At 31.8% G+C, this 72,089-nt stretch overlaps 7 protein-coding genes and 2 long non-coding RNA genes across 10 annotated transcripts in view; 3 read left to right on the top strand and 6 right to left on the bottom strand.

The window, feature by feature from the left end:
* Nucleotides 1-8,591: 8,591 nt before the first annotated feature.
* Nucleotides 8,592-10,161, bottom strand: LOC146530038 (uncharacterized). Its single transcript, XR_014878930.1, has 2 exons — nucleotides 9,530-10,161; nucleotides 8,592-8,942 (listed from the first exon to the last, which is right to left on the bottom strand). It is a non-coding gene; the product is annotated as an uncharacterized LOC146530038 (long non-coding RNA).
* Nucleotides 10,162-24,016: 13,855 nt separating this feature from the next.
* Nucleotides 24,017-26,840, top strand: LOC146530037 (uncharacterized). The gene is made up of 4 exons (XM_085201130.1): nucleotides 24,017-24,211; nucleotides 24,796-24,844; nucleotides 25,611-25,883; nucleotides 26,097-26,840. The coding sequence occupies exons 1-4, from the start codon at nucleotides 24,117-24,119 to the stop codon at nucleotides 26,787-26,789; spliced, it is 1,110 nt and encodes a 369-aa protein (XP_085057256.1). The 5' UTR covers nucleotides 24,017-24,116; the 3' UTR covers nucleotides 26,790-26,840.
* A 2,083-nt stretch (nucleotides 26,841-28,923) lies between these two features.
* On the bottom strand, nucleotides 28,924-29,618 carry LOC146530036 (growth-blocking peptide, long form-like). Its single transcript, XM_085200762.1, has one exon. The coding sequence runs from the start codon at nucleotides 29,492-29,494 to the stop codon at nucleotides 29,021-29,023; it is 474 nt and encodes a 157-aa protein (XP_085056888.1). The 5' UTR covers nucleotides 29,495-29,618; the 3' UTR covers nucleotides 28,924-29,020.
* Nucleotides 29,619-32,373: 2,755 nt separating this feature from the next.
* LOC146530035 (uncharacterized) lies at nucleotides 32,374-34,648 on the bottom strand. 2 transcript variants are annotated; one of them, XM_085200764.1, is made up of 5 exons: nucleotides 34,562-34,648; nucleotides 34,031-34,061; nucleotides 33,458-33,577; nucleotides 33,014-33,133; nucleotides 32,374-32,559 (listed from the first exon to the last, which is right to left on the bottom strand). In XM_085200764.1, the coding sequence occupies exons 1-5, from the start codon at nucleotides 34,585-34,587 to the stop codon at nucleotides 32,518-32,520; spliced, it is 339 nt and encodes a 112-aa protein (XP_085056890.1). In that variant the 5' UTR covers nucleotides 34,588-34,648; the 3' UTR covers nucleotides 32,374-32,517. The 2 variants fall into 2 exon arrangements, with proteins under 2 accessions (XP_085056890.1, XP_085056889.1); XM_085200763.1 differs by having other exon boundaries at nucleotides 34,410-34,610.
* A 2,106-nt stretch (nucleotides 34,649-36,754) lies between these two features.
* On the top strand, nucleotides 36,755-38,786 carry LOC146530034 (uncharacterized). The gene is made up of 4 exons (XR_014878925.1): nucleotides 36,755-36,849; nucleotides 37,311-37,540; nucleotides 37,878-38,219; nucleotides 38,355-38,786. It is a non-coding gene; the product is annotated as an uncharacterized LOC146530034 (long non-coding RNA).
* Nucleotides 38,787-51,822: 13,036 nt separating this feature from the next.
* On the bottom strand, nucleotides 51,823-56,492 carry LOC146530032 (uncharacterized). The gene is made up of 3 exons (XM_085200471.1): nucleotides 56,278-56,492; nucleotides 55,829-56,195; nucleotides 51,823-55,186 (listed from the first exon to the last, which is right to left on the bottom strand). Exons 1-3 carry the CDS (start codon nucleotides 56,278-56,280, stop codon nucleotides 55,023-55,025), a joined length of 534 nt encoding a protein of 177 aa, XP_085056597.1. The 5' UTR covers nucleotides 56,281-56,492; the 3' UTR covers nucleotides 51,823-55,022.
* On the top strand, nucleotides 51,907-53,717 carry Rpi (Ribose-5-phosphate isomerase). The gene has a single exon (XM_085200470.1). It carries the CDS (start codon nucleotides 51,907-51,909, stop codon nucleotides 52,705-52,707), a length of 801 nt encoding a protein of 266 aa, XP_085056596.1. The 3' UTR covers nucleotides 52,708-53,717.
* Nucleotides 56,493-58,472: 1,980 nt separating the features above from the next.
* Nucleotides 58,473-69,468, bottom strand: SREBP (Sterol regulatory element binding protein). Its single transcript, XM_085200116.1, has 16 exons — nucleotides 69,254-69,468; nucleotides 68,561-69,181; nucleotides 68,184-68,458; nucleotides 66,631-66,858; nucleotides 66,176-66,368; nucleotides 65,660-65,847; nucleotides 64,990-65,171; nucleotides 64,322-64,546; nucleotides 63,522-63,708; nucleotides 63,094-63,229; nucleotides 62,574-62,724; nucleotides 61,484-61,583; nucleotides 60,721-60,798; nucleotides 60,112-60,270; nucleotides 59,391-59,526; nucleotides 58,473-59,021 (listed from the first exon to the last, which is right to left on the bottom strand). The coding sequence occupies exons 1-16, from the start codon at nucleotides 69,318-69,320 to the stop codon at nucleotides 58,804-58,806; spliced, it is 3,144 nt and encodes a 1,047-aa protein (XP_085056242.1). The 5' UTR covers nucleotides 69,321-69,468; the 3' UTR covers nucleotides 58,473-58,803.
* Nucleotides 69,469-71,992: 2,524 nt separating this feature from the next.
* The window catches only part of rib (BTB/POZ domain-containing protein ribbon), a 5,124-nt gene continuing 5,027 nt past the window's right edge, over nucleotides 71,993-72,089 (bottom strand). Inside the window, exon 2 of the mRNA XM_085200672.1 lies at nucleotides 71,993-72,089. This exon is cut by the window's right edge and continues 3,343 nt beyond it. The gene's annotated coding sequence lies outside the window, so the exon portion shown is untranslated.

Genomic DNA, 72,089 nt, shown 5'->3' with positions numbered 1-72,089 from the left:
TAACGCTCACTTAAACTTCCCATCATACTAACTTACAGTGATTTATATGTATTAAAATCAATCTCAGCCATTATTGGATTAAAATTAAAAATGTATAATTACATTTTGCTGATATTCGAACCCCCACTAACTACTATTAAAAGTGGGGAAACGTTTTATCGGAAAACGCAAAAGCGGTGATAATGGAGGCTCATAAAGAACCAGTGCGGTGTCAGATAGATTCCACAAGTTACCAACTTTCCGAAGGGTCCCACCGCCATTAGGTGGGTTCCTAGTGGCCTGTCAAGTGCCAGTAATGTCACAAAGAATGTATGCTTTATAAAATCATTTTTGTCTTATAATATGTGGGTAGATAGATAAACTAAAATTTTATTATATTTCTTTACGAAACGAGGGTTATTTTATTGCTTTGCTTAAATTTCCTTTTTCAGCAATGCAAAGAAGAACATCCGTCCTCTTTGATTCTGTGAACATATTAGCATTGGATTTGAATAGAACAAACAAAGGGATTGTTCAAGACAGTGTGCTTTCGTAGGCGATTGTAAATTCAGCGTATCGTAAAAATCCAAGCTCAGGACTACTATCCGAGTATTATCTTTTTGGATTTGTTTCAGAATCATTCTTATGCATGCTCCTTTGCATGTTGAGTTCTTATCGTTAGTACTTAAACATGTAAATACGTAGAACCTGAAAAAAGTATAGTACTTGAGAAAGCAAAACTACGAAGTAAGTACAACATATACCGTCACTTAATATGTTGAAATATACATAAAATTATGATATTTTTATTACAAAAAATATATATAGAATATATAAATAATTGCAAGTACATAAAACGAAAGAGAATATGAATCTACTAAAGCTTGAAAAGAATACTAGTCGAAACGAAAACAAATCTCTCTACGAATATTGATAAATCCTCACAATCGTTGTGGCTTTGCGGATTGCACTTTGCCGGTGCAACTTGCGCCTTGTATTACATTCCCTTTCACGAGATTACGGATTCAAATGGAAGTTTGGATTCAGAAAACATAATGTTACGAATAGACTATCCAGATATCCTCCTATTATAGTAGCTATGTAAAATTTTGTATTATTATTCGTTTTCAGTTCATTTTGTTCTGGCTATTTATATTTTAACTTTGCAATTTATTACAAGTGTTTAAATTAATGATATTTTTATTTTTTTTTATTTGAAAACCCCATCTGAAATTGGTGAAAATCCTAACGTAATTACTATTGCTATAAAGTACCTAATTGAGATATTGAAGTCACGTACTCCATTTGGCGAAGACATAAAGCTTTCTAATGTCGGTAGAACTGTCCAACTCCGACCATTGGTGCCACACGAACTCTTTCTATATACTTGGTACATATTTCTTTTGTGACGTTTAAATTAAAACAATTTGAGATTATGTTCGTTTTTAATTTAATTTTTATTGTTCTTTAAATTCAAGAATAATGGGTGAGCAACAAATAGTTACTTATTTTAGCTTTACGCTGTATCTCGCAAATAGCAGGGTAGACAGAGGGAACAGTGTTAAAACACTCCATATCCCATGATCGTACAAGAGCGAGGTATTTGCATTTTTTTTTTTGAAATGACAAGACAAATGAGTTTATAACTCACCTGATGGTAAGTGATCACCGCCACCCTCGTGGGTAGCTCTTTCTGGTGTGACATGGTCGTACCACACCAGAAAGAGCTACAGGTGCGTTGCCGATCTTTGAGATGAGAAGCTTTTTAAACGTACTGATGTCGTATCGACCCGGAAGCGCTGCCGCAGGTAAGCTATTCCGCAGTTGTGTGACGCGTGGAAGGAAGTTCCTACGAAACCGCACAGCAGCGGAGTGCCATGTATGCAGATGGCAAGAATGATATTTGAGCTTGGAACGTATTATGCGGTTAGTCAATTCATCGGCAAGTACCAGGTCAGACAGTTCCGCGAAATAACGCGAAACAAATTCAAATCAAGAAACTTTATAATTTCATTTAACTTTATTAATTGAGGCCGACGTAGCACAGGGCAACAAGCATGTAACTGTAAATTCAACGATTATGGGTTCAATCCCCGCTCGTGAGAATGAATCATTATTTATTAATATTTTCATTTCTTTACTGTGTCACCAAAAGCCCGGTATTGAATTCCACGGAAAATATCGTCAGAAAGTGGGGAAAGGTTCACTCTGCTGAACTGATTTATTCATTTTTTAATAAAAACAAATCTACAACCCATAGTAAACGTTAAAGTCCGACAAATGTTACCTTAGATTTCAGTCACCTCCAGATTCATACCGTAGACGAAGGTAGGCCGGTGTCTGACCGCGACGATGCAGGTATCAAATTTACATTGTGCGCATATTTGCGGCTCTCTCAGCAAACCGACTTCACTCCCGTAATGTCTGACATTCCGAGCATTAAGGCTCTATTTACATTGTTTCAGCATTCATATTACTTTATGATATTCATAATCATAGTTTTTAATTTATTTTGTTTATTGTAACTTTGAACTGGTAAACATACTTTGATTCGTATGCGGAAAAAAACTTAATTTTATAGAAAATCGATTAATAAAAGCAAAATGGATAAAATTTAAACACAGTTGTTTCTAACATCACAATGTAAGTTTGTTACGCTTTCACTTCAAAACTATTCAACCGAATATCATCTTGTACACATATTCTTCGAGATATTAGAAAGGACATAGGATAAGATCTTTTGGCTATAATATTAAAAAACAAGTTTAAGCAGGCGAAGTCGCGTTCGAAGCACTAGTGTCAAAATAGCTTACCAAGCTGCATATACAGTCCAATATTTCACTAGAATAATAGAATCAAATATTAAACAATACATATAATATCATAATATCTGCATAATTAATGAAAAATGTTCCGCTGGCATGTCGTGCGATATTTATACTACAAACACGCGTCTAGTCTCGCAGGAAGGCAATGTTAATGGAGTTGCTAATTTACATAAACACATTTGCTCAGATTTTGACACCCTCACTATGTACGGTTGACATTTGAAATCTCTGACGCGTATATTGCGTTGAAATCCTGCAGCTATACAAATTTTATATGTTTATTATGTGTAATATTTTATAAGATTAACGTTTGTAGCACAAGTTCAGTTATAATCTATGTATTATAATATTCCATCATATTTATTATGTGAATATTATGGAATATTCTATTTATTTACGTTTATATTTCCATTTTCTTTGCTCTGATGTCGAGCTCTGCCTACCCTGCTGTGTGCGGGATACAGCGTGAATGATTTATGATGTATATTCCTCCTATTTAAATGTCTTGTCTAATAATTGTTTAGTCTTTCATCAATATTTTTGAGGCCAGCCGTAGCGTTACTGGTTGTGGGCTCTATTCCCACTCGAGGAAAACAAATGTTTTATATTTTCATTTCCTCGCTTTGGTAACGAGGCAAAACGAGGCGGAGTGTCTTAACACTAGATACCCAGGTTTCCTTCTGCCTACCTTACTATGTGCAGAATACATGGTGAATCTAAAAATAATCTTTTAACAATTAACATTTTAATTACAAAATAACCTTTGACAAAACCGCAAATCTCTTGATTCCTTCCTTGCAAAATAAACAAATTAAAAGTGGCCCATAGTTATTCCACGATGGGACTTCATTAGAAAAGTTTGTTCCTCAAAGCTTAAGCCGCGCGGTATTAATAAAGTTTGTTGGGGTATAAAAGAAACGTGTTAATTATCTTGTTACGTCCGCCATCTGTCACGTCTTATACGGAACTAAGCTTTCCAAACAAAAGTTTATTTTATATATGTTGAAAATTATATAAATAATTAATTGTGTAAGAAATTATATGTATAATTATATTAATTGATTATATCTACGATTTTTTTTTTGGGAAGCTTAAATCAATTATTATTTAAATGTACCTATAATTGAGACGAATACGGTAAAACCGTCCGTGGTTTTTGTAGTGCCTTATCATTGCCAAATTATATTTTTATTGATATTTAATACTAATAAATAAATTAATATAACAAATTTAGTATTTAAAAACACAAAAATATTTACGAATATTCCCCTAAAAAAAATAAATGTAAATGATATATGTAGAACAATAATTAATTATTTTAATAAAACCAACGAAAAAGCGGGAAGTAAGATAATTTATAAACGACAGCAACAAGCCCATACACAGGTGATAAATTTCATTGTTAATGTCCTGACGCCAAAAATGAAGCAATTTGTTTTGCCGACAAGAGGAGATGAAAAACATTATTTAGCAGAAGTTTATTAAAGTATCTAAGGAATAAGGAATCAAGCAATTTAAACATAACTTAATCCAAAATAATTGAGGCAAAATGGTTGATTGATCGAGCTCGTTGTGGTGCATGGGCACAAGGCTTTGTCTGTAACGCGATAATTGTGGGTTTGATCCCCACTCGAGGGAATGAGCAAGGTGGAAAAAGCCCGGCGTCTACTTCCGACACTCAGCACGGGAATCGGATGGAGGAATGGGAAGGGATACAGAGTGAAGCTGATTTTATTTAATCCCAAATAATGAATTACAGGATATATTTTCCGTGCTATTTCAATATATTATGATGACGTTTAAAGCTTTAGCAACAGTGTTTTATGTTAAAATACTCCAATTAAAATATAAAATATGTTTAAAGTACGTTTTAAATTAAATTTTACAAAAATTTAAGTTGTAACGTAAACTGCTCTAGCCATTAAAAACCAACACTTGTTGCCTGCGTTACCTTTATATTACTGTTATAACAGTTCCTTTCTGAGAGAAAGCTATGTAATTTACTTATAACGCGAAGTCACCTGAACGGAGCAGTTCCACGCAGCCGGTGCATGATGGCTGTAATCAAAGAAAACACGCTAATTAAGTTTGTGCCCCCGAATATTTTCCGCACCGACGGCGACGCCTTCGTTCGTCTTTTGCGAATCTTATTTGTCTACCAGTTAGTATTATTAAACTAAAAATATTGATAAATACTTGCCTTACTTATCTATAACTGGAATTTTTTTTTTGCCTGACATACAGTGACTCGCTCGCGGCTTCGCCCGCGTATATAATAGATCATATATTTTTAAAACTTATTTTTTTTTACTAAAAGGTATCTTATGCCTATATATTTATTTACTTATGCCGTATTCCAATAATACCTCTAAAGATATGTGCACAAAGTTTCATGATAATCGGTTAAGTAATTTTTGCGTGAAATTTACTTTCACATTTATAACGTTGTATAGTATGATGATATTAGCATTAATATTTTGTACATTTTTGGTACTATATTTGACTAATTTAAGATAACGACAAAAAAATAAGAATAAAAATATGTCTATGGAAATTTATGTTCGTCTAGTGCACTCAGAGGTTCAACGTGAATCTGTATTGAGATGCGGGCTGCTTTCTTCCAGTCTCCGGGAGGTGTTTGCTCTCAAATCAGTAGCTTAAATAAAAGTGTTTCGTTTTTTTTTCCCCTGAAAATTCAATTCCCGCCGCTTCTGGAAATACGTTTAGTGACGTTTACTTTCCTGATTGTACGAGTACAGGTTGTTTTCAGGCGGACACGTAATCTCAATTTGTATGGAAGATTGTACGTTAAAAATAACTTCACTGTTTTGTTTATTTTTACTTAATTTAATTAAAAACATATAAACATTTTATTTATAATATATATCTTAATAACACCAATTTATATAATAACAACATTTGATATTTATTAGTGTTAAAATTTATTAAAGAACATGTAAATGTTTAATTTTCAATTCTTATATAAGAAAACTAGTAAAATCTAAGTTTAATAAAAGCTTATATTTTTTATTACTATAAGTAAAGTATTTTTAAATATAATATCTACTTATTCTTAGAATATTATAAATAGTGGTGAAGCAATAAAGGAGCATCTATACACGCGGTATGGTTTAAAAATATTTGTATTTTCATTGTATGACATGAGAAAGCATTTATTTTGAAGACAAACAACCTAAGAAGCGTTTTTAAATTAGATTTTTCCTGACTCTTTCAAATGAAATATGTATTTGTTAGTAGTTGTAGCTCAGACAATTTAATGAGAGGCGAAACTCAACGCCACGCTTTTACTTGTTACTAGAACGAGGAATTGAAAATAATTCACTTCTCCTAGTGGGAATCGAACCCACAACCCTCGCGTTTAAAATTTATACATCCGCAGTTCACAAACTTTTTATACTTTTTAAGTAATCATATACATAAGTAAAGTAGAAACAAAACAAGTTATCTCTAATCATATAAATAAATAAAATAAATCAGCTTCACACTGTATCCCGCACACAGCAGGGTAGGCGGGGGAACCTAGTGTTAAGACACTCCGTTCCCCACTTTCTGCCGAATTCAGGGGGCATTGGCAGAGCAAGTGACAGAACTCAACGCCGCTCTAATCATATAAAAAAGAAAATTATATTAATATAGGGTTGCTGATATAAAAGTAATTAACTTTTAGTTAAATCTCTTTAGCTTTACAATAAAGTAATATGTCTAAATATCTGTCGAGTAAATATTACGAAAATTAACATGGACAAAATGTTTTTGAGCGTGTATATGATCCCGACGTGACACCAAAGAGCTCGATATCAAAGAGTAGCGTGCTCGCAACAAACATTTTTAAAATCTACCTGTGTTTTTATATGTCGACCAAAAGGCTTTTCCAGGAAAACCATGTGAAATGTCTCTTTTTAAAACTGCAGTTGAAAGGCTAAGTGCTACTTTGAATTTAATTAGGTTCCTTGTAGAGTATGGTAATTTTAGATTTGCTCTCCACTTCTTCGAATTATACCAATTTGAAGTTTATGTTATATAGAATGAAAGTTTTATTAAATACTTACTACAATAAAATTTATAGAAGTAGAGGTACGATAAATCCTTAGGAGTATTATTATTTGGCAAAAGAGAAAGCTATTAAAATTGATAAACTTCCATTTGTCTAATTTTATAATTTGTACTTCCCGTTGTCCTAAAATCCTTAAATGGGTACGGAAGCCTCGGTGGACGATCCTCCTCGCACTTAACTGATTTTATTTATTGTTATCAATGTTATGTAACGATTAATATCAACATTTATTTTGTACCCTTATACACTAAAAAAATTACGTAATACGTAATTCACAGTTAGGACCTCCTAATGGCCAGAAAGAGAATAAGATATTTTATCATCAGTTTCTGACTGCCTTTTATCTATCTACAAGACGTGAACACTTCTTAGTGATAAAAATGTGGTATAATAGAAAATTTAATAAATTATTTTTACAAATCCACTTATGTGAAATTCACTTTTCAAAAACCTAAAATTACCACTTAAATTTATTATTATAGCAGACGTCTAAAACATGGAACACGACGTGATTTTAAATCAATGTTTAAACACGTCTACAAAATAAGGGAACATTTTCTGTTCTTCTTAATCAGATTTGATGTTAACATTATGGAATTACGGGAAAGAGATAAAACACGAAAAATGAATTGTGATGTAATGGGGATGGTTACTTAAATTATACTTAAAATGTAACTAAATACTTGACAAAATGCTTTAAGATTTTAAGTAATAAATAATATAGTATATAGACAAGAAGCTTAAATTAATAATTGCTATCTTTTAAATCAGTCTAACTGATCGATTAAATAATGCCTAACTTTTATTATTTCTAAAATTTGGAAATTAAAATAATTTATAAGGATTTAAATTAATTTCAACACATTTACAATCACATACTCCTTATGCGTCCGTCCTTATGCGCCACTCATGTTAAAATTTATCAATTTTTAATAAAAAAAATATATCTTAATAATTTATTTATTGTTATATTTTTTATTAATAACACACAGTACGCACTGTGTTAGCAGTGTCTTGATTATATTGTGAATGTATTTTTCACGTATTGAGAACAATATGAACACATATATGTTTATATACTTTATAAATAGAATTTAAGCTAAACTACAGTGGAAAATTGCCAATAAAAAATACTATCAATCTTAGAACTAATTTTGTCTTAATAATCGTGATGAAGCAACAAAATAGCAATTTGGCCGACCATAAAAATAATTGAGTTCAAACTGGGTTCAGGCAATAAAAAGCGTGAAAGAAGGCCCAATAACCTTTAGCGAGGGAGACGTGGGAAATATGGCACCTGTTCAATAGTGAGGAATAGAGAGAGAGAAGGGCTATTAGCAGCGCCGCCCGCCTCGTATGAGCAACGTACACTCGACGTCGTTTCGCACGTACTGCATTTTAATTATTTATAACTTTAATATTTGCTATAGGCATGCTGTTTAACAAACTAACGATGTCTTATTTTTTCTTAATGATTTTATTATCAATTCTTTGAAAAGATTAAAAGGGCTGTATTTGTAAATTTGGGATTTGGGAATTAAAAGTGTTAGAGGACTTTAAACTCTCAGATATGTGGGTCATAATCAGAAAAGTGGACATTTTCGAATTCGTAACGTAACTGATAAGTAACAACACTGATAATATTTGTTACGAAACTGATGATATAAGGCATTATACACAACAAAATAAGAATATTATATGAATAAAACTATTGTTTTTTTTTATTTAATGCGACACAGATTAAAATTTTAAAGATTCAATCGTTGAATTAACAAATTATAAATGTAAGAAAACATAACAAAGTGACAATATTAACAATATAATAATGCTAGTTCGTAACTTAATAAACTTATATTTCTAGTTAGAAATCACAAAGTTAATGATAAAATTAAATCCACTTTAAAATATATCAAAATTTGAGTCGTTATCTTTGGAATTAAGTTTCATTCTTTGTAAGTGTTTATTCCGCATATCTTCATATTTAATAGGATTGGTCTGTTTAAGAAGTTCTCTATATCTTTATTGTCTTTCAGCATTTGACATAGGAGCCATGACGCTTACTGAAAATAAAAAAATGTTTATCAATAGGTATTTAATAATATTTCATGTTTATTGTTTAGATCTTTAACAACGCTAGTACAGAAAGTATTTGTCTTTATATAAAAGCCTCACCCACTTGAACTACAGAATTATTAATTCGCTATCTCCAGAGAAAAAAATAGTAATTACAAAATAACAACTAATTTCAGGAAGAATAAAAAAATGTTTTTAATTAAATCGGTTAAGCCGTTTCTGAGATAAGCGTGCACAAACACATTAGACAAACAAGCAAACAGGCAAAAAACTTAAAAATAATTATTTTTGGTTACTTTACGTTATGAAAAGTCACTAATTATTTTTATCCTATTTTTTTTTAAATACATATCTTCCGATGGTAACGTAATTATGAACTAGGCTTCATATTTTCTCAGTTTCGTTACGTAACGAAATGTAACAAAATTGAGAATAAAGTCTGAGAAATTCTAACCTTTTTAAATATTTGCTCATAAGCCACGTGTTGCATGTGCAAGGACTGAAGTTCTTTTTTGAGATTTTGTAATAAGAAGCAAATAACATAAACAAGAAAACGAAATTATAGAATACTTACCAAAATAAAAGCCGTTTATAACCCTGAGATGTAATTTCACGCATTCACTCTAAAACATTTGAACCCCTCAACTGCTGCGAGAACATTACTGGTTGTAGCTACGACAGCATTGACTTTTACAATAATGGTGCCACAATAAAAACTAATATTAAATACCATTCAAAATAATTGCGTTCATATTTTAATTGTACGTTACTAACCCTGAGTAACGAAAATGCAATATTTTGGGACAAATTTACTTAACTAATATATATTATTTATTAAATAATGTATCAATAAAAGTAGTTATATTTAATAATATGCATAAAGTAAAGTAATATAAACATATCCGAAATCAAATAAAATCATAAATATTCGTAACAAATCAATTCTCAAAAAGTAAAGTGGTGAATGGGACACGAAAAATTGTATGGAAGCATTTTGAAAAGTTTTTTGCAACTAACATAAAATACTATTATTAGCCATAATACATTTAAAATATTACAAAAACCTTTGAGTTAATAAATAAATTTATCTTAAATGGCAAAATATTTAAATTATCTTTGAAATTGTATTTTTAAAACGCATTCAAAGTAGCGGGACAAGAAAAGACACAAAATGTACACTTTTTCTGATTATGACCCATGTATGAAAAAATGAGTTTAAGATAAAACCGAATTTTAGTCTCTAAACAACGAATTTATTTTTAGTTAGCTTTTTCTTGAGCTTTCACTATAATTAATATGTTTTAAATGATAAGAATATCTCCACAGTACATACGTATTTATGTACAATACTGTAAAGGCGATATGTAGTTGTTTCTTTGTGCTCTTTTCGCTTATGTGTAACGTACTCGTATGTGAAGTTTAACAATTTGTAAATAGAGATAGAGATAAATGAATATAAGATTTCCCTTAAAAAGATCCATTATATACAATGAAGTCTAACTGGGTAAACAATAGTTATTAGAAAAGATGTATTAAATAAACGAAAAAAGTAAATATAAAACTTTGTAAATCCAAGCTCGTGACAAATGTACTATCCCAAGTAAAAATGAAGACTAGTGTTAAGGGCATCTTTACAACACACCAGGGAGCCGAGTAACCGTGAGTTATGACGGTATTTTCTTCCTCCTTATGAGGAAATACGACAGTTTCAGCTCAGCGATGGCAAGGGTCGAGCCGATGATTGTCCGAACTTAAGCACTTAAATACGTATCTAAATAAAGAATTGCAAACGGTGGCAATGTGATTTCTTTTGTTATATTTCTATTTAAACGTGTTAGACAGAGAGCCTAGTGATATAACACTCCATCTTTTTTTATTCTTTTGTATTTTCTTCACTTTTTACAAGCTTTTACTTATATATTTTTCATTTTTGGTCATTTATGAAGATGTGCTGAAAGTAGACGAGGCGAAAGAGATATACAGAGATCATAGCGGTGCTCTATTCTCTCTAGCTACCCCACTAGGGATACAGCGTTAAGCTAAGTTAAATTAAGTGAGACAAGAACAATTAAAAAAATGAGCATCTAATCCTACATCTTACAGCGTTAAGCCACGCAGTTGAACAAAGCAATTACCAGCAGAGCATCGGCTGTAATATCGAAACTGAACTAGGCTGGACTGTGATCTAATATTCATCATCGGTAGACGTGCCCGTCTACATGGCAAAGCATAATGCGTAATTAGATACGGCAAATGTTCCCTCGGTCCATGCTTACCCTCTCTATGCATTATGCACGAATCTAAATTGAATGTGCAGTTAGTTGCGTGGATTATATCTGGTGGGATGACGTACGTTTCGGGTTTCGACTTGGAATTTTGTGTGTGATTAGAGAATATGGTTTATTATTAATATCTATATATATAAAAGGACTTGTCCTCACTGACTGAGGTAAGACGCACGCACAGCCGTATCTGCTGATGATAGAAACGTGAAATTTGGACAGATGTTTACTTTCGTAATCTGGACATCCACTAAGAAGGGATTTTGAAAAATTTTAACCCTAAAGGGGTGAAATATAGGTTAAAAGTTTGTATGGAAAAAAACTTAAATCGGCACCGATTTTTATAAAATTTGAAATTTAGATTTTTAAAAGTATTTAATTGAATACGTGTTTCATCGTTTTCTAGAATTCTCCCCCTAAGGGTACAAATAAGGGGTTAAAAGTTTGTATAGAATTTTTTTTAAATCGGCACCAATTACTATAAAATTTGAAATTCAGACTCTTAAAAGTATTTAATTGAACACATGTATCATGGTTTTGTAGAATTCTTCCCCTAAGGGTGCAATTAAGGGGTTGAAAGTTTGTATGGAAAAATCTTTAAAACGTCACCGATCATTATAAAATTTTAAATTTAGACTCTTAAAAATATTTCATTGAACACATGTTTCATTGGTTATTAGAATTCACCCTTAAATACGCAAGCGAAGCTGCGCGCGTCCGCTAGTAATCTATATATATAAAATCGAAAGGCCACTCAATCATCACGAAATCTCCAAAATATCTCTCAAATAAATCGCCACCGATTTTTATAACATTTGAAATTTAGACTCTTAAAAATATTTAATTGAACACGTGTTTCATGGTTTATTAGGTTTCATTCCTAAAGGTGCAAATAAGCTCGCGAAGCTGCGCGCGTCCGCTAGTGTTTTATAAAAAGCTTAGAGTATCCTCTATAGAGCAGAACGCAGAAGCGGAAGAACCTAGTGTTAAGACACTCCGTTCCCATTAAGACACTTCCGTTCCTCACTTTTGGCCAAATTCTATAAGCAAACGGAACTTAATACTAATAAAATTTTTAGTTTATCATAAATAGGTACCTACTTAAAAGTATGGTGTTCGCCATACAGAATGTTTTGCTAACATTCTCTCTGACATATTGCTAATATTATCGTTGAAATGAAGTGGCCCACACAAAATCGATTAGACGGTAGTCGTATAAAAATTCAATAATATGTAAATGGGCCTTACTCGGTGTCTGAGCGCAAACTTTTAAAGGAAGTTCTTGACACGGCAAATTGACTGAGGAGCTTAAACGGCTTAATTTTGCTTTTGCAATTCACTTTTCCGTTGCATCAGTCTTTTTAAGTGCAACAACATAAATTGCACCTAGGACTTATAAATAGGGCCTAACTCAAAAACAGGCAAAGATATATTTTGTAGCTAACTTACTCGTAACTTCACGCTTTATCTTTACCAGGGTAGCCAGAGAGAACGGAAAGCCAAATGCTACGGTCTCTGCATATTTCTTCTCGTCTACTATCATCTTATATAATATTAAATATTATTTTTTTTCGAGTGGGAATCAAACCCATAACCTTTCGCGCTTACAGTCGCTCCACCCCTGCATCACGGGCCTAAAAACTTATTTGAAACGAAAAATCGACATATAAATATGTATAACAGTGCTAAACCAGGCACTATACGTGCATTGTACGTGTACTAAATCCCCATCGCTGTCATATCTGGTCACGGAGAGGGAATAGAGAATAATAGAACAAAAGTATAAGGCTTAGTTGATAGAATGGTCGGTTGGGATTATTGCGCACCACGCCGAGATTACACCTCGGGCTCCATTTAAGTGTGAGTTATGATCGCCTTACTCCTGTTCAATCTCGTTGGCGGGTATGAGAAAATACTACCGCTGCGACGCTGGTGGCGTACTAAGACGCGATTATTTAGCGGCGTTGCATGAATAGACTAGCTTAAAAGTAAAGAAAATATTATTTGATATTAATTATATATCAGACTAGCGGACGCGCGCAGCTTCGCTTGCGTATTTAGGGTAGAATTCTAATAACCCATGAAACATGTGTTCAATGAAATATTTTTAAGAGTCTAAATATCAATTTCAAATTTTAAATATCAAATTTTATAAAAATCGGTGGCGATTTAAGACTTTTTCCATACAAACTTTCAACCCCTTATTTGCACCCTTAGGGGGAGAATTATAGAAAACGATGAAACACGTGTTCAATTAAATACTTTTAAAAATCTAAATTTCAAATTTGATAAAAATCGGTGGCGATTTAAATTTATTTCCATACAAACTTTCAACCCCTATTTCGCCCCTTTAGGGTTGAAATTTTTCAAAATCCCTTCTTAGTGGATGTCCAGATTACAAAAGTAAGCATCTGTCCAAATTTCAAGTTTCTACGCACAGCGGTTACGGCTGTGCGTGCGTCTTACCTCAGTCAGTGAGGACAAGTCCTTTTATATATATAGATTACTAGAGGACGCGGCTTCGTCCGCTTGAACTATATGAATATTTATTTAATATGCTTATGCTTATATGTATTTTGTATACCTAAATAATAAAACAAGCCGAAAGCCGAAAAGTGTAATAAGTAGACATAAGCCATGGAAATAAAATAAATCAAAAGGGGAATATTTAAAAAAGTACCTGAGTAATTGAAATGAACTAAAATGAATTTCTTAGAACAACGAAATTCCTGGAAAAACTAAAAAAATAAAAAAAGAAGTAGCCTATGTCCATCCTATAACCCTCAAGTATCTCCATATGAAATATTATCACAGTCCAATCAGCGGTTTAGCCGTAATTTCATCACAGACAGACAGACAGAGTTACTTGCGAATTTATAATAGAGGTATGCATTTAAATTTAAAACAAGATAAAAAAGTATTCTAAACTCATTATAATTGGGATAGGTCTTAATAAAAAGACTAATCAACGAATAAATAAATAAAAAGTTTAACAACTGAAGCAGGTAGTCGGAAATTATTTTCCAATTCAAAGTTCACTCAGAATTGAGTTCGGAGCGAGAGCAACCGCCCTGAAGCCAAATGAAATTGCTTTAATTCTTTCACCTCAGACTTAAGAATCCTTCCGAGCTGTTATCGGATTACTTCATTAGATTGTTTATACTAACATTTTGTAATAAAATAATTACTATAAATGTTATTTTATTAACTTAATTGTGCCAGAGGCCAGACGTGACAGGGGTTCGATTCCCATTCGAGTAAATAAAAAGTAAATGAAATATTTAATATTTTCATTTCTGCGCCCTGGTGACGAAAAAGCGCGGCGTTGAGTTACAGTGGGTAGCGGAGTGTCTTAACATTAGGCTTCCTCTGCCTACCCTGCTACATGCTTGAAGTTAAAAAGAACTTAATTGTGAATTTATCTACTTATTTCATTTTCAGTTGAACACAGTTAATATTTTTTTGTAAAAATGTGGCAATGTGAAATGCCACTTTCGTATGATAATAAAAATATTACAAAATACATTCTTACAAAATTACACAAGAAATTAAAGAATATATTAACAATTAGAATAAATCAACAAAGAAAAATATACTGTAAAAACACAAAAAAAGTTAAGATAATCTCATAATAGTGTAAATATCACATTTTGACAACGATTGAATACTGAATTTTGCCAAGTAACTTCTATTGTGGATGCATTTTACGTGCAACCGTAACTGTTAGCGATACGAGCAATCCCCTTTAGTACCTCAGATGCTAATATTACCAGCATCTGCTCTCTTCGAATCAAATTTATGTATAATACTATACTAACTTGATTATATGCCTTAATTACCCTGTTTTTTATATAAAATATACGCATTATCTTCCAAGAAATATTAAAAAAATACTTTATCTTATGTTATTAAAATTGAAATTACACGATAAGCCCATTAGGAACTAGCCGGTGACGTTATTAAATACTTTATCAAATATTATGTATGCATATTGTATAAACCTAATATTCATAGATCTGCAAATATAATATAATAACATAATATTATTTTAATAACTTTAAAAAAATCCGCTTTACGCTGTATCCCCTACACAGCAAGGTAGGCAGAGGGAACCTATTGTTATAACCCATCGAAATCTGAAGGCATTGCGTTGTGAGTGGGGGAATCCAACGCCGGGCTTTGCCTCTACACCAGAGCGAAGAAGGGGAAATATACCTTTAAATAAATATTTCACTCCTCGAATGAGGATCGAACCCACAACCAGTGGCGTTACAGTCACACTGCGCCCCTACGTCAAGACTGGCCTCATAATAACTTAATATTATTTTTAAAATAATAATAAATATTCATATGATGATACTAGAAAATATAATGTAATGAGAACGACATTTGATTTCCCCGCACACCTCGTTAGTGCAGTTTAATGCGCCGCCTGTAGCGATGCTCGTTTTATTATGCTAACGGGCGAGCGTTGTAATATTTGGAGTACGAGTACGTCACTAGCGGTGACACGTTGCATATTTAAACAAAGGGGACACCATTAAGCGTGACTTGAGATAAAAGTATGTAGGTGCTAGGGCAGGCGGCGTGACACCCGCCCGAGTGTCATCAAGGAATAGCCCTAGATTATTATAATTAAATCAAGAACTTACCTTAAGGTAAAGATATTCAGCTTCCGTTTATTACTATTTCATTTATTACTATACAGAAAATCTATAACAGTGATATATAAAAAGAACATTTAATACTACAATTTTATTTCACCAATTAATAATTAATTAATTGCGCTTATAAAAAAAATTATACCTAAAGCAAACATCAACGTTTATATTTCAAACTGAAGATAACATTGTGAAAAAATCGTTTCCAAATCTATAAGACGTCGCCGGATGCCTTTGACAGGCGGGACACATCGCGATCTAAGCGATTTACATATTACGTGACACTTTTGTAAAGCCCTCCATTGACTCCGATAGACTGAGACATCGATGGAGATATTGTTTTTCAAATGTTGTTCACCATTCCGGACCCTTTACGGGGTATCTACATTGTATTTTTATTTCCTGCTAAAAAATCTCTGAGCAGTTCCGATCATTCAATATATTTATCAGCTTTTATGATAGGATAGTCGAGAAGATAAATGTTTTTTTATATACTATATGTTAAGACGAATACAAAATGCCTGGAGGAGCTATTGGTCTATGGGTGACCTTATGAAAGGAGATCTTCCTCTGCGACATAAAAGACGACTAATGGACATGTGCATCCTTCCAGTACTCACCTATGGTGCCCAGACTTGGTCTTTGACAAACTCACAGAAGTCCGCCCTCAAGGTTTGCCAACGTGCGATGGAGCGCAGTATATTAGGTGTCAAATTAATGGATAAAATCCGAAACACCCAACTGCGCTCTCGCACAAAAATCGCTGACGTGGGCATGAAAGCCGCCGGACACGTCTGCCGCTTGCCTGAAGAGTCTTGAGCGAAATCTTCTACCAGGTGGATCCCAAGCTCTAAAAGGAGAATTGGAAGACCAAAACGGAGATGGCGGGACGAGCTGGACCATTATAAACCTGATTGGTGCTCAATAGCGAAAAATAGACCAGAATGGAAGAAGTGGAGAGAGGCCTTGGTGGTGCAGGTTAGTTAAAAAAAAAAAAAAATATATGTGATGCCAGTTGTGGCTCAAGCGTGTCACTGTAGACGCAACGGGTTGTGGGTTCGATTTCTCACTCGAGGAAATGAAATATTAAATAAATTTATTTCTTCGCTCTGATGTCGAAGTGGAGCACGGCGTTGGGTTCCGCCACTCAACAGGCAATGCATCCGGAAACCGGCAGAAAATGGGGAACGGAGTGTCTTATAATTCCCTCTGCCTATCGTATTATTATATTAATTTGTGGTTAATTTACTAGTATAATCCATATAAGATATCTAAATGCTGATATAAAATGTATAGCAACACACTACCGTTATTTCATAAATCGTATTATAATCACGTGGAACATAATTTATTAAATGAAACAAAGACATGTTGTGCTAGACGGCGTTATATTAAATTACTTAACATAAAACGCCGTAAAGTCTTTGATATTACAAAATACCTTTACCAGTTACATGCTTGCTCGTGGCGTCACTATATTTGAATATTGCCATTAGCTTTGATGTCACAAACGATACTACCAACTTCTCTAAAATCAAAATATTTAGATAAGATAGATATATATCATATATATATATATACCGTTTAGCTCTTTTTAGTGTAGAAACGTTATAATGGGAAACGGAGTGCCTTAACACTAGGTTCCCTCTGCCTACCCTATTGTGTGGGGGATACAGAGTAAAGTATTTTTTAACGTAATAGCTGTGAGGTCTACACTAAACTCTTACACTCACACTAATAATATACGTACATTGAAATATCGACAATAGGAATTTCATATTTCACTTCAAATGGAATTCATTTTTAACTCGAGAAGGAAACTTAGCTAAAGCTCAAGGCAGTGTATTACGCCAAACTCTCGAATGCATTTCAACTGCATTTGCTTAAAAGTTGTAAATATTAAGCGAAAACTCAAGCCAATTAAGCAAGCGGCCGTATTGCTTCGAAACAACTTCCACGAGAGTAGCGTGTGCTAGTTGTTCCGCGAATAGAAACGAAAGCTCATTACTTTTGATTTATTCTTGTAAGTAAGCCTCTCGTGAGTACGATACGTTTAAGAACCTTTTTGTATTATAAAAATCGGTTAAGTGTAAGTCGGACTCGCACACTGAGGCTTGAGGTACAACGGGAAGTACAATTTATAAAATCTGACAAACTTACTACAAAATTCAGGTAAATCAATAGATAAATGCTCGTATCTTTTGCTTGCGTTGACTTTGAAGCTAGATTTCGTGTTGAAGCTAGACTTCAAAGAACCATAAATCTGAATATTTGATATTCGTTTCAGCTAGCCAGCATCCTCTTAACGATCAAAAAATAAACAGTCTTGACAGAAGGACAGGCGAACAACATAAGGATTTCCATTTCCGTTCCGTTTCTACCTTTTGAGGTACGGAACCCTAAAAAAGCGCAAATAAATAACAAACTAATCGTAGATTTTCAGTTTCCCATATCATACGTTACTGTGTACCTAAAAACAAATGGCCCCGTTGCAGCGGCAGTAAATATTCGTTCGAAACGGACTTGATTGATTGCATTGGTTAATTCGAAACTTGCAAAAAAAAGCGGCACGCAACCAATTTAGAATGCGACGTGTCACGTGGCACGCGGACAGATGACTCGCCCATTTGTCGTTGGGGCGATGTTCTGGATACAGGCGGCTTTAATTGAGCTATTTGTGTTAGTCCGCCGTGACAACACCGCATCGTAACTTTGTATCCCCTTTGTTTACGTGCTTGATATCATGTTATTAAATATCAATACGTTTTTGGTTCAATTAATGGATTTTTTAATCCATACCTATATTATAAATTCGAAAGGAACTCTGTCTGTCTGTCTTTTACGCAATCAGGGCTAAACCGCTAATTCAATTGTGATAAAATACTCATATAGAGATAAAAGGGTCTCGGGATGAACATAGAATACTTTTTTTTCTAATATTTGTAATGTTATCGATATATACCAATATATTAAAATATTTATTAATTTGACATGCAATTTATTCTGCCATGTTAATAACAACCGTCACTAAGCGACCGTTGCTAAGAAACATTTGCAAAGTTTGTTGTTAGAAAACGTCACCCAAAATGAGCTTGCTTAACGCAACTCTCTATTGAAAACTAAAAATAATTTCATAAATATTCGTATAATTCAAACGGGCGTAGCCGCGTTCGGGTCCACTAGTAATTTTTAAATATTTCGTACATACAGTCGAAATATAAATTCAGTTATATGTTTATGGTGAGCTAACATTCGTATATTAGGCCAGTCGTGGTGCAGAGTACACTAACTGTAAACACGACAGGTTGCCGGTTCCGTTCCCATCTAAGTAAATAAAATATTTAACATTTTCCCACAACATGCACTGCCTCCAGAATTTGACGGAAATAGGGGAACGGAGTGTCTTAACACTAGGTTCCCTCTGCCTACCCTGCTGTGTGCGGGATACAGCGTGACGCTAAAAATCAAATTCGCATATTTATATACTTTTTATAAAAACATTTCAAAATACATACTTGATTAAAACATCAAATTACAAGTACATTAAGTATTTAATAATTAAAGGTAGTAAGGTATTTAATATTTAATAAAAACCTTTGAAACCCAAAACCAAACCAAGATAAATTTATTCAAATAAACCAATTAAAAGTGTAACTTAAACACAAAATTAAACTTAGAACATCATTATGTTTTTGTATAAACAAACGCTTTACAAAAACTAAAACAATTCCACCAAATTGCTGTTTGTATCAAGGAAGACTATTATTCACCAGCCGTGCCCAGGCAGGCAGGCAGGTAGGTAGAAAGTAAATTTCTGAGCAAAAAAGAAAAAAGTAAAATTTGTTTTGTGTTACTCCCTGTAGAGCTCCCTTGGGCGTAACATAATTCGAGAGCTTAACAAACGACTGGGATAACGCATGGGTTTCCGGAGAAAATCATCGTGTTTCCATATTAAAGTGACTCACCTTTCACTACGTACACGCATGTATAAACACAAAACTAACATATATAAGAACAATATGTATATGCTTAAAGAAGTTTATTTTTTATGTCTGTCGTTCAAAGGTTTGTCAGTTCGATTACCACTAGGGGGAATTAATTTATTATTTTCTTTATATCTTCATCCGCTTCGCTTTCATAACAAGGCAAAGCGCGGCGTTAAGTTCCGCCACTCAATACGCAAACCCTTGAAAATTCGGCAGAAAGAGGAGAACGGAGTGTCTTAATATTAGGTTCCCTCTGTCTACCTGTCTGAAAAAAAATGTATAGCAAAATTTTATTAATTACAAATTAATATTCGAAAGTTTACTTTAAAATTTATATAAATGTAAAAAATTATATAAATAATTATAATAAGTATTAAAAAGAGTGTCTTAACACTGATCTCCTGGCGTCTACCCTGCTATCTGGGGGATACAATGCAAAACTGAAAAAAAAAATTAAATACACAAATATAAATATGAAATAAAATAAACAAAAACAACATTTAACAAATTCACCTAATTCCGCACAAATGTTCCTACGACGCCGTAGTTTATAGTTGAAGCGGATGATAGTATTCCTCTAATTTCCCATGTAGGAGACAGCTGTCTCAGCGTGCACCACGATAAATAGGTATTTACCAGGAACCGGCCGGCGGGGCTGGTGTGGCTGCGGCGCCGGAAGGTGTTCTCAATTTGTCGCCCCGAATGAGATTGTCGCTGCTTTCAGCATTAGGTAAGTGGCTTTTACATTTCACTTTACGCGAGCCAACCCTACTTTATGTTGTGTTTCCTGACAATACAAACGTTCTGTTTGTGCAAGTTTTGTACTAACTATATATGTATACTAAAATATGTATTTGATATGACGGTTGTGGAAGCGTTTAAGGTAATTTTAAAATGCCTTAATTGATTTTTTTACAGCTGTGTAGCAGGATAGGCAGAGGGAACCTAGTGTTAATACAATCTATTACCCATTTTCCGCTGAATTCTGAAGGCGTGTTGAGTGACAGAACTCAAGGCCGCGCTTTTGATGGACACCATAGCGATATGTTGAAAATATTAGGTATTTCATTTCCTAGAATGAGAGAATAGAACCACTATATACTTACCGACTGACCTCTCTCAGTATTTTTTTAATTTAAAGTATTATTATTTTTCAGCCTCATCCGTGTAAAGCAGATATATTTCCGCCTGAATTCAAAACATTGCTTGTTTAGTTTAGTTTTAGTTTTTCCCCGTGGGAAATAAAAATAATTCCTTCCCCCGAATAGGACTCTAATCTACACTCACCACGCTTACAATCAGATGCTTTACCACTGCACCTAGATATAAAGTAACTATTTATAATAACAAAATGTTTTTTAGAAGAATAACTATAAAAACTTAAACTAAAGTTTAGTTAACACTATGCTCCCTACTTATCCTTGGAAGCCGGAACTTAGTATAGGTTCTAACTACCTTAATGACGTCAGACGACCACGAATACACGAATGCTTGTACAATGTCAATAATAGTTGTTTTTGCTAATATAAAAACATCAGCCGAACCGGTTTTAATATTAGAAGATTCATTCAGTTAAGTGAATATATGTAGGTGTTCAAGTCACTGTATAGTGTTTTAATTTTATGTTAAGTGAAAAATAAAAATAATAAATTATTTTATATTAAAATGAAAATAATATATAATATTTTCTTTTTTACCTTCTGTGTCTTTCTTAAATGTGTTATTGCAGATAATTATTATTATGAAGGTAAAGATATACATTAATAACTTACTCTTTATAGACAAATTTGCGTTACAAAGGCCCAGATGCACAAGCATGCCATAGTAAGCGCGATAGGTTGGATTCGATTCCCAACTAAACTATATGGAGGAACTATTTACATGACGTAATTTAATTTATAAAAAAACAATAAAATGGTTTACATTTGCAAAGTTTAATAAATTAAGTTTATTTCAGAGTATAAATTATTTGAGTTATATTCGGAGGAAAGACTAATAGGTACTATGCTCACTTTTAAGCAAAATAATTAATTACTCATCAATAATCAAAATTAAGTGTCGGAACCTAGTGTTAAAACACTCCCTTCCCCACTTTCCGCTGAATTCTGAAAGAATTGCATGTTGAGGAAAACTCAACGCCGCCCTTTGCCTCGGCACCAGAGCGAAGAAATAGAAATATATTAATTTTACGAAAATATTTTATTTGTGTTGAGAGACTTGAGTGAGGAATGAATCCACAACCATACCAGGTTTACAGTCACACTTTGTGCCCCCCGCGCCACGCCTGGCCTATATAATCAAAATCATTTAATAGAAAACTAAAAAAAATTAAAAAAACATACCTATTTGGAAAAATCCATTCGTCAGTAATAATAAAACTTGTGATACAATCAATAATGACGAGAAATTCTTACTAACAAGTTACTTTCTCATAAATGAACTATTAAGAAAAACCAATACTTCTGAACATTCAAACTTAAATAATATATTAATTGCGCATAAAACAAACGGCCCGTTTTGGTTTTTCCAAGTTCATCGAAGACATGTAAACAAGTTGACAAGTACAATATTATAACGATGATAAATTATTATCTTAGTTAGTATATTTAATTTACATTTTTTTTTTTAATTTTTACTGACATAGAAATAAGTTAATTTGCAGCATCTAATGTATTCAACTTTTAATTGCCGCATCAGATTTGTGCTCCTAATTATTATTTTTTTATTATTTTAGCTGGAATTCAAGACAAAACAGAACCTGTTGCAATAGATCCTACAGTGTTACATACATCGAAAGCTTCCCCGTTTAATGAGCTGCCCGTAATTTCTCGTAATTCACCTACATCATATGAAGAATACCAACAGCCAGAAGCCGTTAATAAGTTGTACAAAAACTCGAAATTTAATACAGAAGTACTAACTGATGGAGATTTAATACATTATAGAAGCCAACCGCTTAGTAAAAGACCTAGAGTACCACCATCAAGTTTTTCTAATGATAGAGGCTCGCCACCGGAACAACGCCCGCCACCTAATCGTGGATGGTCTTCAGACAAAATCTCGTTCCTAGATACAGAGCCGCCACCGCCAGATTACGGCCCACCACTAAACCTAGTTCATCTATTTGACCAAGAGCCGCCTTCAGACCGGGGACCTCTAGCAGGGCCAGGACCGCCACCAGGTAGAGGCCCACCACCAGGGCGAGGGCCACCACGAGATCGAAGCTTACCACCAGGTCGCGGCCCTCCACCACGGGGAGACCCACCACCACACCGTGGCCCACCACCAGATCAAGGCCCACCAATGGGTTATCAAACAGGCCGGAATGAGTATCCATTTAGAAATGGACTAATAGATAGCGAGCAGCCACATCAGCAAAATAAATATTATTTATATATAAATTTAGAACCACAAAATTCTCAATCCTCTGTATCACCTTTATCTAACATGAACCCTTCATCAAACACAAATTATAATAACAGTTTTAATCGCAATGAAGAAAGTGTAAGTTCTCTTTATAAAAATGAGATGAAGAAAACAAGTAATAGTTCTAAAAAAAATCATCGAATCTTGTTCCAAGCACAACCTGTTGTGCCAGAAGAATAAAAAAAAATCGTTTAATAGCTTTTTAGTATACTATATCTTAATAGATAGATAACGTAAATGATAGCTTAAAAATACATTTTTAACTAAAAAGTATCTACAGTATTTTTAAATATAGGTTTTCAACTAAACTTACTGCTTTTATTTTTTTTTATTTGTATGCTAATATATGAACCCTAACTTCTGAAACTGAGCTTTGTAACAGATAAGATTTATTTTAATTAGATAGTTACAATGCAGATAAAAAATACACACGTATTATATGGCTAATTATAATTTTAAAAAAGTGGTATAAATAATATAATATTCTAGAAAAATATTACAGTGTAAATAAACAGGTAGAAAGAATAAAATAAACTAAATCACCTTCTTAAAAACAAAACATACATATTTCTTTTATAAAAACAATCATTTTTGTCTCTCATTTTAATGCAAAATATTCACCTATGATTAAAAATAACTAAATTTTTTAAGGTTATCAATTATTTTCTTATCTGTTTGACCTTTTGCTCTTTTGCTTTTGCTTTTATACACATTATAATTCCATATGTATTATAAATCTTTATAAATAGTACAGGCAGGCTGCAAACGATCAGCGTAGATAGTGAGAAGAGCAACTTGAAGTAACAATGTACTCATTTTTAATGGTTATTTTCGCTGTGTTTATTAAATTATGCTTGGTCCAGGGACATCCGCAAAATTATGGTGGAAACTATGGCGGAAGGTGCGTTAAATCTATATACTATTTACATATCCCATACCCATTTGATACAAAATCAATGTAAAAATATTTGATTGCGTTGACTTAGAAGTTTAATTATTTCTGTGCTTTAACTGTCTTGACAAACAGGCAGACGGGTAACAACGTGATCTTAAAAGGGTTCCGTTTTTATGTTTTGAGGCACGAAACCCTAAAAATATATTAAAAGACTCGAATTTTTCCCCGGTCTTTTAAGACTAAATATTATACATGTATGGATTGACCCCTTTACGTATTTAATACATATTGCTACTAATTATAAAACCATTTTTTTTTTGTTGAAGTCATTAATGAAGCCAAACATTAATGAAGCGTCTATCTGTCATTTAATATATTTCTACTTTAAACTCTAATAAAGATTTATGTAAATTCTTCACCTTGTACTAAAATTATATATGTTAAAATATATAATTCTCTGGAATTAAACTCTGGAATCTAAAAATTAAATTACAATTGAAGTATTGTACAGAATACATCTATCTGCACATTATATATTTGAAGTATAAATATATTTTCTAAGAATCGTATTCATTTTTATTTGTTTACAGAAGCGGATATGCTGATCGAAATATCCAGAAGAACGACAATGTACCACTAGTAAGCAATACTCCTGAGTTACTATGATAGCTTATATATAAGAAAAAGAAATCTCCATTAAATTGGAAAGAGAAAGAGCCGATGAGAAATTAAATTGTTGTAGTGTATTCCGGAAAAACCGGAAGAGGTTCTTTTTTCAACGCGTGTGTATTATTTTTATATTTAAATACAACGAAAATTGACAATTTAACTTACACTGCAAGTTCTAACATCTTGCCAAATTTCGTAATTATGGGTCTACGATAAATACCCTATAGTTCTTGACTAGGTGGCGAACAATTATGATAAAGTTAAATTTGCGTGCGTATGAAATGTACTCATGAAATGAACTACATATAAAAGTTTGTAGTAGTAAAAGGTTGTAACTGTAGGTCCACGAAAAGTATCCTATAAGTTTCTATTACGCAGCGAATTTTATAAAAAGACAACGCATGAACGATGCATATGTAAATGTTCGAATCTTTTGATTGCGTTAACTTAGAAGCTTAATTTTTTCTCCAAGCAAAGGTAGACCCGAATATTTGATATTAATTTCAGCTTGATACCTCTACGCGATCTTGAGATAAATTACTTTGACAGGCAGACAGATCGACAACAAAGTGATTATATAAGGATTCCGTTTTTCATATTGAGCTTCGGAACCATAAAAATGAAATAAAATATCTTATCAAATAATAAAAACAAAATAATAATAGCAATGATTTTAAACTAAAATATAACCTAAAAATATGTTTTAAATATAAAACATTTTTAATTTTCTTTACAGTATAAACAATTTCAAAATACAAATACAAGATACTATGATGAAAATGAAAATATATATGTTGGAAATGGTCATAATAGGCATAATGTAGTTATATTAAATGAAGGTAACCCTCGATATTTCGGTGGAGGCAATGTGCAACCAAACAATCCTAATCCGTTCACCGAGATGCACAATCAGTATAGTAATAAAAATACACTACAACAGTTTTCTCCAAATATAAATCAGAAATCAAACTCTGATTTTAATACTAGAGGACGAAACTTCAATGATAATGTAAGAAGTGAAAACCATAATTTAATTACTTTAATAATAAAGGTAGCAAAAGGAGATATTTGTTATTTTTAAATTTTAATAATGCTGAGTTTCATAAGTAAAATATTAGAAATATGAAATTTATTATATTTAGATTTTCTTTGTTATTATGATATTCACAATAAATACTAAGATTATTTTTTTATTTAAATATGAATTTGTATTTTGTTTCAGCCCCAATACGATGATCAGCCCCAAAGTTCGAGTACAAGATATTATGACGACGGTGAATTCATAAGTATTGGAAATGGTCGCAATAAACATAATAATGTGGTTATTGTAAATGGAGGCTCTAGGCGAAACTTCCAAGATAGCTTACAACCAAAATTTGGTTATGGGAACACAAACCAAAGGCGAAGATATGATTCAAAAGTTGTAAATATAAATAATATAGGAAATGGACGAGATAATCAAAATTCTGTTATAATAGAGGACAGTCCAGATGGAGTCGGACGAACTGTTACAACTATTCAAAATGGTTTCGGTTCATCGCATGTATTTACCAATAGAAATCCAACATATGACAATCAAAACTTTAATAACCCAAGTGGCAACAATTACAATCATGGAACTTATAATAGACAAAACCGTGATCCTCCTAATTCAAATAGAGATGGAAGTGACTTCAGCTATAGTCAAATTGGTCATGGACCAGACAATAGCAATACGGTTATTATAAATGGTGAAGTTTATTCAAGTCCAGGCACGACAGTCATAAGACGAAAAGATAATGGCTTTAGAAACACTGAAATAATTTCCAACAACGGATACCATAGTTTTTCAAACGACGAAAACTTAAAAGTTTTGCCAAAAAAAAGTGTTAAAAATAATATAACTCATACAGTACATAACTATGTCCAAATCTAGTATATAAGCAATAAATCAAAATGTTAATCATAAATAATTTTTATTTTGCTGTTCCCAAAGATTTCAAGTTATTTAATTACTTCATAGTTTTTCCATAGTTTCAACATGTCTTATATTCACATACTTATAATAATATTATAATGTTTGAGGCTATTGGAAAGGCTGGCGGACGTCTATTCAAAATCCATTCCATAGTTTCTACACATTTTGTTTATTGCCTTTAATTACTCAGATGAATAGCTGATAGCTCACAATAATACATTTTTATATCCTCTAAGGCGTCTCTTCGTCTAGGACCTTTGTCCCCACGCAAGTCTTTTAAAAGACTAGTTTCTTTATAGCTTGAAATCCACAGAAGATAAATTATTTTTTATCAAAATGAAAAACCGACTTCTAACAACGAACTAAAAAGTGAAAAATAATTATACGTATTAGATTTTATAATTTTGAAGTCGGTGCCAAGTAAAACAAATAGCCTTAGTAATTAGATATTGTAGTAAAGGTGTTGTAGCTTCAAGCTCAAATATTTTATTAGCTTTATTATAAATGAATGGAATGGAAATCAATGTGATATTTTTTTAGCTTCCCCATGTATCCAACACATTACAGTGAGCAGAAGAAACCTGGAAACCTATAGATAAGACACTCCGTTCCCATTAAGGCATTTTCGTTCTCCAGTTTCTGCCAAATTCTAAAGGCATTTTGTGTTGAGTGGTGGAACTCAACGCCGCGCTTTGCCTGGTTGTGGGTGTTTTTACATGTCAAGTATTTAAACATTGTTATGAGAATTAAAAAAATAATTTATAAATTCATTTGTTTTTGAAAATGTTAAATGTTCCTGTCTTTAAATAAGAAAACAATCTTTATTTTTGATTACTCTCACGGGAATGGGAGTATTACATTCGTTTCATTTCACTTCACATTTTATAAAATTGCAATTGTACATGTGGAATGTTAAAAATATCAAAATATTATTATTTAAACTTATTTATATTTATATCGATGAAATCGAGACATTTAAATCATTATTATTATTAACTAATAATTTATATGGATATTGTTCAATAATATTATTTACAACCATAAACCATAGGTTCCTTTTTTACTTAATATACTATGGGACCATCAATAAATCGTGACCTATAAAATAACCGTTTGATGATTTGTTTACCTTTTATCTCATGTCTTGGTGAATAGGTATAGTTTTGAAGTCCATCTTTGCTTTTCATTTAATATTGGTGCTCTACACCGATTTTGTAATAATTTTCTATGTTAAGAAAATAATTATATGACATTATGAAGAAGCATAAAGGGGTAATTGGTAAATACCTATAATAATGATTCTGAAGTAGGCGGTTCTAGTAATTACAATAATGAATAGAAGTGTTCGTGAAGCTGACTTCACGAATTCTCTAAGAGAAATTAACTATAATACAATATGTCATAATTAGTTTTTAAGTTGTAAAAAAATATATTTTTACGTTACAGCCTTGGACAGTTAAATTAGAAAGTAATCATTTATATTTAATAAATAAAAAATTGTGAGAACTCCGAGGTTGAGGTTAATTTTATATTTTTATTTAATTATTTAGATCCAAAAACTGTCATAACATGATAATATACTTGTAAACTAGGTATACATTATAATAAAACATTAAAAAGCGTCCCTCCAATCTGGGTACCGGTTTTGAACGGTTCTTTAATTGTTGTACAGTCGTTAGACCTAGGTAGGATCAACGCTATAATTAACTGGGAAACCTGATTCAGCTATAGTAATAGTAGCGTAACTAAATAATTATGAAATAATGAAATGCCGCTTTTGCAATTAATTTAATTTTAAAAAATTGAAATAATTTCAAAGACACAAGAAAAAAATTATGTTGAAATTATATATACATACATACAAAGGAGCAAATTATTCTAAGGTGTGAAGCAATATGAGAGATAATTCACATTATATACATAATAGTGAGCATTATCTCTATTTTGGAGCCTAAAGGAGCAATGCTACTAAATCTTTGATATTAAAAATTTCACAAAATTTAAAACAGTCATTATAAATTATCATTGTTAAGGAATTTTAAAATCTTCGTATTAAAACACAAATTATTATATTATTAAATTAAAATAAGTGTTTTTAGAATTGCAACATTTTATTCATAAAAATAGTATTTCGGACACAAATCATTTTTTATTAACACGGTATTTTTGACACCATTTATATTTTAATGTCAAAATGTAGGTTTACATCTTCCATCTGCGGTTCGTTTGAATCCTGTTGAACATCCGCCAAAAAAGTTCTCCCTGCCTTCCTTCTGTGTAGTTGTAGATGTTGGCGCTGCAGTCGTTGGAGATGTGAAAAACACTAATTTTTCTTCACTTACATTCTTATCGTACTTTTCAAATTGAAATCTGTAATTTTCATTTTTTGAATAATCTTGTTTAGGCGGGGCGTTCGTAGATAGTACAAAAATCAATCTACTATTATCAACTTCATGGTTATAGTTATTTGCGTTATTTGGTACTGAAGCCATTTCATTCTTTTTTATATCTTGTTCAGGATGTAAGTAGCTTCGAATGTCATCGCGTACTTTGTGGGCTGTTTCATGAACTGATTCAAATAATCCTTTGACTAAGCCTCCATTAACATCCTGTAAAAACAACAGGAAGAATGTATAAATATATATAAAACCAGCCCTCTTCATTTTCAAGGCCCTCAACTTGTATTAGTCTCTACAGCTATTATAGAACTGATCTTAATTAAGAAAATATTATCGAAGTGATAACAACTTTAACCTTTTGGCCTTATGCTCAGTTGTATTGTGATATAATTTACTCGTATGTATATATATTTCCAAGAAGCGATAAAGATGGTCTAGAATATTGTATATTAATCAAATTAGACGTATGTAAAATATTAAAAACATTCACAATATTTTGTTATCTTTAAAAAATAATATAACGTGAGATATAATGTATTGTTACAAATTCTTTAAAATAAGTTCTAGTCTTTATATTACATACATTTAATGATAAAGTATATTTAATTACATAAATTAACTAATTATTACAGAATTATTTACTAGTCTCCTACTCGCTAGTCAACGCGCAATGGGGCTAGAATTTAGTGGAAAGTGGAGAGCGGATCGTGAGATACAGAGTGAAGCTGAAAATAAAACAGAATGCAAACCTCTATAGTCTCTGTCGACAGTTGCCCAACAGGTCACGTCTGAACCCATCTTGACACTCCAGGTCTGGCACTCGAATAATTTGACTTGAAAGTAAATCTCTTTCGGTTGTAGAAGTTGCCATACGAAGTTTGTCATGAAAATTAAAAACAACTCCACTTTGTCCTGAATGTATAGCACATAATAAAAAAACTGTTACAACAAGAACTATTTTTACGTCCATTTTAACGTACCGTGGAAGGCTAACTGAGTCACATTGATTACAACACTAGTCCGAGCAATTAAATCAAAAAGGTGTTCTGCATATACCATCTATGTCTTTAACAGCCCCATTCTTGCAAGTTCTTTCATTAAAGGGAACTTCTATCATGCTTGGACGGTTCGTATCATTCGCGTTAACACTTTCACTTGTATTGAATGATTTATGAGGTCCTACTCTTGAAAACAGTTTGATGAAATCCCTCACAGGATTTGCAAATAAACTTTTAAAGTCTTGAACCGTATACGGCGCCGTGTCAACTTGTAACAGCAATTGAAGAATAATATAGATCGTTACTATTTGTGTCAATGGACGCGTCATTATATGAATAGGTTCAAACGATATCAACACACGCTTATCTTGGACGATTCTGCTCGTACTTGTGCTATCACCAATCGTTTAAATAGAAGACTAATTTAGGATACGGAATATATTTTTGATTTCTTGGTAAGCCATGTTACAGTCTTCGTTATCCTCTTATGTGTAATATTTGCGAATAATTACACATATATATGTTAGTAATAGAGATATACTAATCTATATGTTATCTTTTTTTTTTGCCTACGTCATTTCTCTAGTGGGGAGAATAGTACAGTATCGAAAAAAATTGTATATATGTAATAAATTCGACTTCAATTTATTATATTATGTGAAATTAAAAGAAATACACACTTAATACCATTATGGCAATAAACAAATATTTCGTTGTTCGTGCTTACATAATATTCAATTCTATGACGCAAAAATTGCAAATATTCTAGTATTCAAAATTATTATGATAATTTTAAATAGTAAATTAATTCAAATATTGAACTCTAATTAGAAGGAATGTTAAAAACCTAACTTATAAATGTCACCAAAATCCCAGAATACATTTTATAGTTCTAGGAAAATAAAACCCACTGATAAACATAAATATCTTATCGATGAATAGGCACACTGTAATCATGACATCATGTTTATCATATCACATACAAAATATTTTTATATGATTAAGAATTATTATTGATAATCAACCAATTTCCTATAAACCGAGTTATTACAATTTGATTTGGTCGTAAATACCCCAGGCGGCAATGCACCAATCTTTACAAATTATTTTTTTAAACAGACACCTTAGGTTTTTATTTAAAAATTATCTAAATAAATATTGAAAAAAAAAATACTATTCTGGTTTTATCTACAAAGAAAATTTGTATTCTCTATCATTACCTCAGGCAGGTAGTTTCTTTATAATAATTAGTAAATAAAATTGGTATATCACCTAAAAAATAATACCAGAACTGGAGCAGTTCTAGTTCAATATTCTTATTTAAATAAAAAGCAATACAACGGAAAATTCTAAATCAAAATTTAAGTTTTTAAAGTTTTGATACAATATTGTAGTATTAATATGTTTTAAGTAGAGGCCAGTCGTGGTGCATAATCTATATAAAAATTCTATTACGACTTCCAATATAGAAAAATTATGTTAATTTATATTACATTAATTACCACAATATAGCTATTGTATTTTTATATGTAAACGAGGATTTCCAAGTACAAAATGCTTTACTTTTATTAGTTCCTAATATGATTTTACATTTTTTGTAAAACATCCGAATAGAAATAATTTAATAAAACAAATATTATTATCTTAAAATTGTTAGTTCAGTCCAAACCTATGTAGGGTTCATAATAACCAACACACCTTTTTTTTATTATGAATACGGAGTGCTCTCGGTTCATCATTGTAAATTTCTCGTTAGTAAACTCCGCAATACAGACTCGCTTCAGCGATTTCATTCGTACGGTACGAAGACGGCTAATTTTCTCGAAATATCTGACCAATTTACGATTTTAAAACAGTTTTTTTTTATTTTAATATTGTTGCATAATATTTTTAATCTATAACGATATTGATTTTTGATAACTGTATGAAAGTTATTATTATTATAGTAAAATTTAAAGCATCCTTTGACGGTAATGTCTCCCCTGAATGAAAAATTCGGGAAACACAGTTCGGCATGACAGTTATTTTGTAATTAAAATGCCCATCCCTTAGTAACTCGTTAATTTTGCATTTTATTAAAAATGTGTATACATTTCTAATAAAATGCAATGCAATTCGAATATTATTAAATAGTATTGGAAGATAAAATTAAAAACAAAATATTCTTTAATAAATCAAGATAACATAAAAAATCTAGGTACATAAAAAATCGGTATTTTTTTATATAATAATAGTAGTCTAGTCTAGTTTAAGCGGATACTAAGATAAACCTAGCCCAGTAGCACCAATTCAAACACCTTTTTCTTTCTTAAAATGATGGGACTTCTTGTGCTGAAATAAAAATTTCGTATTAGGACAAAATCTTTAAAAATAAATAATCCAGATATCTGTATACATATTATCGATGGGTCGGGGAATAAAATTGAAAAACATAAGTTACGTAAGTTTCCATATGCCCATATGCACTCATTTTGTATGAAATAAACTAAAAAAATATGCTTGTAGTTATTTTTTTATGAAATACCTAAAGATTATTTACTTTTCGAGTTTTTTTCCCTATATTTATATTGTAAGTTTTCACTTCCTGCCCAAATTCATAACGTCCATGGGCACTCCCGTTAGGTTTTGATTACGCAGTGAATTTTCATGAATGACCTGAAGCTTTTCCACGCTATCTCGCGAGATCAATGATCTTGACAGACAGACGGACAACAAAGCAATTTTATAAGCGTTTCCTGTTTTTTTTTTGAGGTGCGGAACCCTAAAAATTTATTAAGACACTTACATGATGTTTAGATTTTTCTATAGAATTACTACATTTTTTCTTATCTCCCTCCTCCTCTGAAGATGATGAAGATGAAGATGATGACGATGAAGACGAGCTATCACTATCTACGTCGTTTTTCTAAAACATAAATCATTAAACGTAGAATCTATTGTGGCGCAGCGGGACAGCGTCTGACTATGAACGCGATGGTTTTGGGTTCGATTTGTACTGACAGAAATAAATTATTTTTATTTACCCTCTCTAGTAAAACCAAGTGCGGTCTTTAAGTTCCATAGCAATGTTTTCAATTTAAGGAGAAAATTCAATCGATAGATATAGATACTAATTTAGTTTATTTATTATCCATAGATGATATTATCCCTTAGAATTTAGTAGATGAATAAATAAAAGAAAAAAAAAATCAATGCTATCTACTATTTTATTAATATTACTGTTACTTACTTTGCAATTATCATCGTCTTCCTCGGATGAAGATGATGATGAAGACGATGAGGACGATGACGACGACGATGATGATGATGATGATACTTCATTGCATCTTTTCTTATCCTTGCAATTATTCTTAAATAATACAAATAGTACAGCATTGTACAGATAACTCCATTAATAACAACAGTTATGGGAGGTTAACTATAACTTCATTTTTTTTTTGCTCTTAATTGAGATGTTTTGTAATTCTATTTAGTATAAAAATCTTCTTAATTAATAGTAAAAAATATATCATATTTTTTGTCTTACTTAATTAGATTTTTTTTTACTTAATTAGAATTTAGTACTTTGCAGTAATAAAATATAAACTGGGGCATATTCTTAAGGCGTAAAAATTTTTCGTTTAGTATATAAAATCTGGGTCACAGATGATAATCTAATAATGCGATTCAATGTGTTATTCAATGATTAAGCAAAAAATCTACGAAGTTTTCAAAAGAAGCCGTTAAAAAGTAATAGATATAGTGAAAATACAAATATACATTTTGAACCTGCCTAGTATATTCATAGTTCATAGTTACCCACCTCGTCGCTGTCATTTGAATTACATCGTTTTCTGAAAACACAATATAGTTTACAGGTTTTTCAACAGCAAAAATATTAAATGTGTAAATTAAAATAAAAACATACATATTTTCAAAAACTTAATAAAATTATAATATAATATTAAAAACCTATTTGTAACTAAGATTTCGTGTAACTTAAGAGAGTTGCAATATAAATTGCACAAAACATATCACATGTTGATCTCTGAGTTATTCTTACGTTAAACAATATATAGATTATATATACACAAAATCTCAAATTTGAGCGGAAAACGGAGAACAGTGTCTTAACACTAGTTTCTCTCTATGGGGTGGATAGAAAATGGTTATTCGGAAAAAAGCTTGTGTGATTGACTTACCTTTGTGAACACGGTTTTGCATATATAACAGTAGTCACTGTTAGTGCAATTACTAGTATCAATATTAATTTATGCATTTTATACTAAACTAAATGAAAAAAATATTAAATTAAATAAAATTATTATTTAATAAACATCAAGCATCTACTTACGATGCTGTAAATATTTGCACTGGCATAAAACGAATGCTTGATAAACCATCCTTATTAGTATTAAGACGAGTCCCTAATTAGGTCAACTAGATAATATAATGATTTATTACATACAGCTCATAATGTTATATATTGTGAACCCAATCTTAGCAAAACAACATTATTCAATTATTTGCAAAATTTACATAATTGTTATTATTGAGGACAATCCTGGCGTAGGGGGACAAACTATGACTGTAAACGCTACTGGTTGCGGGTTCGATCCCCACTCGAAAACTGAAATATTTATTTAAATTTGTATTTCCATTTCATCGCTCTAGTGTCGAGGCAAAGCGCGGCGTTAAGATCCGCCACTCAACACGCAATGATTCCAGAATCCATCTATTTTTTTTAAGTAATGAAGACGTAAGCATAAAACACAAAAAGGAAATAATAATTTCAGCTCACTTTATCAGGATTATTCGATAAATGCTTCGCCATAAAGAAAACAAGCTGCTTACACGAATAGAAGGGATTTTAATATCCTTAAGTAGTGATGATACCGTTATTCTCTCCTATAAAAGACTTGCAAAGTAATCCACAGACGGCTGCGAGATATCTCGCGAATCTGCTTGAGTCATCGCATCTCTCCAAATAAATAGGGTCCGAGGATGTTTTCAAAGGAACGCTTTTTTTATTGAATACAGAATAATGATTATTTAGTAAAAGGGTTCGTATCAATTTATTTGATTTGATTTATTTTTTTATTTTATTTTATATTATTTCTGTGTTATTTTTTATTAATTTTTTTTTTGTATGTATAATTTAATTCAGAAGTTAATTTATGTTTTTTTTATTGTCACTCACTTTTCTAACTTTTACTAACTATTCTTCTTTTACTTTTAAAACTACTTTAGAAGATTTTTTGAATTTTGAAATAAATTGAAAACTTATTAAATGCTGTTTTGCTCCCTATCTCAATATCTTCATTACATTATTTGCTAAGAAAAAGTCATTTAAAATGCTATTTAAACATCCTAATAGAAACGTTCGCACTAAGAATTGTTGCAAACTGTAATGGGTTCAGGTAAAATTAACGCAGAAAAATAGGAAAAGTTAGAACGAGTTCCCAGCCAAGGTTTTTTGCCTTCGCCAAGTAGGGCTGTGATTGTAAACTGCTGAATTTATAATAGCATTTTCGAACTCCACTTCATCTGAAAGTTTAAGCCGGCTAGTAATTTAACTTGAAAGTAATACAGATTTCATTGCAGCGTTAAAAGCGTTTATGAAAACCATGTCTTGTTCTTAACTTATTTAATTCACATTTGCAACAAGTAAAAAGTTGTTCTGTTACCCAAAGTTCATTAATTAATGGATTATAATATTTATAAAAAAATCAAGTCGAGTCGAGTCAAACTCGTCTATGGAGAGTGACTACCGGGTACGCAAGTACCGTGCTAATTGCAGGATTGTAGGTCAATGGGAAGCACAACTTATAAAAGCTGCGAAACTTTAATTTTTGGACGCATGCACTCATTTTGTAATTGTTACTCCAAATTCTGGAAGCATTGTGTGTTGAGTGGTAGAACTCAACACCGCCCTCTGCTACGACGCCAGAACGAACAAGAACCAGACAACAGTATTAAATATTTTGTTTCGTCGAGTGGGAATCGAACTTACAACCAGACGCGTTTACAATCACATATTGTGCCCCTGCGCCAAAAATTGTTTCTTGAAGAAAACTAAAAGCCTTACTGTTGTGTTAAACTTTGATTTCAGCCGATGTACTCGTAAGCAGGAATATTTTTACACAAGTTTGTAATAATAGAAGGTATATAACTACGAATTGATAGCAATAAAGTTGATTTGAGAAGCTTTATTCGTTTACGTAAACTTTGAGATTGACTCTAACAAGGCTTGGAGAGGCGGGCGGCGGGAGGCGGGAGCGCCTGTGATTTCTACTCTTAAAATCCAATTTAAATGCATTCCTCTGTGCCACAGGAGCCTCGCCGATACGCTCCAGAGACCAATTAACTTATTCATCCTTAACATTTCATTGCTCAACTTCGAGATCAATCTTGGGTTATGTTTCGCATTGGACTCATTTATATTTAAGTCTAGTCATTTTTATTTTGTTACCAAAATTCTTAGATTTTAATTAAATAAAAAAAAAAATATTAAAGTATATAAAAAATGTGAAAAAAGAACCATTTGCTTCCAGAATTTGGAAAATGGGGAACGGAGTGTCGTAACACTAGGTTCCCCCTGCCTACTCTGCTGTGCGCGGAATAAAAAAAAAGGAATGTAAGGTAACAACCAGATGAAGCTAAGATACCTCTAGAATATATATTTTCTATTACACATATACTAACATTGTAAAAACTGTCCACTTAAGTTGAATAATGATGTGTGAGGAGAAGGGATCTGGCGAGTGAACCGGCAAAATGCCGACTCACAACAATCGAAGAACCTCACAAATAAAATCGCAACTAAATCTACAATGCGATAGGTTTGAGGAAATGTAATGGATTTTAAACAACGAAAACAAACGTTTTAAGAAAAATATTTATAATAGAGAATTTAACAGATATCGATATATATTAAAGAATCTGTTGAAGTTTTTTTAATCTACTTGTATTGCACTTGTATTAAATGAATTAAACTTTAGAAAGCGTAAATTGTATATATATATTTGTAGAATAATAAAATTGTTGTTTTTAATTAAAGTACTAACTGATTTTATTATAATTCATTCATTTTATTTTCATAGTTATATACAACACAATAGGTGAACACAAGAGGAGGGTAGTTGTGGTGTGCAGCCCCGTGCAAAGGAAACTGTTTTCTTTACGAGCTATTCCGTCGAGCCAATATTTCTCCGCGACAGTACGCGCCACCATAAAATAAAACGAAAAATTCCAACGTAATGCCTTCAGCCGCTATGAAAATCATAAGAGGCGAGATTTTATGAGTATTGCTACGGACAATACGCTTCCGAAGGTGATTAATAATAGCAACAATATTTCCTTTACTTATTTCTTATTTCTTTACTTATTTCTTATTTTACTTATATACATATACATTTTAACAACGGAAGTGATTATACTAGGATGTTTTAGAAGATCTTTTTAGCTTCAAGCTATATTTCACACATAGCAGAGTAGGCAAAGGGAACCTGGAAACCTAATATCAAGAATCCTGTTAAGACACATTTCGCCAATTCTGGAAGCAATCGAACCCTCAACCTGTCGCATTTACATTCACACACTTGTGCCCCTGCACCACGAGTGGTTTTAGGAGATGAATATACGTAATAACTATCCACGTTTTGCCCTAGATATCTTAAGGGAACATGGAATACCTACATAGTTGAAAATAAAACCAGAGACCAGTCTCGGAGATATTTGAAGTGCACTCAAGTTACTCTCGTGCAGCATTACCTGTTAATATGAGCGGTAGGTTCCCTGGAACTATAATTACAAGGCAGGTCGGAAACAGAGAGTGCACTTATAATGTCGTACTCGTAACGTCGAGTCTCGCTCGTACGACAATTGCTTGACAAAATACTCTGCCAATTGTGTTGGAGCACCGCCCTCAATTGTTCGAGATGAAAAATGGCCTATTCGGATTGTTCGCGAACAACTGCGTGCCGCGCGGGTCATTACGCTTTGTTTTAGAAGTAAGTACGACAAAAAACTCATAGGAAAAAGCTTAATTTCTCGCTTCCTCTCTCGTAACTTATGAATTGCCCAGCTCAAATTAAAGAACGCCAATTTCATTTTGCTGTACAAATTAAATAACATTTTGATGTCAGTTAATAGGTTGCCAGCCAGCCAGCTTTAAAAACAGTTTTTTATTACCAAAAAACTTGAATGCCGAGCGCAGAAATGAAACGTAAAATAAAAAGGGAGGAAAAAATCAAAAGATATGAAGAATGGTCGTCGGAGATCATAGCAGACGAGGTTTCACAATCCAACATCCAATTGAAGTGAAAAGATTGTTATAGAGCCCGAACAGAACAGGGCTGAAGCGATAATAACAATGTCGTCGCTTCCTCAATCTAAGTTCAGCAATATTTCTTGTCGAATGGGTTCCCAATAAAAACTTACACGTATCTGATATGCATTCGTTATTATAATAATGTAACATTATTGCAATTTTTCCAAATATTATAGTTATATTTTTCTTATTCAAAATTTTAGTTTTCTAATTTTTATTTGGCTTTAACTATGCGGTTATTTTTTTATTACATTTATTTCCGTTCGTGTATGTTATTTTTAAATATTTAGGTGTTAAAATATTTATGATTGTTTTGAAAATAAAATACACAACCTATGTTAATATTATTGGTGTGTCGATCAGCTCAGTTATTTTTGTGTTATTTATACTTAATTATTATTGTTTATGCATATATTTTATGACATTTAACCTATCTAACATACACACGTATTAAGTCCTTAGAGCGTTTTGCAATATGGCGACTACTTTTGATTTGTTCATTCACAACTTTAAAGTAAATAATTAAATATATAAATTTAAATTATTGAAATATTGTATTTATACATAAACCAAATTAAAGACTTGGATAAGAATTGTAAATAAATTAAGGAAATCAAAAACTAATAAGTCGTTATATGCTTTAGATTATTACCATGCCAAAATCCATTAATTTCTATTATTTGAAATATTTTTACAGACATACAAAAAAAATCTACTGAATAGTTTATTATAAATATATTAACGAATCTAATAATATTTATTTTGTATCTTTCATGCACAGAACTGACTTTTCTGTCTTTTAGTTTTATATATACTTTAGATGTACTTTACATCTGTATGTATAAAATGTTATCGTTTTACTAATCAAATGTATATTTACAATCCATATTAACTGAGCATGTAACTTTGAAAGCAAATTTTAAACTCATCACATTAAACTAACTGTGAGATGAATGGTCGTTAATTAATTAGGCCGAGCCCTTCGCGATTACACTCTGAGGAGCCATTACTTAATTAACATAACTCATGCACTAAATTGATAAAATCTTTCAATATATAGATACATTTCATTGAAATAGTTTAGTTCCTGATTGAGATCTACTTTTCTAATAGTTGAATTACTGTCAAATTATACTTTCTTAATAAACTCTGTTATCATTTTTCTGAATACAAAACTAATACCTACTATGACGCGTTTATTGTATTTTTGTAGTTTAAAAATACATAATATACCTTTCATATTTTGAAAGTACATTTCTCACTTAGGAAAGGAATTTTTTTTAGGAAACTTATAAAAATTTGATCGTAGTCGGATTAGAATCCGCACCTGTTTAAAAGCCAAGCCCAGTCCAAAGCGCACTGACATTATTTTTTAATCTTTTTCTTTGAATGTGTGAAATTTAACAAAAATACAAAATTTAAGGTCCAACGCGAGCGAAATTATGAGAAAAAGCTAGTCGAATATTTAACCCATGTTACCGAAAATAAATACAAAAAGTAAATATTTTAATCTATTTAGTGTTTCATGAAGAAATTAAATATCAATAAAATTATAAAAATTTCTAAAGAAACACAAATTAGTTAGCCATTGGCAACTAAAGTGTGGGCGTTAATCTCACTACAACGCAGGCAGTTAACCGTTCAACGACCTCCTACGCACATTTAGAATTTTATTTCACCTGAAGCCTCACAGTGTTGGCATTATTCAAAGCAGACTTTACTAATGCATTTTATGGTCCTGGGCGGTATTTATGAGGCCCAGGTGAACGCGAGCAAAGCTACGCAACATATGGAGTGATAATATTGTTATCTGTTATACAAATGTTTGCCGAATTTCTTATATTATATTACAAATATTTGTAGCTGGCACTGTCAAGTTAGTAAGGCTTGTACCTCAAGCCTTGTAAATTATCCATAAATATTTTTTTATACTAGAGACAGAGAGTGAGATTTGAAATCCTCAATTCTAAGTATTACTATTTTACTTATAGTATCTAGCTAGTAGCCTGTAAGTTGACACACTCGCCCGATGTAACTTATCTCTAGACAGTGAGTGGAAAGCTCAAATTTTTCTCTGTTATCATTTGTCTGAAGACAAATATGCAATAGAGGTAAAGAAAAAGATAAATTAAAAAGAACTTTAAATAGCTTGAATATTATTTTGACAGGCCTTATATTGTCCATGAAAAACTTTTCTATTTCAAATGCAGACATTACTCCGCTTATAACAGAGAGAGTCTAGTGTAAGCACACACCATTCTCAACTTTACGATTACGAGATATTGCATGTTGAATTGCGAAACTCAACACAGCTTTTTGAACGTAGAAATGGAAATATTTTATTCCTTGGAACAGGAAACGAACCCACTACCATCACGTTTAAAATCAAATGCTGTCCTAGTCAACTACCTTTGAATTTCTGAAAAAGGAGTTACTATAGACCACTTTTCTTTCACTATCATCTCGAGAGGTTTAATTAATAAATTATAATATCATACGTTTTTTATCATTTATTCACACGTTATGGTAAAACCCGAGCGTTTTGTTTTCACGGAACTTTCAATATGTAAGTTTCGCGAAATTATTACCTCGCATTTTGCACACGAAATTCCATTACGACTATGTTTGTTCTATTTGTGTTAATTTACTTTAATTAGCAACCTTGTGCATGTTGTGCTTGTTATATTACTTAAACAAACTTAAAGTTGATATACTTATATGTACCTAAACCATTTTAGAAAAAGAAGTATAAGTAATTTAGTAGACGAGGCAAGTCGTGGCGCAAGGGCATAAGCCTGTGCCTGTGTAGTGGGTTCGATTCCCACTCGAGGAATAATATTTTGATTTCTTCGCTCGGGTTTCGAGACAGATCGCGGCGTTGAGTTTCGCTACTCAACATGCAATATTTCCAGAATTCGGAGGAAAATAGAGGGCGGAGTGTCTTAACACTAGCTTCCCTCTGCCTACCCATACAGCAGTGGTTAAAAGAACATACTAAAAACTTGTCATAATATATTTTCATCAATAAATAATTTTATATCATAGAACATCCTGTATATCAGTGACAACGATCAAGATAAACTTTCTAATAAAAGCTTCCTACCATACTTTCATATATTGGTGTAGACCAACTACTTATATCAAATAATAGCAATATTAATATAATACGAAACATAAATTGATATATCATACACTTAAATATATAATTTACTACATTAATACTAAAATGTATGATAATAGCATAAATATTCTATTTATACACCTAGCAGTGAAAATGATGTCCAATTAGAATGTAACGTCATTAAATCAATTCATATTGTTAATTAATCCTATTGGCGATGTCAACTATTATGCAAAGCAAAATAATTCGTTTATGAATCATTATATTGCTATAGGTAGAATTTTTATAGTGAAACTGTCATAATAAAATCAGTTAATGATGATGGCCAATTCCATAATGGCGCAGGGTTCCGTTCCGTAATACGATTCCCACTGGGGGAGTGAATTTTAATTTATTAAAATTTTCACTTCTTTGCTCAGGTACCAGGCAACATTTCGACAAGGCCTCTCAACACGCCTTGAAAATTTACCGAAAATTGGGGAACAGAATGTCTTTGCACTAGGTTTCCTCTATCTACCTTGCTGTATGCGGGATACAGCGTAATTGGGGATAATCTACTTAAATTACTAAAATAAATACCCCAAATTACATACTGACACAATCAAGTTAATATAAAATTTACTCTAAGAAATTCTTAGATACATTTCCACCACACTAATTGCTTGTTATCTTTCTTTTGGCACCCACGGCCACGCCTTAAGAAGCCATTCTATAATCCCAGTATTAAGAATTATGCGTGGCAAGGGATTTGTAACGTGTTTTCTCCCATTTTCTTGGGGCACTCGGTCGCAGCTTTCCTCGGGGATTCCATTGCGAAAAACCTCCATAAATATTTCTTACAGTATTTGTATCTTCCTCGGAGTATCGTTAGCAGTGTTTTTCTTTTTTCTCGATCTAGCCGGGTTACATCTGCTTCAATAAATAAAGGTACTTGTATATCTTAACAATTGATTTATGCAAGTAATGATTTACTTTGTGTATTTTAAATTTACAGAGTTTGTTATAGATATTATTTACGTACTACGATTTGTCACGATAAGAACGAACAAAATATTTTAATAATTTCAAAGCTTTGGGTTTTTTTTTAACTTTTGTGTGTATTTGTCTGCATGGTTTGTCAGTTTTTCAAGCCCATTTTGGATAGTAACCTAAAGATTTCAGTTTGAATTTGCATATTTAATTTTATATAAAGACATGAATAGATCGGAGGCATCGTAGAGCCTGATGGGACAGTATCTGACAGACAGACAGACACAGAAAAATAATACTTTTGAAAGTAGATGTTGTTGTCGACTATAACACAAGTGGCTATTTACACCTTTCATTTTAATAGCTCTTTAGCAACTAGCTCCATTGTTTATGTTGCTCCAATTTGTAATGTCTTCTAAAGATTTGTTATAAAAAAGGAAAAATAAATAAATAAAATAGTAAATTGACCTTATTATTGAGATATACATAAAAATAATACAAAAATATATATATTACATTAAAATTGCTTAATTCATAAATAATATTTTTCATCTTGCAGAATAAATAAATAATCTAAATTTAGCTTAAATTGAAAAATAATCGAATAACACTCATCTAAAAGCAGATCCATGTAAGATAGAGTACTTAAGGGATTTTATGTAACCACAGCCTGAGGTCAATGAAAAGGGCTGACCATAGAGAGAATTTCGATATGTCACTCTAAATTATATAATCACATGCTGTTAATTGCTTTTACAGTAAATAAAATGCGATTGAAGACTTGTTCTTATCATAATATTTCAGTTCCTTAAAAAGAAAAGGATATAATAAGGTCTTAGATTTTTGCACCTTTTTTTAGCTTTACGTACCCCGCATATATTAAGATAGACAGAGGGAACCTACTCCTAAGACAGTCTGTTACCCACTTTCCGCCTAATTTTCAAGATATTACGTGTTGAGTGGTGGAACCCATTGTCACGCTTTTGCCTTGGTGCCACAGCGAAGAAATATAAATATTAAAAAATAATTATTCAAATTCAAATTCAAAATATTCTTTATTCAAATAAACTATTGCAAGCACTTTTGAATCGTCGAATGTACATGTCAACAAAAAGCTACCAGCAGTTCGGAAGGCAGTTCTGCTGAGAAGAGCCGGCAAGAAACTCAACAATTGCTCTTCTCACAATCAATGGTATATTTTACTATTACATTAGCTGGCAGCTATCCTGCCTGACATTCAATAGACATTAATTCCATACATGTTCATCCTCTAAATATTCTTGTACAGCTTGTTGTAAGCTTTACTTGTTAGAATTTTTTTTACAAATACTTTAAATTTTGGAAGTGGATTTAGAATACACTGCGGAATTTATTATATATTTTTTGGAGGCAAAAACTATTTAATGATGATTACAGTCACACTCTAGTACGCCACGATGGCCTCAACTTTGACACATAGAATGTTTCTATTTTTCCCGACATCGAAGGAAGACTAACACATCATATTCCTGGTAAGTGTACATAACTAAAATAGATTATCATTAGATTCAACCCGAATCGAATAGCCTTATGTAAGTTATTCAAAGCTCGATCCGGGCGCTCTCGTAAATCAAACTCGCCACCCGCCATTCGCTTATGCATTATACAATTTTATTTGTACGAGTCCGTTGAATAGGTAATAAACTATGGCAGGTGAAACGTTTTGCGTCCGAATGCGAGCTGAATTTGAATCGTATACAAATACTTGTTTAACGCGGATTTGCGGATAGCTGTGTTGTTGTTAGCGAGACCGGCTGGCAGATATGACGTTCATGTCGGACTATTATCTATGTATAATTTGGCAACTGTCTTTCTGTTGTTATAGCTTGTAGTGGGTATTGTTTTATAATTGTCCTTTCATCAATTGATAGAAAACAAAACGTGGCGTTGAACTCCGCCACTCAGCACGAAATGCCTTCAAAAAATTGGTGGAAAAGAGGAAAGGACTAGGTCCCCTTTGCTTACCATTTTGTATGCGAAATACAGCGTGAAGCTGAAAAAAAATAACAATTAATAAAAAATATAAATTCATTAAAATTTTCTATAACGTCTATCTTTTGCAACATCGCGCTACTTCTGGGACAACAACGATATATTCCAGCTTAATTTGTGGTGGAAAAATAACATAGCACCAAGTAACTAATAAGTCAATATTTGTCATTTAATTTTTTTTTACATAAATAAAATAATAATTCAAGCTATAGAACAATATTAAAACATTTTAAAATTCTTCAAGTAAGTCTTGAGTAAATTTAGAAGCAAAATATAGAAATATCAAACAAACAAAACATTATTAAACAATATTTTAAAATACTCGTAGTATTTCAAAAACGAAATCTTTATATCTATAGCTTTTAGTGATTAGTTTTGTAGAGGTATCTTCATCTCGTCGCGCGGCAGACCAGAAAATTTACTCTAACCCTCTTCCCATATGTAGGTGTCTACATTTCGACCCTGTCTAGCAGAAACCATTTTAGTTACTTAATTATTTTTTAATATTAAATAGCTTACTAAATAAACTAACATATTATATTTTATAATTATTTATCTAAAATAGATAAAAAAATCGATTACCTATTAACCTTTAACCAACATTGAAAATTTAAAGAAGCAATTTCGTTCGCAATTAAGCTATTGATTTAATTGTATACATTGTAAAACGCTGACGCGTATTCATGTTAATGAAATGGCAGGCGAAATGATCATAATTACGTCGAACGTTCCTACTGTATTGTTGCCAGACCTCGGCAACGGAATCACCTGGCATTACCGTTGCGAAAATATTTACAACTAATGAGACCATTTGTTCGGATGACTGGTATAATAACTTTTGCAATAACGATTAACTGAAATCCATATAACATATCTTATTGTATTTTACTTGTTTTACGTGTATTTATATATTTTTGAATGTATTCTTAGCGCGGTGTTGAGTACCCAACACGCAATACCTCCAGAATTCGGTGGAAAATGGGGAACCGAGTGTCTTAACGCTAGGCTCCCTCTGTCTATGCTTCTGTGTACGGGATACAGCGTAAAGCTGATTTAATTTATGTGTATTGGTAAATATGTTAATAGGATTTAATACATATTTTAATTTATTTAGTAACGAGTAAAGAGGCAAAGCTCGGCGTCGCGTCGGTTTACAGTCACACTTTGCGCTCCTGCGCCACGAGGGGCCTCAGTTTCAGAATGCAGTGGAAAGTGGGGGACAGAAGTGTCCTCATACCTGGGAACCTATTCCAGGTTATCTCTGCTTACACTACTACTACCACGTGTAGAATACAGCAGGAAAGTAAAAATTATGAGGTCATCGTAGAGAAGTGGAACAGCGTGTGACGCTCTCAATGGTGTCTCAATGAATTATTTTTATTATGACAAGGTCAAAATCTGTTAAAAAGAATATATTACTTCATTTCTAACAAAATATAACTATAAAACTTGGCCACTTTGCTGGTGTTATTTATGTGCAGTCATAAATCTTAGAAAGGTTTAAACTGGTGAAATATAAAAATATGGTAACTCATGATACTTAGAAAATCTTCTTAGATAATCTTTATGAACTTACATATATTAAATAGTCTTAATTTAACACGTGGGATATCAATTGTTTTCGTTAATAAAACATAAAGATTTAAATTTATTAAAATATTCAAAAGTAGATCTCATCCCTGCAAGTAGCAGCTGCTGCGCAACTTTTAACTCAAAATACTGTCCAAACGTGACTTGACGTTATTACATCATTTGTACCCTGATCTTGGCTAAATGCATTTTATTCAATTTATTCACGTCATTTTAAATTTCCGGTAAAATCTGGTAAAACAAACAGACATTCTTTTTCTTTCATAGTATATTCTAGAGAAGATGAACAAGTATTTCCTCCTTTCCTCCTACAACACTTTCATGTGCGAAGCGATCTACCATCGGGGATAGTTTTTAATTTGTTTTAATTTACAAAAAAGAAGAATTATTATATTTTTTCAATAATATTCAAAAGCAGGTCGGTAGTAAATTATTGGACATGTTATTGTTTTTTTAATACTTATACGTCTTTAAATATTTATTTTCATACGCATAGCACAAAATTGCTATTGCTGATCTTCTTCTTGGTACTAATTCAAATGTAATAAAATAAAATCCTATACAGTACTCCAATGTACTTTTGCATTACATTGTACTACATTTAAATTTTTCCAAAAGTTAAGTTCTCTCAAAAATTCTCTCGTGTAATGGAAATCGTGCCGTGGGCCCCAGGGGCATCGTGGACTTTCTGCACAAAGGACCCAACAAAAAGGTCCCGCCGTCGCAGGAACATTGTAAAACTCTCTCACACGTGGTATGTTCCGAACCAATACCAACTTTACTTCTGAATATCAAGTTCTATTTTTCCACTTGCATAAGTATTTTATAACATTTTTTTCCAATCCGATAATGCGACCTTAGCGTCGGGATCATGGTTTACTACAAATTGTATTAGAGTAGAAGATTTAACTATTTACACTGGTACTGGCACTTTTAGCACAAAGATGGTTCGTTCTATTTTTAGGGTGTACGGCTTAATATGGACAAACTAAAAGCTTTTATTTTATATGTTTATTTTAAAATTATTTTATTCTTTTTTTATTTGATTTTGATTATTTTCTCCAAAAGACGATCATCTTAACAAGCATTCATTATAGCAAGAATGCACGCTTATATGATAAAGTAGGTATGCTTAATGGTATGCTTAATAAAAAAATATATAAAATTAAATAAAATAATATTAACATTGAATTAAACACACCAGGAAAATTGTATGGAACATGTAAATGAAGTCGAGCAGAGAAGATTCATTGACACGTGGGCCGTGGCAGAGTCAATCTGTTGATTCGATCATCGATGATGTTAATGAAGGGCAAACAGCCTCCTTGTAATCGACTACGACTAAGCTTAGTGGAATAAATCGGAATTTAGTAAGTAATAAATAATTAAAAATATAAAATATTAGTAACATAAGCATAACTTTGCATTTTTAACAAGGGATAAATCTGAAAACGATATTATTACCTATGTTATATATATATATATAATTATAGCAATATACTTGTCTGTCTGTCTTTATATTATAGTAAAGGAAAATGTGAGCGGACGTTATTTCAGCCACGTTGAATCTCCTCTGTAGTGTAATGCAAATCTTAGAAATTAGACGTCGCTATACTAGTAACTATCCAATAACCAAATTAACTATTATAATTAAATTACTTATAAATTATTTAGTATGTATATAGCAATAGCGAATAGAATTATTTGGAATTACCTACTTTATTAATGTTAAATACTTATATAATATCATGTATTATTATTTTTCTAAGCAGAGGACTCAGACTCTGTTCCTCATTTTTCGACGAATTCTAGAGACATTCCGTGTTAACTGGCGGAACTCAACACCGCACTTTGCCTCGACACCAGAGTGTAGAAAATGGAAATAATAATTATTTCATTTCTTCGAGTGGGAATCGAACTCGCACACCTGCGCCACGACTAGCCTCTACCATATGTATATATCCCTGTGTGACATTTAAACCTTCAATGTTAATAAGCAATAAAATATGGACACAAGAATATTAGTTTGAAATTTGTAAAATATCTCGAATGTACTTGGAAGTTCACCTCTAGCGCATCTCTTGCAATGCAGGACTTGCTTCAAGAATCGATTACCTTGACGGCGCGCATTCCGCAGATATCAAAGAGATCTCGATTCCACTATGACGTTATCAGTTAATGTTGAATGAGGTGCGACCTTAATACCTATCCATTTATACATGTGTCCGTTTATCAGCTTCACGCTATATCCCGCAAACAGTAGGATAGACAGAAAGAATTTAGTGCTAGGACACTCTGTTCTCCATTTTCCGCCGATTTTTTGAGGTATTGCGTGTTAAAAGGCAAAACTCAGTGAAGACATGAAAATATTGATAAATAATTTGTTCCCTCAAGTGGGAATTGAACCTACAACCGTCGCGTTACAGTCACACGGCCTGGTGGTTTGTTGTAGTGGTGGCATACACTAAAAATGCTGAAACTGAAGAATGCTTCCCGAATCTACTTTTAATTTATCAATAATACACAAATAAGAAAACAGGAGATACTTACCTAGCACGCAGCGCAATATTATCTTAACAAAATATCCTTGTATCAAATCTTAAAATCGCGTCGTATTGTTGTCTTTGTTCGGGCTCGCATTCGTTTTCCATCGCACACCATTATTCACATTAAGTGGACAGATCTCGGGTCAGGAGCAGGCACAAGAAAAGCACAAAAAGTGCCCGCTTTATCCGAGCATGATAAATCTACTTCAAATCCGAGAATGGCGTCTTTTATGAAGGAAATTGAAATAAACCGACCGTGCGGATAGCGGCTAAGTAAGATCGGGATCCTTTAAGAATATATCGGTGGATCATTTCATTCATCAGGCGAAAGTATCCTGGTACTGGTTTGCAATATTTGTTGTATTAATAAAATTGAAACTATATTACGGTTGCGGCGGAAGGTTGGGAACGGAGTGTCTTAACATTAGGTTCCCAGGTTCCCTCTGACTACTACTTGCTCCCTCTGAATTGATACGTGCGAGATACAGCGTGAAGTTACAAAAAAAATCCAAAAACTATAAAGTAGCTTAGCTTATAACACAAAAGTCTCAATTTATTTTACATTACTAGATATATCCATGACATTAACCATATTTACCTATTGCCAGGATAATATGTTCTTGTCATTAAAAGTAAGAAATTTATTTGCACGCAGAAACACCTCTAAATATAGCTGATTCTTTTAAACAAATAACATCCCCCATTAGATTATTTAACTTCAAAATTTAATACACTAAATAAATAATAATTACGATCCTATTTCAGTGATAGCAGAGAAATCGAGCGTGAAATGGTTACCACACAAGCGGTTGTCTCGCGAACAAACGAAATAGCAGATCGCTAGACGGAGCGTGGCGTTTGGCGGAAAATTGGCTCGCAACCGAACACAGCTTGGGGTATAAGTTTGGCAAATTGCAATTCAAACGGTAGCTAGTTGAAATAATATAATTTTTGTGAGAAATAGATATATGTACTTCATCTTTGTATAAAATAGGATTGATGTATGTATTTTTGTGTGTAAATAATAACAATAGAGTAAAATCTTCCATTGCAAACTTTTTGCAGTGAGTTTGGCTAGACGGCGTAAAAATCAAATAAGTATTACCTAAAAAATTCATTCAAAAGATCCATCAATCGCGTTACACCTGTATACAGTAATCTCAATAGCTTACTATGTTTTACTGTAATGAATAAAAACTAAAAAAATAAAAAAATCTGTCCCTTTGACGTATGGATGTCATAATTTTCACTCATTTTTAATATTATAATTTCAAAAGCTATTATGTAAATAAACGCATTTGTCGCATAAATTAATTTATTTTATTTATTTCTAAAATGATAAATCAATGTGAAAATTATGAACAAATTCTGGCATCAATTGCTAATGATATCGAAAGGTAAATTATTCTGTTTGTTAAAAATATAATTCGAATATCATTACTATACCATATCTTACATTATCTTTATAGTACACTTAGTATCTTAGTACCTAATGTAAAAATGTTTTTCTCTAGTATAAATGTGAACATTAGACCTGAAAAACGAAATATGCCATATTTCATCACAAAATATAAAATCTACGTAAGAAAAAAGAAGCATAAAATTAGGCTTTTAACCCAAAAGGTGCAAATCCTCAGTGGTAAGTCAGTTTTATATTTAATACTTAGATGTATATTATACAGTATGTCCTCTAATGAACGTATAATGAATCTCATAATATATCTATTACGGGTGGCATTTTGAAACAATAAAAAAATCTAATGTAATGACAACTTCTCATACTGTTTCTCTCATGATATTACTATAATATTATATATTTTTATAAATATTTATTTATTTTTGAATATTTTTTATTGTTTTTTTTGGAATCTATCCCTTCTTCGCATTTTAATAGTTATATCCTTACATATTATTTACATTAGAAAATATGGAGATGGTATTATACTATTTTGAACTCCGTTATGACCTTCACACTTAGGTCAATTTCGTCATTTAAAGGTAAAAGTGTAAATTATAGTACCATAATAAATACCTAGGAAATAAATATTATGTTGTATTTTGAGCTCCCATATATTTACTATGATTTGTCCTAGGATTATATTCATTACTGGACAACTGTGTTGCACAGTTTCTCGGAATATTAATTAAAGCTATAATATTTCCCTTTTAGCATTAGTAAAAATCCTTTTAAAAACAAAAAATCAGGGCCTAGTTCAAAACCAACATATAGAAAATGAATTGATACTTGGTAAATCTAACAATACTATAATCATTGAAAACTTTATGAATAAGGCTATAAGATCCTCAAAAAAACTAAATGGGACATGCAACCGAGATTTGGAAGATATATGTAAAAAATACTTTTTAACTGAAGAAAGTAATAGATATTTGAGAAATAAATTAAGTATTTTGCAAAGCCAGTTAAATTTTCTGAACGAGGAAAATGAACTCTTACGTTGCCAAATCTTTCAATTAGGACAAGATGATTCTTTTCAAAATAAGATGAAAGGAAATGTTACTTATACACCACAATTTGTAACTCAAAAAAGTACAAACATTCCAAATAGCAGTCAGTTTTTTAAATCACCTGTTAGAAAATTGAAATCACACTTGTCTTTAGTTAATTTTCTACTAACTTGCCAAAAGCAATTTTTATACGAAGCTCAAGAATTTTTCAAATAAAAATGACCGGCTAATTAGAATATAAAATTAATAAATATGCAAGTAAGCCTTTACTAAAAAAAAAACAAATTATTAAGTGAGAAAATTTAGAAAATTATTTATATTTAGCTTTTGTACGTAATAGTGTTGAACGTAATTGTTGCTATAAATGAAGTTCCGTTTTAGATAAATGACAAGTGACAATGTCAATTTGACATTGGTATAAGATTATTTGACGTTTGATAAGATGAGAATGCACTGATATCTAATATCTATAAAGTATAAACATGTTCCTATTATAACCTAATTTTATAGATGTATATAATTTTCTTTAAAAATAGAATATTATACTCAACGTAGTTTCATTTTGTTGGCACTGTCTTCGTTATATAGATTAAATCAGCTAATCATATCAGCAAATTTAAAAATTATGTGTGAATGTGCATCACATGTTGCTGGTTAAATCAGTTTCAAAGTTGTTACACAGGAAACAATTTGCTTGTTCGAAAATTTGTCGGTTTTTACTGTATCAGACTAAAGGAAATATGTCTTTAGAAGAGTCAAAAAAAGTAGCAGCATATCGAGCAGTCGACGAATTTGTGAAAAACAATAGTATAATAGGAGTTGGCAGTGGATCAACAGTGGTATATGCTGTGCAACGTCTGGCAGAACGAGTAGAAACTGAAAATTTACAACTAATTTGTATTCCAACATCATTCCAAGCTAAACAACTTATAATAAAACATAATCTAATTCTTGGAGAACTTGAGACAAATCCTGTTATCGATGTTACTATTGACGGTGCAGATGAAGTTGATGCAAGTATGACCTTAATTAAAGGAGGTGGAGGTTGCTTATTACAGGAAAAAATTATTGCATCTTGCTCAAAAAAACTTATTGTGATTGCTGACTACACTAAAGATTCTCAAAAATTAGGAGAGAGGTATAAAAAGGGAATACCTATTGAAGTTATTCCTATGGCTTACATGCCAATCAAGAATAAGATTATATCTACATTTGGAGGTGATATTAAATTGCGAAGTGCTATAGCAAAGGCGGGGCCTGTTGTAACAGATAATGGAAATTTCATTCTTGATTGGTTATTTGTTAATCAAGATTCAGATTGGGAGACAGTTAACAGTTCTATTAAAATGATTCCTGGAGTTGTAGAAGTAGGATTATTTGTGAAAATGTGTGACAAAGCTTACTTTGGCCAACCTGAAGGAACTGTTATTGAAAGATGTGCATAAAATCTTTAAATTTATGTGGCTTGTAATTGCACAGATTAAATACTCCCCAACATTTATGGGTCTACAATAAAATAAATGTGTCTGGGTTCTCAAACGCAAACATGCATTGAAGTAAAGGTCATTTTAAATATGTTTATAGATTTTTGTTCTGTTCTGATGAGCAAGACAGAATCTTAGCAAATATGGTTGAATACACAAATTCATGTCCTTATAAATATTATATTTTGGTGTAACCATATTTTGGTTTTAGTATGTGGTTTAAATAGGTTTAGTTCTTATTTTGGATTCAAAATGGTGATACCCACTTTTAGACGATAACCATTATTACAACAGTGGTAGGTAAAAAGTGGCATTAGTAATACTCACATAAGTACTGGTATTTGCACCTCGTTAATTAGTGGGAATATATATAATACCCACCCTGCTCATAATGTATAAGATGCACAAAAACAATATAATTATTCTTCATATAAAAACTTAGATTAGAGTAATTCTGTATTTTGACAAGGGATATTTGTATTTCACGTTCTTTAAAATTATGTAATAAAATTTAGTATCATGTTTGATAATTTTTTCAATTTTATAATTGTTAAATATAAATACAGTTATAAATGCACAGTCAAATAAAAAACAGAGTTCAAAAAAGGAGAAAAGACAAGAAAAATACACAGATGGTGCTGTAAACATTTTATTATAATAACTTATATATATTTTTTGATTATAGAAACCAGATCATTTTGCTATTAGACAACTTAGAGCAGATAATTTATAAAAATACATTTAAATTTTTACAGGAACTTTGTATTATTTTATTTTACATTTTTTACATTAAATTAATCTTAACCTTTTCTGCATACAGCAATCAGTATCAATTATGTGATGACTATGACCATACCTATTTTTTATAAACTTTTGTAAGGTGTAAAAGATATTTTGTGAGATTTTGTGCAATTTGTACTTACTGATATCCTGTAATCTCATTTTTTAATACATTTTTTATGAATATTAAACACTTTTTTTTTATTCATTTATACTCCAAAAAAATGCATGTAATTAAAACAAAACACCACCTCATGCTATTTATGTAAATTTATATTACTTAAGAAATAGTGTAGATAAAAATAAATTTGTTATCTATAAAGTATTAAACTTATTTCAAAATAATATAATAACACTATTAAAGCTTATTATTTACTTTTGAGGCTTTGGAATAAAATATATATATATTTTGGTGGTGGTATAATTATAAGAATAAAATAAAAACGACAACATAATTTGAAAATCTAGCGAGAGAAAAAATCTTTGGAATTTATAATCTTATATTTATAAAATTGAGGCCATTGAGTTTCCAAGATTCCTGCTTGGAGGAATGAATTACTTTTATTTCCCCCTCGCTTTATAAGTAATGGAGTATCTTAACACTAGTAGTTGTAGGATACAGCATACAACTAAAAAATATAAATAAATATTTTGTGCCTTGTATAATAATATTATGTTTTAGGCATAGTGTAAATGCCAATTTTATATGTTATGTTATAACTGTCAACCAAAATAAAAATTATTACCTAACTTCTAGAAAATTAATTAACTGTATCTTCATGTTGAGGTCCCCAGGAATTGCTTAAAAACTCAATGTTAAAATGAAAGTCTATGACATAAGGAATGTTAACTATTCAGATAAATACAAAAATAGCTTTTAAATGCAGTGTTGATAATCCCAATGTTTATTACCCAAACAACTGCTTATCGAAACTGTGACATTTGTCAGACTAGCAAGTTTTTGCTACTTCTCTTGGACACTTTTATGCACTTGTTTCACAAAAGTTGTACTAGTTACTTAAATTGGTTACTAGTTGTACTAGTTACTTAAATTATTGGTTCATTTTGCAGTATAGGCATTCCAATTTTCCATTGAGAATACCTAAGCATGTTTTGGTTAACAAAAGAATAATAATACACCAATGGACAAGTTTTGATCAATCTTCAGACATGTTTGGTTACAAGACTATACTTTATAATGAGTTTAAATATGTATGTAAATATGGTTCACACCTTGTGGACAGCTGAATCAGTGCAGTTTGACTATCCAAGAAAATGGAATGGCACATACATGTCTCCCAATTAATATAGACAATTCACACTACTGTATATCATTTTAGTGACCTTATTTCTGTTCTCCTTATCTTCTATATATCTCCATCTTATTTCCGTTATATATTTATAATATATAACATAAATAAGATGTAAATAAATGTTTTATAATGATAGTGCACATAGAAATTGAACAAAAATTCTTAATTAAATGTTAAATGTCATTAGTAAAGACTTGTTTTCTTCATTATGCGCAAAAATTCTTCTTGGTTAATTTCTCCATCACCATCCCTATCAGCTTCATCAATCATCTCATGCAATTCTTCATCTGTTAAGTTTTCGCCAAGTTCCTTTGCAACTCTTTTCAAATTTTTGAAGGAAATTTTACCTGAAATTGGTAAAATTAAGGTAAGTTCTTGTTCACATGAGTAGTTATGAATAATGTGTAAGATTTTTATAATTTAATTTATTTTTTTAGCATCATACTGTACACATAGCTGGGTATGATTTCTATCAGAATTAAAACTTACAGAATACTCTTTTAGAGAATCAGAAATCGCAGTATTACCATTAAAATTTGTGAAAACAATAATTAATTCCTTTCCTTTATAAACAGTTCTAAAACATAACAAAGGCCCATACTTGTAGAATTATCATGGTAGAACCAACAATCATCATTATTCTAGAACATACTTTGTTGGAAATCCTAGTAGCATCATTTCAAATTTGAGGCAGAGAGAGGAACTTAGACAATGAAGATAAGCCTTCGTACTGTTTTTAAGGGGCCTCTTAGGTCTTATAGGTGGGTTGCAAGTCACAAGCATTACTCCAAAATTGACTCTCTACAATGCAACACCTACTACAGTTCAGCTAAAGTTTGCACTTTGCCTAATCATTTAACAACTTAACAGATGATCGGGAATACCCTCATCTATTAGGAATTCAATTGCAAATATCCTACATAATAAGACACTACTAAACTATGTCACAATGGTGTCATTATAATATTGTTATGGGATAAATATGTTACCTGTTTCATCATCATCAAACAATTTAAATGCTTTCATAATCTCTTCTTTTGTGTCTTTTTCTGCCATTTTGACAGTCATAAGTTCCAGAAAATCTGCAAAAGATACTTTCCCATCTCCTTTATCAATTTCGGCAATCATTTTTTTAATTTCTTCTTTTTTTGGTTCAAAACCAAGAGCTCTGATAGCAACTTTTAATTCTTTTGTATCAATTTTACCAGTGTTTTCAGTGTCAAATAGATCGAATGCTTCCTTAATATCACGTCTCTGCTCATCAGAAAGCTCAAATTTAGGTCCAGATTTCTTTCGTACACCAGATGTAGTATTGTTAGAATTCACATTTTTCTTTTGCGAATTATTTATGGTGGTCTGAAAAATATATAATATATTCGTAATTTAGTCTCTAGTCTAAGATGTTTTAGCTAATTGATGTATATCAAAAACATCATACCATTACTGTTAGTGGAAAAGTTTTTTACGATACGAAAGTAGATTTAGTATATTTCCTGAACTTCAAAGATGTCGGAATACTAGATTAATTATACAGTAATAATGAACGTATTTTTTTAATGAAATAAGTAAAAATTACTGATTTAAAATTTAAATTTTGTGAATATACATAGCTCACTCTTTTCAAATTGATTTTTATTTTGACGTAAAAGTAAAGTAAATGTCAGTTTTGACATTGACTTTAGTTTTACTTATTCACATTAAATTAAATTTAAAAAATACATAATTTAATTTGATTTATTTATATTGAAGTACTGTAAAATAGCAAATATATGTATAACAGTTTTAGATATCTCTACGTTACGTTTTAACATTGCTTCCGAATTTGAGTATAAAACCATCTATATTGTATAATTTAATTTTATACACCGGTATCAGTTTTATTACATTTACTATAAAGTTAAAAATATTTTCAATCTCATTATATTTTATAAAATCCTATATCTTATAAAACAAAGTCGCTTTTTGTGTCTGTCTGAACTTTCTAACTCTTCTTATTCTAAACCACCCAACGGATTTGGAAGCGGTTTTCACCATTAGGTCGAGTATTTCTCAGGGAAGGTTTATATATAGTTTATTATTTGTACATTCTTATGTAAATTACCATAAATACGATAAATGTGTATAAAGTCCTACCCGCTGAGACACTATGGCGCATGCGCTGCTTTAATGGTAAATACTACATGAAAAAAATGTACTGGAGTATTGTTCCTCTTAATAAGATCTACAAAAAAGTCCGCGATGGCATATTCGTATCTTTTAAGAATAACGTGTAGTGATCATATTTCTGTATAAAAATAGTAATTTCAATATATTTTTTATTGTGAGGGATATTTCTCCATAATGGTATTAATCCTTATCCTTTAAAATACTTTATTAAATTTCTACGTTAAACGAAGATAAAATTTGCTTTTTAAATTATTTCGAAATTGCGAATAGTTTTAGAGAAAAACGCATTTAATTATTGACACATCACGCCGTTCACACATCAGCTGTATCGAGTCAAGTTTCACTTATCCCTTATTCTCAGCATATAAATAAGTATATTAGTTACGTTGGCCATTTAATGTAGATCAAAACTGTCTTTTCTTTTTTTCATTTTAATAAGTACTTTAGAAGTTGTTACAATATCAAAAAATCCTTGCTGCGAAACGCGCCTCGCGACGTTATGCTTATACAAGCGAGTCCGCCGCGCCCGCCTGCCTTACACGCATCGGTGGTTCAGTGGTAGAATGCTCGCCTGCCACGCGGGCAGCCCGGGTTCAATTCCCGGCCCATGCATTCTATTTAATTTTCGTCACAGGCAGCCACGTAGTGCTTGCTTTTCATCAGGGACAGAATACCCTCTTCAGCATTAACCACAAGCTCGAAAAAAAAAACCCGCCTGCCTTTATAGCAACGAAGATTTAGATGCGTTTGCACGTATTGGATAATTCGAGTTGAATGTATTATTTAATATCATTTAACTATCTAAAAATAGTAATTTAAATATATTTTAATAAGTACTTGAAAAGATTAGTATCACAGATATAAAATTACGGTACCTACTAAAAAATCCTTGCTGTGTAAAACAATTGGAAAATCCTTATTGAAACTACGAAAATGCGGGTTGCATTAGGGTTTAATTAATATTCACATTATCTTAAGTGCTTTGCAAACATACATTATATGAATAATCCAGTAGTAAGAGCGGGCGAAGCCGCAATAGGGTCGCTAGTAATAATATAATAATAGCATTTTACCGTTGTTATTTTTCTATTTAAACGGTGTTCGGGGTCAATAGATACGCCATATGGGGTGAATACAAAAAAAAACGCTAAAGGTATTGTTACTAGTCACTACTGCTTAAAAAAGTTATTCTATTTTAAAGATTGTTGTTCGATTTCTCTGTATAGCTTATATTATAAAAATAACAAATAACTCCTCTTCCTAACTCTTAATTATGGGTTGATAAGAATTTAACGGTCTATTTTTACAACTTACTTTCTTTTGTGCTAATGACCTTTTTATAAGGAATAAAAATAATCACAATAAGACATTCGTTAGGTGTGTATCAATAGCTAAAGTTGTCAATAATAAATATTTGAAACCAACATTTTTTTACGAAATTTAAAAATAAAATAAATACAACAAATATAAATACAAATCATTTATTATAAAACTCTATTTAATAAAACAAATACATAGGCACTTTACGGCGCAGAAGGCAGGGTAGCAACTTTGAGGTATAGCAATTAAATAGCCCACTTAAGTGCCCTTTCTGCAGAGTATTAAATATGAACATATTATTAAAACAAGATAATTACAATCACATTACGGCAATTCATTAAATTTAGATCAATCATCAAAGTAAACATTATTAAAACACTACTGCAAAAATACGCGTAAAATAAAAAAAAAAAAACAAAAAACATACAATTCATTTATTATAAAATCCAATATAATACAAATATAATATACAGGCACTTTACGGTGCAGAAGGCAGGGTTCCCACAGACTTCATGAGATGATAGCAATTTAAGAGCCTACTTCTATGGCCTATTTTCTGTAGAGTCGCTGCGGCTTGTTGTAACATGCCGGCGCGCTCGCCGGGCGTCGCCAGCACTGCGTCCGGCAAGTGTTTACAAGCCATGTATAGAGCTACTGCTCTTTCTCCTTCGCCACCTCCGCCTTCGAGTTGTTTCTCTGTAATGTGTTATAGAATTGAATGTTATTTGCCAGTAAACGTAAATTGCACAAATCGACTAACTCTCAATATAAAGTAAAATTAAATTTCAGTGTAAAAGTGTTTTATATGTAGTCTTTACTTTTTATCTATATATGTTAAACCTTTCCTAAACAATACAAGTGATGTAGTAGAAAAATGTCATTTTTGTTAACTACATTCTCTAATATAAATTGTCTAATATAATTGAGTTCAAATGAACATACTTATTGAAATGCTACATTAACATATTAAAAAAATTGCAAAAATATAAAATATATTTATAGAATCGTATTTTATTATATATATAATTAGCTAAGTAATATATTAATACAGAAGCATTTATACACCTTTCCCGCATATAATTGATGATCGATTCAATCGTGGACGTAGACTGCCATCGAGGAGCTGTTGCGTGCGACGCGGAGCCGCGCCCGCCATCATGCGGCATACCGCCGAATACAGAAACACGCGGGACGTTACCCACTAGAATACGTAAATTAGTATTTTTAATAAAAACAAAATTAAGTATTTTATTATTTGTACTAATAACATGTCTGCCACATGCGGAAAGTCCGTTTTAGTAAGGTCTATCCCTTAGATCGCCAATTTCAACTATGTAAAACGAAATACCTTACTTCTAGTGACTTAACATAGTGCACTAGAAGTAGTGCGGTGACGTCGCTAAGAACTACAACACAATATAAAGGTCTTGAACATGCAAATTATGAAAGCAACTGACACCAGACGTGTTCCCAGATAATTACAATTTAAGAAATCAGCTTTTAAGCCGGCAATATATTAGTGGATCCTCTGACCCGCTAGCTCATTTGTCTGGTTTTATTTTATAAAAAAAGGCGCAGGGGCACAAGAGGGCGACTACAAGCGTTGGTTGTGGGTTCGATTCCCACACAATATTTTCATTTCTTCATACTGTTAACAAAGCATAGCGTAGCGTTGAGTTCCGCTACTTAACAAGAAATGCCTGAATGCCGCAATGAATTCGACGAAAAGTGGGGCACGAAAGTTTAAAGTTTAGTCTTTATACTAAAAAAAAGAAATGGTACTAACAGGTAAGGTCTGCGATAGGCGCCTCAACGAGTGCAGGTCGCGCTGGAAGGCGCGCAGGTGCCGCGCGGGCGCGGGTGGCGTGCCCTGAGTCAGGCCGCTCGCCTCCCACACGCCTGAACGGACCTCCAGCAGCCAGTCACAGCATAGCACTTGCATTAGCTGGGAATATAAAGGATCATTTGTGAATTTAATTCGATTTATTTTGAGGTATTCGTGGTGCAGCGGCACTTGTGGGTGTGATTCTCACTCGGGAAATAAATTTCTCATTTTGGTAAAAAGATAGCGCGGTATTGAGTTAAACAAAAAAAAGAACAAACACAAATACTACAAAAAGCTAAATAAAATAAATAACTTTCTTACCAAATCCCAAATAAAAAGGAAACATAATGTATGTATGACGAAAGCAACTAGAGCGAGATTTGCTTTGTAGAAATATTGCACATAATAAATAACAAGTGCAATGCAACTACAATGCACTCTCGCAATAGTTTGTCTTCAAATAATATATATGAATAATATGCTGGCGCTCTAAAGAAAAAAAAACATAATATTTTTAAAAAAATTAAGTAAATGTATGCTTTTATACTTAAATGTTTATTGTGAACCTACCATCATTAGTTGAGTAGGCTTGCGACAACAGTAATATGCTAAGGAGTCCGCTAACCTGGTTCCAGCAATATCGCAAACCTGAAAATTATTTTGTTTATTTAAACATTTATTTACCAATTATTTGCAAAAACAAAACTATTTAAAATTTTATAAATTACTCCATTAATTTCTTCGTCCAAATAACAGAACAATTGTGTTTTTTTTGTGAAAATTTATTGTTTTTTAAATATATTACAATTGCCACAGTTGTGCCGTAGGAAAGTGTCTGATTGTAAACGCGATGTAGCTTTGATCTCCACTGGAAGAATTGATTATATTTCACTGTCATATTACATAATATTTTGATTACCTTGCTCAGGTACACAAAGCATAAGCATTGGTTTCCGCCACTTTACTGCCATGCCAAATATAAAATAGTAAATAACTAAATACTATACAATTATCACAATTTATTCTATATCCTAACAACGAAACAATATTATATCCAAGTTAAAGATATACTAATTAAAAACCAAACAATAAAGAAGTATTTTTTAAGTTTAAGTTTTATTCCACACTTGGGAAAGAAAAATACTTTTAAGAATTAGAATAACATAATAATTTCTCGCTACGTTCAAATGTTTACATTTTTACACATTTTTTATAATTAATAAAGAAGTACCTATGACATTTATCAAACAAAAATTTTCACTTTTAAAAAGTTATCAAATCGAATTATTACATACATATTTGTACCAACATAATATAATCAAATAAAACATACCTTAAGTATAGTTTCAGAAGTCCTCTCAACTGAATGTTCATCTCTACACTGCGCCACACTGAGGAGTCCGCGGCGGCTTTTGTACGCCATATGCAAAGCCCTGAACATTGTTTACATTAGAGACAATAGTTATTAATCACTACATAAAGTATAAACTATAAACGGTTCACAATGTTTTATAAACACCGCCATTAGAATTTCTAATGCTTGTGATTGATTGTTTTATATGTGTTTATAGTGTTAGGATTTGTGTTTTTCAAGGGCATGGAATTAAATGGTTTGATTATTTAAAGTCTTTCAATGTGGTTTTATTTATTAGTATATTATATATTTTTTAACCAAATAGAGTTTGTTTGCCAAATAATAAAAAAATATTATTAGTTAGTGAAATATTGTTGATGATAAAAGTGATGGTGTAAAACACAAACATTTGGAAGTCCCAAGCCCAGTTTATTAATTATCAATGATGAGTTTCTTTGCCTGTATCTTCTCATGAGCTCAACCATTTGAACGGGCTTTTTTCAAGTCAAAATTGCACATTTTTTTTTGGTTATTTTGTTTTGCATTTTTTTCTACTTTTATGACATGTCCAAGTAAATGTTAAGCATTTTTATGGAATAAAGATATTTTGACTTTGACTTTGACTTGACAATAAATTCAGATACATTATTCCAGGAAGCATAGGTTCAAATCAGACTATGTGTAGATTTTCAAACAATGTATCAGAAATTTAAATATTTAAGCTATATTGACACTTTATAAAGTGCTCCATCAAAAAAAGATTTGTCATAATTAGAATGTTTATGAATATACTAAAAAGTGAATACATAGTATGCAGTATTTCAGGGTTTACCATATACATTAATGGGAAGCAACTGTGTTTTATCTAACTCCTACTAATATTACAAATGTGTAAATTAAAAGCTACTGAATCAAATTACATAAAACATTTACATAGCTTATACATCAAAATAGAGTCTATACATACAAGGCTATAATTTATGTAAAGATTTTGTATAATATCGATATAATATAACAATACCCGCTTATACTATGTACAGATGAAAAATAGCATATGTATTATACATACCCAGGCAAAGGATCCTCAGAGTTAGCCAGTTCTTCAGGCAGTAAGTTTAATTTATCTCCGATATCGGCGGCTTTTTGAGAATCAGCGAGTAACCACGTGGCGGCGACACCCACAATGTTCGCCCACCATTCCACGACTGGGTCCCAGCAGCCTATACAAAAAACTTTTAATAGCTTCACATTGTATTCTACAAATAGCAGGGTAACCAGAATAAATCTAATGTTAAGACACTGCATTTCCCACTTGTTACCCAACCTAATGAAAGTGGGAATTAAACCCACAGCAAATTTTCAGTCAGACGCTGTACCAGTGAGCGCTGACGGCCTCGAACATATGTATATTTATTTATAAAATGAAAAGAATGGAATATTTTTTATTTTACACAAAACAGTAGTATGTTTTGTGCTTAAGCTAGTGTGAGGAAAAGCTTAGCAGTCAGAGTTTGGATGATTTCCAAAGGGCGCCAGTTGGGGTCTCGCTACGTTACAAATTATGACATATGAGATTTTTAATTAAATACCAGTGTGATGTGGCGCATCTGTAGAGACATTGTCTGTGATCAATTTTATAAGTTCCAGTACATCACGGGTGTTGCTTCGTTCATCTGCGGAGAGGAGCATTTGGAGGCTTTTCTGTAGTAATTCTAGATGATAGGCCTGAAATATCAACATATCACATATATTAACTAGTAACTATTTATAATTAGATTATGTTTTCTTTTTTTTGGCTTCACTCTGTATCGACATTGCCTGATATCGGACGGAACTCAATGCCGCGCTTCACAATATTACCAGAACGATGAAATGAAAATATTAAAAATATATATGTATATATAAAATAATAATTCACCCGAATGTGAATCGAACCCATAACCATCGTGTTTTACAGTACTAAGCTTGCGCCCTTGCCTCGTTAATAACCAAAAAAAACGTATATAAAACAGCGTACCCGCATAGCATACGCCAATGGATCAGTAGACACAGGCATCCTCGAGAACAGCACATTGGTACTTTGTTCATAATCCCATCGTCGGGTGCGAAGGAATTGTTGGCCTCGGTCACTGATGGCCCAACGGACCCGTGCGGAACCCTCACCTATACCGTCCCAGGTGAATGCGCAACGACGGAGGTAGTATCTGGGAAGTGTAATATAGGGCTTATAATTTGTAAGCTATAAGTATATTTTTATCTAAGTATAAATTGTAACGCCGACTGACAACACACAGCAACAACGACTCAATGTAGAACATTACAATCTGCTATGTAAAGATTTAAGCAAGTGTAAGGCACTCTCAGATTATTCCCCGTAATTTCAGCATATAGCAAATTATTACTTATTAATATTTTTATTTTTTTTCACTTTGGTACCAAGGCAAAATTGCGGCGTGGTCTTCCGCGACTCAACACGCAATGTCTCAAAAATTCGGCGAAAAGTGGGAAACAGTGTCTAAACAAGAGATTCCCACTGCCTACCCTGCTGTATGTAGGATGCAACGTGAAGCTGAACAAAAAGTTAATTGGTCTATTTGTTTTATAGAAAGCCACCACGGTCACGCAAACAGAGATATAGAGGTAGGAAGATGTACTCAGCATAATGTGCCATGTACTCATCAAAAATAAAAATACACATCCTCACATTCAGCTCCAAAATCAAAGCAGTACATACGTTTCAGCTAAACGCTTTTTCCTTGAGGTTTCACTCAGAATATGTTGTATTTATCATTACTAAAAAAATTCAAAAATACACACCCACACAACCAATTCCCGAACTTCGGCATATTATCCTTGAACACCAAAGCTGCAGTGACATATGTTTCCGCCAATCGTTGTTTATTTCCGGCCACTTCGGCGAGATTCACTGCCTGTAGCGCTAGGAGGACTCGTTCAGCGCGACCACCGCCTTGTAGCTGAGCTAGTCGTAGCGATGCTGCTGCTACCTCTGCTGCCCATTGCTGTGCGGCTCTGCGTGCTGGACTGTAAACAATATCCATAAATAAATAATGTACTAGTTTTGTAATTACTAATTATAAATTATGTATTAGTATTGCAAATAAACGAACAGTTAAGATCCGCAATTGTGTTTGTTATGTTGGAATATTCTGGAATTGGTAAGTTGTTTTTTAACGTCATACCATATCCCGTATGTAGTAGGGCAGGCAGAGGGAAGTGTTAAAACACTGTGTTCCCCACTTTATATTGGAATGTCGAGCCATTGCGTGTTGAGTGACAGAAGTTAAATTGTTAATTATTTCTAAGTATTTATAAGTATAATAAAGATTGCTTGATTTAAAGGTTGCCTGGTAGAGATCATCTGTAGGTAATAAGGCCGCCTTTACACCACTTTTTATTCATGAATTATTTTCATTTTCTGGCTCAGAACGTAAAAGTAAAAAACAATCAGCTCTATGTATCAGTACCTATCCGCCCACAGATCGCCAGCACGCCTCGCCAGGAACCCCCCAGCAGGAGTGCGCTGCAGCAGTTGGCGTAGAGCCGCCGCCGCCAGCGCCGCGCGCTTAACGCCGCCGCGCACGCTCACGCTAGCGCCGCACGCGGTCAACGCACAGTTGAGTTCCGCACGTGCGTTTGTTATGTCATTCTGGAATTGTTAGTTTTTTCAATTTCGCGTTATATCCTGCATTAAGTAGGGTAGGCATAGGGAACCTAGTTTCGTTTCCTACTTTGCACCGAATTTTCGAAGCATTGCATTGTTGAATAGCGGAACTAAATGCAGCACTTTTCCTTGTTGCCAAAGCGACGAAAGTTGGAATAATTCATTCCTCTGAGTACCCAATCAGGCGATATTGTGCGTGTTACTGTAAACGCGATTATTGTGAGTTCTTTTATACTAGGAAAAATATATAATTTTCTTTAACAATAACACGTCGCGTCACAGTAAGTATAAACAAATGACATATAATCTAACCCGAGTGGAGATTGAACCCACAGGTATCCTGTGAAACTCTATACTACTACACCACTAAAATATATTCTAAATATATTCTTGCGGTGAGTATATAGTAAACTTCATAAATTTCTGTAGGTAAAAGTAACATTCATTAATTATAATTAAAATAAAAGTTTAACCTTTTTTAAATAATTATCAGCCTCTCGTTTATGCTTGTAGAACAACCCTGCCTCTCTAGATTGCGACTTGGGGACTGAATCACCGTAAACAAGTAGTTTTATAAGGCAACCTCCGAGTATAACAAAATTTACTATGTATATAATAAACATATTAAACAACCAGGTCCCCCAAGATAAGCCACTAGAACCTGAAAATATTGAAATATTGTTTAATTATCGTAATTGTATAGCTTGAGAAAAAAAATATGTTTACTTAAGAATTTTTTTTTTAAACAAGGGACCATCCAAAAATCTTAGCCGCTATTACTCTATTTAGTGCAATACCATATATTTTACAATTTTTCACCTACAAATTAATGAAGCACACTGCAGTTCTAAAATGATGTGGGTACCTTATATTTTGAAGATAGACATCACGAAGTTTAAGACCCTACCCTCCTAAAACGGTGATGTAATTAATCTATGCCCCCTTTTTTATTTAGTTTACTAATTAAATGTATTTTCTATTGAACTTACTATAGCTATCATCTGACAAAATTCTTCTATGGTCCACTCGAGCTGAATAATCATTAGACACAGAATCTGAAATGAAGCCCCCTAAAAATGAGCTAAACGGATTGAAAGCAAGAAGCCCAACCATAAAGGCACACAATGCAAGCCGAGAGTGATCACCCATTCCCATGACTACTTTAGAGTACTTCTCTTCTACCTAAAAAAAATATAATTATAATTTAAGTAAAATAATATATATATATATATATATATATATATATATATATATATATATATATATATATATATATATATATATATAATATTGAATAGGCTTGCATTTTTTTTATTACACTCAAATAATAAATAATAATCTAAACAACAAGTCAAGTGCAAGTAAGACAAAATGCAATGTACAAATTACACTTATAACCTGGTTTATTTAAGAAAATGTTTAAAGCTAGGTATTAATTAAATACCTTGTATTCAGGAGATGATGGTGAATCACTGTCTATATCACGAGGAGATTGATATGGTGAGGAAGAGTCACTGTGTGGGGGAGTGTATGCTCCATCAAACACATCCTTCACACCAGACTTTTGGCATGCCAATTTAAGTGACATATTTTCTTGTTTCAGTCTTGTATTTTGGTTTTGCAGGTACTTAATATAATCTATGGTTTTCCTTAATATTGCTGATTTGTTTAACTGGATAAAATGAGAATTATATTGTGAGAAAATGCATACAATTGTCTAGCTAACCTTTTTATATTTTCTTATTCACAAACATTTTATTAAATATTGTGTTACTAGATTTTTTAAAAATAAATGTTAGTATAACACTTATACTTCTTATCACTTTATATTCTACTAGCGGACGCGCGCAGCTTCGCTAGCTTATTTAGGGGTGAATTCTAATAAACCACGAAACATGTGTTCAATGAAATATTTTTAAGAGTCTAAATTTCAAATTTTATAAAAATCGGTGGCGATTTGAAGATTTTTCCATACAAACATTCAACCCCTTATTTGCATCCTTAGGGGGTGAATTCTAGAAAACCATGAAACACATATTCAATTAAATATTTTTAAGAGTCTAAATTTCAAATTTTATAAAAATCAGTGGCGATTTAAGATTTTTTCTATACAAACCTTCAACCCCTTATTTGCACCCTTAGGGTAAGAATTCTAGAAAACCATGAAACATGTGTTCAATTAAATACTTTTAAGAGTCTGAATTTCAAGTTTTATAAAAATTGGTGCCGATTTTTAAAAAAATCTATACAAAGTTTCAACCCCTTTTTTGCACCCTTAGGGGGAGAATTCTAGAAAACGATGAAATACGTATTCAATGAAATATTTTTAAAAGCCTAAATTTCAAATTTTATAAAAATCGGTGCCAATTTTAATTTTTTTCCATACAAACTTTGAACCCCTATTTCACCCCTTTAGGGTTAAAATTTTTCAAAATCCCTTCTTAGTGGATGTCCAGATTACGAAAGTAAACATCGGTCCAAATTTTACGTTTCTACGCATAGCGGTTACGGCTGTGCGCGCGTCTTACCTCAGTCAGTGAGGACAAGTCCTTTTATATATATAGATAATTTCTTTTAAATTCAACATAAATTATATCAATAATTTATAATTTCTTAAAAAAATATTTTGAAAAATGTATGAAAATGTAATGTTTGTGGTCTAAAACCTCTTAGAAACTGTTCAATCACTTCTAAGCGTTACACAAAGTTTAAAAATATAGACATGAGTTCGATCGGATGGTTTCCAAAAGGTGTTTGTTAAAAAATCAGCAAAATGGTTACCAATTATCATATTTAGAAATCAACATTTCCTTTGATAATATTGTTTATAAGAGCAGTACTTAGTTTATATGATAAGGTTCTAAGTATGGCTTATGTATCTACCTACAAGGTGATGCAATACACATTTCTCATAAAATATTATAAAATAATATTTTAGGGTGTGTATCAAATTGTATTATGTACTGTATTTATTTTTTGTCTTAGTTAACATATTACCTTAGCTTCTTCTCCAACTAACATATTTTTAAGCTCTACAATTCTATCATTAATGCTAGTTCTATATCTCCTTTCTATAGCATTATGTGCACTTCTTTTAACTTCTTTAACTTTAGGCGGACCATTGTTTGTGTGATTAAAGGAAATCTTGTCTCCATCCAGAACAACTGGTATACCAGTTGTGAGTAAAGTGCCATTATTGCTAGCAAAGAATGTATGTATAGGTTGACCTTCATTTGTACATTTTGCATTTGTAATAATACTTTGAGTAGTACCTAAAATTTTAAAAGCTAATATAATAAAATAATACTAAGACATTAAAATTAATAAAAAAATATAGCAGTTTAATATTCTATATAATTTGTAGATATTATTACCTTGTATGGGAGCACTAGTATACATTAATGTTTGTGTCTCTGGGTTGATAATATTTGACTGTAGTATAACTGGAGAAAAATTTGCATCAGTACTCTTTAATATAACAGGAGTTACATTTTTTGTATTATTAGGCAATAATAATGGTTGTGAAGGTGGAGGCTTAGAAGATTGATTAATTTTTGGAACTCCATCTACTTGAAGTAGAGATGCTCTACCATCAGGTAATTTTTGTAAGCTTCCTTGCGCTATGTTGACATAAAGGGGACTGGGAATTACTTGTTGCACAACCATTGGTGTGGGTGTTGATTGTTTGGGACTGTGTTGGGCCACATCTTGTAGGGGTCCTTCATTTTTTATATCCAAATTATAACCTTCCTCTCTGCCATATACTCCTAAAACTGGACTGCTCTTTGGTTGAATGTGGTGATGTGATTTTTGATTGTGAGGATGTTGGGAAACTAAAGGATTTCCTGGAGCATTGTAATATGGTGACAGTTGGGGTGATGAAATATTAGAATTATGTTTCGTATCTATGTCCAAGATTCCTGGATCTGGATCGACAAATGCCAGTTCATCTTCTAGTTTTTTCATAAAATCTCCATCACAACCGCTAAGAAAATCTATAAGCAGTATAAAGTAATTAATATAAGTCATTATTTATAAATCTATTTTCAGTAAGAGCGAAAACTTACCCTCGATTTCGGCAATATCACGTATGTTAAATACGTCATTATTTATAAATGGTTCTTCAGTATCCATAATGACGAATATTGAGAAGAAAAAACATATAGTTTTATTTTTGTTCAGACGTTATATTATATTAAATTATTCGTTTTATTATGATTTAACGCACTTGTTTACGTTCATTACCTCTATTCTATATTTTGACTTATGAATGTGATTCTGATTGTCCAATCAAAACGCATGTTTCGATGGTGCGATTTTACGTCACAAGGTAGTAAGCGTTTAGAAACATAACTGTAATATCATTTGATAACAATTAATATTTTTTTAATATTTTTTTAGATTATTTTAAAATATATATTTTTTTATTTTAAAAATAAAAATATAGATATTATATTTGACAATATATTTATTCAATTAATTATTTGTCTTGTCGAATGGTGCCATCTATTGGGTACAATAGTATCCTATCGTGGATTTAGTAACACCTAAAAAGTATTAAGAGATGGCGTCAATGTGAAGTGTTATTTCTATAATAACATTGTAAGTATTAATTATATTATTTTTTTAAATATTATTTTGTATATTAGTATTCAAATATATAGGTTACAAAATTTTGATAATACAAAAATCTTACATCAATATTGTATAGAATTATCAATTTATACAAAATATATTTTTTATCCTCTCGTGGGGAAATGGGATAATGTCTGGTAGTCCACGCGATGGTTGTACGTTCAATCTCAACTAAAAAATATATATAATTGTAATCAAAATTAGTTCGGTTTCTCTGATGTGGTAAGTCCCTTATGTTCACTATTCAGCACACAATGTTTATATGGGCGGAAAACGGAGTGCCTTAACTCTAGTTATCTCCTGAATAAACCCTTATAAAAATTATAAACATGAAATGTGATCCTGATCTATGTCAAAGATACCTTGACTATAACCGTTAGAGTGTTTGGACAATTTACGTGCTATCTTTTCTTCTAAGTTGAAATTTCTTTTAAGCAAGCTGAAAGCAATAGGTACCTACATATAGAATTTATTGATTTTTATTATAAAATTTAACGTGGTGCTTACATTCAACATTTTAAATTGCCAAACTTAAATTTTAATATCACATATTTATTTTCATTAACTCAAGGGGAATAAATTATTTAGATTATCACAACATAAAAAAAATGTGTGCCTAACATTGATACTATTGCAATTTTTCTACTAAATTAAATGTGAATCTTGATGCGAAAATAACATGTAGAGTAGCTGTTTGAAAAAACATTCTTTTCCATATCGTAGAGACACACAGTAAATAATTTAAAATGATGAGAAAAAATCTTCTTTGTGTCAATATTTTATTGTATTAATATCAATAATTATACTTAATACTTAGTTTTTATTCATAATAATTTGTTTTGCTTCATTACTGATATACCTTACTCAGCTTAACAGATTAAAAAATTGTCAGCAATAAGTTAAAGATACTAAAGCAATGCATATTAATTAAGATTTATTCTCAGCTTCTTAACACATACAATGGAAAGCAAAGAGAATGTAGTCACATAGAACGAAGTGTGACAGGAGAATGTGGTGTGACAAGACACTCCGTGGAAAATTTATAAGATAAGCATCCATCTTTCCGATGTAATTTATCTAAAGCTACTAAAGGTACGATTTATTCTTTTGGATTTTTTAAAACTTCAATATTTTCGTAAATTCATTAAGATCAATTTAATCTATATAAATGATGAGATAGTCCATTACTTTTATTATGTAGGTAGGTAATTTTTATATGTTTTTCGGTAAATCCATATACCTAGGTTCTGCTGAAAAGAGATCTGTAAAGATATTTTTGTAATGAATCACAGGATATCGATATTAAACGTTTATTTTGTATTTATAACATTATATTATCTGTAAATATAGTTCTTACTATAATATTTAGGTACGAGAACAAACTCGATTAAATTTAATCTATTACTATAGGTATCCACTACAAAAAGAACATTCGACTCACATTCACAACTACTTGATCGTCTCTAGTGCATAACATCATACTTAAAATTATATATAGGCACAAAAGTAGGTATATTAATGATATAATCACATAACATCTTGTCTAACCAAACAAATCGTGAGGTATTTTATAAGGTATACTTAATAATAATTTACATTTACAATTAATAATTGTGTTCCGGACACAAGAACATATCTTAAACCACTCAACGCCGTGTTGAATATAAAATAACTATACGTAGTGTTCACAAATCACTAAAGGACACAGTGGCTTACTACTGGAATGTCTGTAAAACTCTAGATTTCAACAAACAAGGCACTATATAGTGACACTTCAGTAGTGCAGTTTCTACACAAACCCGTAAATAACTTAATTTAAAAACACAATATGCAAATACTATAAAGTATCTATGGCATTCTCAAACTAGACTAAAGTAACAAATCAGTCTTCAATTAATTACAAAATAATAAGTATAATTATTACTATATAATTAGGTTCAACGATACCGGTATAATTGTTTCAGTATTAACATGTAGGTAAAAGTAGATAACATATTTTTCCTTTAAATAAATAAAATGATTTTTTTTTATTAGGACACAGCTCCACTGTAAATGTTATGATATTAATATAATAATTATATTTTGTTAGATACAATAGGGTTTTTTAATATAAACCATGATTTAAAAATAAAAGTTAAATAAGTATTATCTTATATTAACTTAACAATATCAAATTACGTAGGGGAATTGTGCTCAAGATGGCATACTATGATAAGATGACACACTACCAATATTGGTGAAACTATTAGCGCTAAGTGCGATCTTGTG

The sequence above is a fragment of the Heliconius melpomene genome, chromosome 17, assembly GCF_056956725.1.
Source record: "Heliconius melpomene rosina isolate 202511_hmr_F chromosome 17, ASM5695672v1, whole genome shotgun sequence".
NCBI lineage: Eukaryota > Metazoa > Arthropoda > Insecta > Lepidoptera > Nymphalidae > Heliconius > Heliconius melpomene.
Note: the sequence above shows the minus strand (reverse complement) of the source record. Positions and strands in the feature narration are given on the sequence as shown.

What these genes read in the sequence shown, in the direction of transcription:
- LOC146530036 (XM_085200762.1), bottom strand. Translation starts at nt 29,494, where the DNA reads ATGAAGAGGGCTGGTTTTATATATATTTATACATTCTTCCTGTTGTTT.
- LOC146530035 (XM_085200763.1), bottom strand. Translation starts at nt 34,486, where the DNA reads ATGCATAAATTAATATTGATACTAGTAATTGCACTAACAGTGACTACT. An exon ending in ATTCAAATGACAGCGACGAG is followed by an intron (nt 33,578 to 34,030) that starts GTGGGTAACTAT and finishes GTATTATTTAAG; the next exon opens with AATAATTGCAAGGATAAGAA. An exon ending in TAGAAAAATCTAAACATCAT is followed by an intron (nt 32,560 to 33,013) that starts GTAAGTGTCTTA and finishes TTTTTATTTCAG; the next exon opens with CACAAGAAGTCCCATCATTT.
- LOC146530032 (XM_085200471.1), bottom strand. An exon ending in GTTTGATGATGATGAAACAG is followed by an intron (nt 55,187 to 55,828) that starts GTAACATATTTA and finishes TACCAATTTCAG; the next exon opens with GTAAAATTTCCTTCAAAAAT.
- LOC146530037 (XM_085201130.1), top strand. Translation starts at nt 24,117, where the DNA reads ATGTACTCATTTTTAATGGTTATTTTCGCTGTGTTTATTAAATTATGC. An exon ending in AGAACGACAATGTACCACTA is followed by an intron (nt 24,845 to 25,610) that starts GTAAGCAATACT and finishes TTTTCTTTACAG; the next exon opens with TATAAACAATTTCAAAATAC. An exon ending in GACGAAACTTCAATGATAAT is followed by an intron (nt 25,884 to 26,096) that starts GTAAGAAGTGAA and finishes ATTTTGTTTCAG; the next exon opens with CCCCAATACGATGATCAGCC.
- SREBP (XM_085200116.1), bottom strand. Translation starts at nt 69,320, where the DNA reads ATGGATACTGAAGAACCATTTATAAATAATGACGTATTTAACATACGT. An exon ending in CATTGGCGTATGCTATGCGG is followed by an intron (nt 63,230 to 63,521) that starts GTACGCTGTTTT and finishes TTGATATTTCAG; the next exon opens with GCCTATCATCTAGAATTACT. An exon ending in AGATGCGCCACATCACACTG is followed by an intron (nt 62,725 to 63,093) that starts GTATTTAATTAA and finishes TTTTTTGTATAG; the next exon opens with GCTGCTGGGACCCAGTCGTG.
- Rpi (XM_085200470.1), top strand. Translation starts at nt 51,907, where the DNA reads ATGTTGCTGGTTAAATCAGTTTCAAAGTTGTTACACAGGAAACAATTT.